Source organism: Bombina bombina, chromosome 12 (genome assembly GCF_027579735.1).
Source record: "Bombina bombina isolate aBomBom1 chromosome 12, aBomBom1.pri, whole genome shotgun sequence".
In the NCBI taxonomy this organism is placed as follows: domain Eukaryota; kingdom Metazoa; phylum Chordata; class Amphibia; order Anura; family Bombinatoridae; genus Bombina; species Bombina bombina.
In genome coordinates, this window is record NC_069510.1 from 27,794,916 (window position 1) to 27,867,004 (window position 72,089).

General features: G+C 39.4%; 1 protein-coding gene across 1 annotated transcript; it reads right to left on the minus strand.

Annotated features, from left to right (window-relative positions):
* Positions 1-14,941: 14,941 nt before the first annotated feature.
* On the minus strand, positions 14,942-57,669 carry NELFB (negative elongation factor complex member B). The gene is made up of 13 exons (XM_053696212.1): positions 57,489-57,669; positions 36,889-37,052; positions 35,236-35,335; positions 33,171-33,401; positions 31,040-31,225; positions 27,659-27,771; positions 27,475-27,577; positions 21,136-21,231; positions 19,816-19,958; positions 19,571-19,677; positions 17,900-18,041; positions 16,027-16,135; positions 14,942-15,918 (listed from the first exon to the last, which is right to left on the minus strand). Exons 1-13 carry the CDS (start codon positions 57,588-57,590, stop codon positions 15,772-15,774), a joined length of 1,743 nt encoding a protein of 580 aa, XP_053552187.1. The 5' UTR covers positions 57,591-57,669; the 3' UTR covers positions 14,942-15,771.
* Positions 57,670-72,089: the final 14,420 nt, after the last annotated feature.

Sequence of the window (72,089 nt, forward strand, 5' to 3'; positions counted from 1 at the left end):
ATTTGTCTGACAGAGGGGCTGCAGGACCAGGTTTCTTATCTGAGGTTTGATGTCTGCATGTGTCTGACAGAGGGGTTGCAGAACCAGGGCTCTGATCTGAGGTCAGTATTTGTCTGACAGAGGGGCTGCAGGACCAGGGTTCTTATCTGAGGTCAGTATTTGTCTGACAGAGGGGTTGCAGAACCAGGGCTCTGATCTGAGGTCAGTATTTGTCTGACAGAGGGGCTGCAGGACCAGGGTTCTTATCTGAGGTCAGTATTTGTCTGACAGAGGGGCTGCAGAACCAGGGTTCTTATCTGAGGTTTGATGTCTGCATGTGTCTGGCAGAGGGGCTGCAGGACCAGGGCTCTGATCTGAGGTCAGTATTTGTCTGACAGAGGGGCTGCAGGACCAGGGTTCTTATCTGAGGTCTGATGTCAGTATTTGTCTGACAGAGGGGCTGCAGGACCAGGTTTCTTATCTGAGGTTTGATGTCTGCATGTGTCTGACAGAGGGGTTGCAGAACCAGGGCTCTGATCTGAGGTCAGTATTTGTCTGACCGAGGGGCTGCAGGACCAGGGTTCTTATCTGAGGTCAGTATTTGTCTGACAGAGGGGTTGCAGAACCAGGGCTCTGATCTGAGGTCAGTATTTGTCTGACAGAGGGGCTGCAGGACCAGGGTTCTTATCTGAGGTCAGTATTTGTCTGACAGAGGGGCTGCAGAACCAGGGTTCTTATCTGAGGTTTGATGTCTGCATGTGTCTGGCAGAGGGGCTGCAGGACCAGGGCTCTGATCTAAGGTCAGTATTTGTCTGACAGAGGGACTGCAGGACCAGGGTTCTTATCTGAGGTCTGATTCAGTGTGGACTGAAAGAATGGCTGCAGAGCCAGGGTTCTCATCTGATGTGGGTGTGTGGCTGTTAAAAGGTTTGCAGGGTCAGGTGCCTGATCAGAGGTTTGATACCATGTGGCTGACAGAGGGGCTGCTGCAGGGCCATTGTGTCTGATCTGGGTCTGCTGCAAGCATATGGCTGATAGGCTCTGTAATAAGGGGTCTAATTTGAGATGTTAAAGGTGCATGTATCTGACAGAGGGTCTCATCTGAAGAAAAAAGGGGAAATCAAATAAAACCTTTCATGATTCAGGTTTCAGATTGAGCATGCACCTAAACAATGTTCCAGTTTACATCTGTTATAAAATTTGCTTAATTTTCTTGGTATCCTTTGTTGAAAAGTAGGCTCAAGAGCAGCAATGTATTACTGGGAGCTAGCTAAATAAATCTGGTGAGCCTATGATAAGAGACATGTATGTGCATCCACCAATCACCAGCTGGCTCCCAGTAGTGCATTGCTGTACCTATAAAGGCTTTTCAATAAAAGATACCAAGATAACAAAGCAAATTAGATAATAGAAATAAATAGTAGTAGTTAGTTATAAATGACATAGCCTATTCGAATCACGAAAGATTCATTTTGACTTTACTGTACATTTAATCGTAGCCCAACCCACTACTCTTGGGTCACCTGTTAGTAATACAAGATTTTAATGAAGAAGAGTTGGCTGGCTTCTTGCAGTTAAAGGGACAGTCTAGTAAAGAATAAACTCTCATGATTCAGATAGGGCATGTAATTTTAAACAATTTTCCAATTTGCTTTTATCATTAAATTTGCTCTGTTCTCTTGATATTCTTTATTGAAATCTAAACCTAGGTTGGCTCATATGCTAATTTCTAAGCCCTTGAAGGTCAACTCTTATCTCAGTACATTTTGACAGTTTTTCACAGATAGACAGCGCTAGTTCATGTGTGCCATATAGACAACATTGTCTCACTCCTGTGGAGTTATTTATGAGTCAGCACTGATTAACTAAAATGCAAGTTTGTAAATAGCACTGAGATAGGGGGGTAGTCTGCAGAGGCTTAGATACAAGGTAATCACAGAGCTAAAAACAGAATGTATGCTTACCTGATAAATTTCTTTCTTTCCGGATATGGAGAGTCCACAACTTCATTCCAATTATTAGTGGGAATATCACTCCTGGCCAGCAGGAGGAGGCAAAGAGCACCACAGCAAAGCTGTTAAGTGTCACTCCCCTACCCATAATCCTGAGTCATTCGACCAAAGGGAAATGGAGAAAGGAATAACACAAAGATGTAGAGGTGCCTGAGGTTTAGTAAAAAATAACTAAGGGTAGGGTCGTGGACTCCCCATATCCGGAAATAAATACATTTATCAGGTAAGCATAAATTTTGTTTTCTTTCCTAAGATATGGAGAGTCCACGATGACATTCCATTTACTAGTGGGAACCAATACCCAAGCTAGAGGACACAGAATGAATAGGGAGGGAGAACAAGACAAGCAGACCTAAACAGAAGGCACCACCACTTGAAGAACCTTTCTCCCAAAAGAAGCCTCAGCTGAGGCAAAAGTATCAAATTTGGAAAAAGTATGCAGAGAGGACCATGTTGCAGCCTTGCAAATCTGTTCCACAGAAGCTTCATTTTTGAAAGCCCAAGGAGAGGAGACAGCCCTAGTGGAATGAGCTGTAATTCTCTCAGGAGGCTGCTGACCAGCAGTCTCATTAGCGAAACAAATTATACCTCTCAACCAGAGTAAAAGAGAAATAGCAGTAGCCTTCTGACCTTTACGCTTGCCTGATAAACAAACAAACAGGGCAGAAGACTGCCGAAAATCCTTAGTCACCTGTAGGTAGAATTTAAGAGCACGCACAACATCCAAGTTATGCAACGGACAGTCCTTATGAGAAAAAGGATTAGGACAGAGAGAAGGAACAACAATTTCCTGATTATTATTTCTATCCGAAACAACTTTAGGGAGAAACCCCAATTTAGTACGAAGAACCACCTTATCCGCATGAAAGATAAGATAAGGCGAATCACACTGCAAAGCTGAGAGTTCCGAAACTCTCCAAGCAGAAGAGATAGCAATAAGAAACAAAACCTTCCAAGATAACAACTTAATATCTATGGAATGCATTGGCTCAAACGGAGCCTGCTGCAAAACTTTAAGAACAAGATTAAAGGGACACTGAACCCAAATTTTTTCTTTAGTGATTCCGATAGAGAATGCAATTTTAAGCAACTTTCTAATTTACTCCTATTATCAATTTTTCTTCATTCTCTTGGTATCTTTATTTGAAAAGCAAGAATGTAAGTTTAGAAGCCGGCCCATTTTTAGTGAACAACCTGGGTTGTTCTTGCCAATTGGTGGATAAATTCACCCACCAATAAACAAGTGCTCTCCAGAGTGCTGAACCAAAAATTGGCGGGCTCCTTAGCTAAGATGCCTTCTTTTTCGAATAAAGATAGCAAGAGAACGAAGAAGTTGCTTAAAATTGCATGCTCTATCTAAATCACAAAAGAAAAAAATGTGGGTTTAGTGTCCCTTAAAGGCACCAAGGAGGAGCCACAGGTTTAAACACAGACCTGATTCTGACCAGAGCCTGACAAAAAGATTGCACATATCGCACATCCGCCAGACGCTTATGTAAAAGAATAGATAATGCAGAAATCTGACCTTTCAGAGAACTGACTGACAACCCTTTCTCCAGACCTTCCTGAAGAAAAGCCAAAATTCTAGGAATCCTGACCCTACTCCAAGAGTAGATTCACACCAATAAAGGTATTTACGCCATACCTTATGGTACATTTTACGAGTTACAGGCTTGCGAGCCGGCAGCATTGTCTCAATGACCGACTCAGAAATCCCACGCTTAGCAAGAACTAAGCGTTCAATCTCCAAGCAGTCAGCTTTAGAGAAACCAGATTTGGATTGAGGAATGGACCCTGAGTTAGAAGGTCCTTCCTCAGAGGTAACCTCTGTCAGTATATGGCCGGGTTATAATACAATATATTTAATAATTATTCTTTAAAATAAACCCCCAATAAAATGCATATACAAAACAATAAAATTAATGTAAAGTCCTAAATTCTTTATATTAGTTAAAATTTATAGACACATTGAACTATATTTATAGGAAACCAGATATGAATTAAACTATACCAGCGTAAACTGTTATAATATGCTATACAAAGATCATAAAAATTACCTTATTCACAATAATCTCACAAATCAGATTTGCATTTAAATATCACAATGAGATGCCAAGGTATGGTTTGTTAATTTCCAGACAAATATGCTTAAGCTATTTAGCCCACAAATGATCCTATACAACTCTAATTAAAACACCAGAAGTTATATATATTCTCAATGTAAACAGCCAGTTTATAAGCCAAATTATTGAAGCTGAAATTAATTCTTAATTATCTACAATTAACACAAATTGTAAAATATATTTATATATTTGCAAAGATAAATTATTTAGCATTAATGATTAGTTTTAAACCACACAGGAGTATGAATGCAAGCAAAAATGCAAAGTGCCCTTTTAAATCTACTAACTGCAATTTAGTTATAGTTACCAAATACCTTTGATTTAAATATAATATATATATATATATATATATATATATATATATATATATATATATTTATCAATCGCGTATACTTCACAAAAATAACCAAATCGATAATTCAGTTTCTAGAATTTCTTGTTTCACCTCATATGAATAAGGGTTTTGCAATATGGAAAATAAAAGGTAGCCCAGTTTTGCTTAAAGTGACCGTGTCCCAATTTGGAAGCAAGTTATCAGTCCAGAGTTCAGCAAAAAGTCAGCCAGCCTCCTTTTTCTCCTCTTGCATTCAGCTTATATATCTTAATCATCGGTGAAACGATTTGATAGGCCCTTCAGAAACTTGTCTGTGATTCGCCCTCGGATCTGAACATCTCATAGGTTATTTTGGGAGACGCCTCCCTGAGCAGTCAAAGGCCTTTTGGCTGTAATACCGTCTCTGGTCTATAGGTGGTAGCATACACCCAGGAATGAAGCTTAAAATGGCGCCGCTCCATTCAGGAACTAAGCCGGATGAAAGGGGAGGGTCACATGACCGGCAACATTTTTTAAAAATGCACAGAGAAACAAAAGCATGCTTTAACACAACTGCCGAGTAAATAACACAGTAACACAGAGCTAGATATAACGATCTTGCCCAAATAACGGTCCCAAAGTTTAAAAGCCTTATTGTTAATTCCTCAGATTAATTAAAAACTTATATAGACAGCCTCAGGGGAAATATACCAAAACTCACACATATACCAAGTGATTGCACACTGCCAATTATAAAATCCTTTCTAAAGGATTAATATGTCCCAATAAATACTGCAGTAAAACTTATCAGTGCAAGTCTCTATTGACACCTAGAAGACAAAAGGCACTTACCTGTAGTCTAGCTGTCCGGCAGGAAGACAGCTCACAAGGCGTGAAAGGACACATACTCCTTACAGAGACCTGTAGAAAAAAGAAAGAACAGAGTAATCAACTCTGGCTTTCTATAACTAGGGCAGCAATATGTTAGGGAACAATGTCAGGACCACTTCACAACTTCCTAACTGCTTAAAAGCTACCACGCCTCTACTGAAGAGATTGACATGGACTCAGCTAAACCCAAATCCTTGCTTGCAGTACCCAAAAAAGGAATTAATTTCTTTAGGCACCAAACTGCACCTCCTCCATTGACAGGGGCAAAGAGAATGACTGGGGATTATGGGTAGGGGAGTGATACTTAACAGCTTTGCTGTGGTGCTCGTTGCCTCCTCCTGCTGGCCAGGAGTCATATTTCCACTAGTAATTGGAATGACGTTGTGGACTTTCCATATCTTAGGAAACAAAAGTATATTACTATAAATGTGTTGGTAATGCAAAACTGGGGAACAATATAATTAACATTAAAGGGTCATTAAAAGGGATATACAAACATCCACTGCTGGACCACCCCCTTCTGCTTGAGATGAGAATATAGTCAGCGATTGGAGAGTACATGTGTATACCTGCTCCTAATTTAAAGGGACAGTCTACACAAAAATTGTTATTGTTTAAAAAGATAGATAATGCCTTTACTACCCATTTCCCAGTTTTGTACAACCAAAAGTGTTATATTAATAAAATGTATAACATTTAAACCTCTAATTTTCTGCTTGTTTCTAAGCCACTAGAGACAGCCTCTTAATCACATGCTTCTGTATTTGCTTTTCACAACAGGAGACTGTTCGTTCATGTGGGCCATATAGATAACAATGTGTTCACGTCTGAGGAGTTATTTAAGAGTTAGCACAACACAGTGCTAAATGCAACTCAATAGATCATAACTAAAAAATCATGTAGGGGGCGGTCAGAAGATGCTTAGAAACAAGGTAATCACATGTTGGTTATGCAAAACTGGGGAATGGGTAATAAAAGGATTATCTATGTTTTAAAACAATAAAAATTATATTGTAGACTGTCCCTTTAATCACAAGGTGTAACCTCATTTGGAGGGACATATGAGCATGACTGACTACGTATTTGTTTATTTACAGAGTTTAAACACACAGTAAATAAATACATTGTTAATAAAATGCTTCCTCTTTGCACTAGAATGTCTTTCAAAGATATCTGCACCTTTAAATGTATTTCTAATTTTTATTAAATGTGTTTTGTTTTAGTTACAAGAGGGCACAGAGTTTGCCTGATCTACCTCCAGTGAATGCAGCGACACAGCAGACTAAAACTTCAGCTTGCTGCCATAAAAATATTGGACGTAATATTATGAGAGAGCAATCTAAGCTAAAACAGATATGCGAAACATCAGTTAACCGCTCTTCTGCACAACCTGCACTGGTGGAAAAGTGCAATGAACATATCAGACAAGCAAAGACTGAGGGGGAGAACGCTGATAAATCCCTTATACTTTCTGTACAAACAGATTATACCTGGAAGGAAGAAACTGTTAGAAACCGCAGACTGAAAGATAATGCACCACTGGCACACTCAGGTACTGAGGAGCAGTTGGAAAATTACGGCGCAGCACAAGGAACGTCCACAAGATGCCACAATGAAGAATGTCAAACACAAAATCCTTCTAATTCTCTCTTACAACACAACAGGATAGAAGACTCAGTAGCACACTGCGATAAAAAGATTACGCTTACTTTACAGACAGGACATGGAGCAGAAACGCCAAGACTAAACCACTTTTTAGTACATAACACATTATTACAAAATCCTCAAATTAAAGACACTACAGACTTCAAAAGAAGTGAAAATACAGATCAGACAGACAAAGAGATGGCAAACGGTATGAACTCAGGTAACAGCATCACTGCAGATGGAGAATCTGGCAGCGGGTTAGAAGAGAAACATAGTGTAATTTGGCCCAGAAATTCTGGGGTTATAAGAAAAAGCCAGGGGGTGTTGGTACTGGCTAAAAGCACAGACCAAAATCCAGTCTTTGTCCCCAAACTTAAATTTGACTTTACACCTGACAACAGTATAGATTACACATCACTACATCCAGGACAGGAAGCAATCCAAACTCAGGGCCCGAGTCAGTTTAGACACGGGGGATCAAGGATTGTAGGGTTGTGCACACCGAAGGGCCCTTCTTTAAGCAAAACACTGTTAAAAATGTCTGCCATGACCTTAGGCAAAAGTCCTTGTGTAGGAACAAATAGCGAAAACTACCCCTGCAATGATAGATGCTTACATGTGAAAGACTTGTATCCTCTCAGTAAGATTGTGGATCTTTCAATATCGTTTCAGGGGACATTTCTGGAACAAACCCTTCCTGATGACATTCCAAAAATATTACTAACAGATGATATGGATGTTAATGATTAAAGGGATGGAAAGGGCAAAATAAAATGTACATGGGCGCATTTCTATTTTAAATAGAAGCATTTTTGCAATATACTTCCATTAGCAAAGCTGTTTCTAGTTAAAGTCATTACAGTTTTTCAGTGGCATACGCACATATCCTGTGGTGCCCGTGCACCAGTATTCAAGCTCAGAGAACTGTTGGTGGTGTGTATTGTGTTTGTGAAGACTTAAATTTGCATCATACAAGCCCCTACTGACTCTGAGAAGGTGAGGTGTTTAAATACTAGTGCACGAGCCCTCCCAGCATATGTGAATATGCCGTTGAAAAAGCATGTTTGCTAATGGAAGTATATTAGAAAAATGCTTCTATTTAAAATTGAAACGCAACCATGCAGATTTAAGTTTTGACCTTTCTAACCCTTTAATCCTGAAGAAATACCGGGGGATACATCACAACTTTATAATTTATGCATATGGGTGTATTTGTGACCTGCGTTTAGTAAAGTAAAATAAACTGAAATCATTTGGAGCCCATCATAGTTCAAGCTTGTATACTCAGATATGTTATTTAGATAAGTGGTCATACAGATAGCAGAAGCGTTTATGTTTCGAGTGCATCAGTTGGGTCTTCTCTCATGAAATAGAATAGGTTTCTAGTCACATGACTGGGCAGTTTTAGCTTAAAGGGACACTGAACCCAAATTTTTTTCTTTTGTGATTCAGATAGAGCATGCAATTTTAAGCAACTTTCTAATTCACTCCTATTATCAAATCCTCTTCATTCTCTTGGTATCTTTATTTGAAATGCAAGAATGTAAGTTTAGATGCCAGCCCACTTTTGGTGAACACACTGTGTTGTTCTTGCTGATTGGTGGATAAATTCACCCACCAATAAACAAGTGCTTTCCATGGTTCTGAACTAAAAAATAGCTTAGATGCCTTCTTTTTCAAATAAAGAAAGCAAGAGAATGAAGAAAAATTGACAATAGGAGTAAATTAGAAAGTTGCTTAAATTTGCATGCTCTATCTGAATCACAAAAGAAAAAATTTGGGTTCAGTGTCCCTTTAAGGGTTTTTAACCTGTTTAGCAGTGAAACTAAAGAAGCCATTTAAAGGGACATGACATTCAAAACATTTCTTACATGAATCATAGAGAATGCAATTTTAAACAATTTTCTATTTTACTTTTATTGTCAAATTTTATTTGTTCTCTACTTATCTTTTTTTTGAAAAACTTAGGCACAAGTCCTAGCACTATGGTAGCGGGTTTGCAAGAATGTTATACATTAACCCCTTAATGACAACTGACGTACCAGGTACGTCATGCATTAACAAGCAGTTAATGACAATGGACGTACCTGGTACGTCAGTTGTCTAACAGAGTGCTGGAAGTGATCACAATCGCTTCCAGCAGCTCTGAGGGTATTGCAGTGATGCCTCAATATGGAGGCATCCTGCAATACCCCTTTACAAGACTCCGATGCAGAGAGAGCCACTCTGTGGCCCTCTCTGCACCGGTAGTGATGGTGCCGTTGTCCGGGTGGGAGGGAGCGTGCGCGCGCGTGCACGTGAACATAGTGTGCGTGCACGGTGCGTGTCCACGAGACGCGCATGCATGTGCACGCGCGCGCATTAGCCACACTGACACCAATGAGGGCAAAAAGCCAGGGAAAGTTAAAAAATGTTTTTTCAAATATAAATGGATCTGGGAGGGGGAGGGGGGTGGGGTTATTGTGGGGGTATTGTGGAGGGGCTGCTACACTACAGAAAGAGTTAATTGAAAAATAAAATAAAAATACTTTGTTTTTTGGGGCCAAACTGGGTACTGGCAGACAGCTGCCAGTACCCAAGATGGCGGTAATTAGGTAGGGGAGAGGGTTAGAGAGCTGGAGGGGGGGATCAGGGAGGTTGGGGCTAAGGCAGGGGTCCATCCCAGCTAAAAGATTTTATTATTTTTCTTTAAAAAATAACAAAAAAACTCTTATTTAGTACTGGCAGACTTTCTGCCAGTACTTAAGATGGCGGTAACAATTGTGGGGTGGGGGAGGGAAGAGAGCTGTTTGGGAGGGATCAGGGGGTCGGATGTGTCAGGTGGGAAGCTGATCTCTAAAATTAACCCTGCAAGTTCCCTAAAAGCTACCTAATTTAACCCCTTCACTACTGGGCATAATTCACGTGTGGTGCGCAGCAGCATTTAGCGGCCTTCTAATTACCAAAAAGCAATGCCAAAGCCATATAAGTCTGCTATTTCTGAACAAAGGGTATCCCAGAGAAGCTTTTACAACAATTTCTGCCATAATAGCACAAGCTGTTTGTAAATAATTTCAGTGAGAAACCTAAAATTGTGAAAAATGTAAAGTTTTTTTTTATTTGCTCGCATTTGGCGGTGAAATGGTGGCATAAAATATACCAAAATGGGCCTAGATCAATACTTGGGGTTGTCTACTACACTACACTAAAGCTAAAATTAACCCTACAAGCTCCCTAATTAACCCCTTCACTCCTGGGCATAAAACATGTGTGGTGCGCAGCGACATTTAGCTGCCTTCTAATTACCAAAAAGCAACCCCAAAGTCATATAAGTCTGTTATTTCTGAAAAAAGGGGATCCCAGAGAAGCATTTACAACCATTTGTGCCATAATTGCAGAAGTTGTTTGTAAATAATTTCAGTGGGAAACCTAAAGTTTGTGACAAAATTTGTGAAATAGTTAACTTTTTTTTTTTTTTGATCGCATTTGGCGGTGAAATGGTGGCATGAAATATACCAAAATGGGCCTAGATCAATACTTTGGGATGTCTTCTAAAACAAAATATATACATGTCAAGGGATATTCAGGGATTCCTGAAAGATATCAGGGTTCCAAAGTAACTAGCGCTAATTTTGAAAAAAAGTGGTTTGGAAATAGCAAAGTGCTACTTGTACTTATTGCCCTATAACTTGCAAAAAAGCAAAGAACATGTTAACATTGGGTATTTCTAAACTCAGGACAAAATTTAGAAACTATTTAGCATGGGTGTTTTTTGGTGGTTGTAGATGTGTAACAGATTTTGGGGGTCAAAGTTAGAAAAAGTGTGTTTTTTTCCATTTTTTCCTCATATTTTATATATTATTTTTTTTTAGTAAATTATAAGATATGATGAAAATAATGGTATCTTTAGAAAGTCCATTTTATGGCGAGAAAAACGGTATATAATATGTGTGGGTACAGTAAATGAGTAAGAAGAAAATTACAGCTAAACACAAACACCGCAGAAATGTAAAAATAGCCATTGTCATTAAGGGTAAGAAAATTGAAAAATGGTCCGGTCATTAAGGGGTTAACAAGAGCCGTAGATGGCAGCGCTATTTCCTGTCACGTAGTGCTACAGATACTACCTAGGTATCTCTTCAGCAGAACATACAATGGGATTTCATATCATTTTAACAGGATTGGTACAGCAGGGTACAGAAAACAATTTAAATATGAAAATCTATCTTCAGACGTACAGACAGAACACAAGATGAATATTTTTATACGCTGAAATGTTGGGTAAATGAACTTCACAGTGTATTGAATTGTAACGTTACAACATGCAGTGACTCATTTGTCAGACTGCAAAGTAAACCTAGCTGCACACGTCATTGGCCATTATTATATTTGTGTGAGCAAACAATCCCTTTAAGGCCAGTGATACCATGTGGCGCAGTATCTTAAGTACGTGTTTGAAGTGTGGATTTGCTTTGATAAATGGAAATACACGTAAGAGACGTTAAAACGCAACTGCCAAAATATGTACTGTATATTCCATTAAGGACAATTTACATTTACTTAATATATAAAGGGACACTAAACCCCAAAAAATTATTTCATAATTCAGATAGAGCAGCAATTTTAAGCAACTTTCTAATTGACTCCTATTATCAATTTTTCTTCATTCACTTGCTATCTTTATTTGAAAAGCAGGAATGTAAGCCTAGCAGCCTGCCCATTTTTGGTTTAGTATCTGGGTTGCGCGTGCCGATTGGTAGCCACCAATCAGCAGGCTTTATATAGGGTGCTGAACCAAAAATGGGACGGCTCCTTAGCTTAGATTCCTGCTTTTTCAAATAAAGATAGCAAGTGAATGAAGAAAAATTTATAATAGGAGTCAATTAGAAAGTTGCTTAAAATTGCAATCTCTATTTGAATTATAAGAGAAATAATTTGGGTTTAGTGTCCCTTTAAAAGGAAAAATGTTTGTAATGTAAAATTTAGATGTTATGTTGAAGCACTGTTCGTGAGTCCATTAGATTCCAACCAATCAGCACCTGTGCCAAAATATCTCTTATTATTACTCAAAAGAAGAGGGAAACCACAACTCCATTGTGAGAATAAAGATGGGCGGAACACAAGTAGCATTTGTAGCTTATTAAAGGGCCATGATACCCAAATGTTGAAACACTTGAAAGTGATGCAGTATAGCTGTAAAAAGCTGACTAGAAATATCACCTGAACATCTCTATGTAAAAAAGAAAGATATTTTACCTCAAAAGTTCCTCAGTAGCCACATCCCATTGTAAAGGACTTCTAAGCAGCAAATCAGTATGTCTGTCCCGGGACAGCTAAGGGAGTGAGCCTCATGCACACTCATCTTAATTGCCTATTAAGTTTAAGGAAGTTTACTATGAAATCTCATGAGAGTTAAGTGAAATCTCATGAGATCACAGTAAAAGAGTTCATGACCTCAGCACTGTTGATGGTGATTGGCTGCTGTTCATTTCTTAATTATTTTTATTTTTTTTACCTGCAGCTGAGTATAACTTTTTACAGAGAACTTATTCTGCTGAGCTGAGGAAATTGTGAGGTAAAATATCTTCCCTTTTTACACAGAGATGCTAAGGTGATATTTTCCTGTCAGCTTTTTACAGTTATACTGCATCAGTTTCAAGTAATTTAGCATATGAGTATTATGTCCCTTTAAGTTCCTCTATCGTTATGAAATAATTTTAAATAATCTCTTTAAAATTACAACGAGACTTTAAGTTCTGATGTCTTCTTTGGAAGGCAGTGAATACCCATTTACATTAGGCCAATATACACAACAGGTAACCAAATGGGATCATGCTTAAAGGGAAATGAAACCCAAACTTTTTCTTTCGTGATTCTGATAGAGCATGTGATTTTAAACAACTTTCCAAATTACCGCTATGATCCAATTTATTGTTCTATTGGTATCCTTTGTTGAAAAGGATACCTAGGTAGGCTCAGAAGCTGCTGACTGATGGGTGCATATATATGCCTCGTTATTGGCTCACAAAATGTGTTCAGCAAGCTCCCAGTAGTGCATTGCTGCTGCTTCTACAAAGGATACCAAGAGAATGAATCATGAAACAAAAAAGAATGGGTTTCATGCCCCGCTAAAGCACAACCACAAAACGTTATTTTTAAACCACAAACATCTTCAAAACCTTAGGTTGTTTGATTCTTTAGGAGTTAAAGCCACTTGATTATGTTCCACAATAAGCTGAGGAGCAGACATTGGTTATAACTAATTCTATACAGTATTTTTCTCATGAAACTGAACTTGAAGGTTATTGCTCAAAATAACGTTTCTAAATCTGCTTTAGGTCTTAAGTATTTTTAATTATGTTATCTACTTTCAGGCTATGTAAAATGTACTAATTCTGTACACAGTGAGTGGATTTTCACTGTCCATTGCCTATGTCTCTTTTTTACATTAAAGAGATACTAAACCCACATTTTTTCTTTCATGATTCAGATACAGCAGCAATTTTAAGCAACTTTCTAATTTACTCCTATTATCAATATTTCTTCGTTATCTAAAAGCAGGAATCTAATCTTAGGAGCAGGCCCATTTTTGTTAAAGCACCCTGGGTAGCGCTTACTGATTGGTGGATTACATTTAACCACCAATCAGCAAGCACTACCCAAGTGCTGAACCAAAAATGGTCTGGCTCCTAGGCTTAGATTTCTGCTTTTCCAATAAAGATAACAAGAGAATGAAGAACATTTGATAAGAGGAGTAAATTAGAAAGTTGCTTAGAATTACTGCTCTATACGAATCATGAAAGAAAAAAAAATGGGTTTAGTGTCCCTTTAACATGCCCAGAATTCTCTGTTTACACAACGGATTATTAAAAACTCGCTGACAGAGAGAGAAATCACACAAAACCGTATTTTAGCGTTATATTGTAATGATCTCTCTTTCACATCCAGAAGTGAGAAACAGTTCTCAAGCTAAAATCCTAACACAATGTCAGGGTCTTCCCAGTACTGCGCAGATGTCTTGCATAATTTCAACAGACCAGGGAGCTTTAGATCGCTCCACGTATTCCATCAGAGCTGGTAATAGAACCGGAATTGCTTTGAGAAGTCAGCAGAATGCATTTCCAGCTCTGAGAAATAAAAACTCAAATTTTAATGCTAAGCTACATGAAAAGGGGGAAAAAATAAATAATGAAAGTATATTGCAAAGTTATTTCATTACTCATAGTTTAACATTTTATATAGAAATCTCAAGGTGTTAACTGTCCCTTTATTACTACTACTAAATACTAGACAACTATTTTGTAAATATCAACAAATTATTTGACTTAAAAAAAAATCTGCAGGTGGCCAACTGTATCAGGTTTGCCTGTGTATAACAAACTATTCTAGACAATGGTCTAACACGTTTAGTGCTGAGCTTTATTCTGTAAATGATTTACAATTGTGTTCAGTTAAAGGGACATTGTACCACGCTGGAGTGTATTAAATTGTTTACAAACAAGTCCTTTACTAGACAAGGGAGAACAATTTGTATTTGGCATTCGTTTGCAAAATATGGCCACTCTTTTTGGAGCCGAATATTTCAGTGTGAAAGTGCAACACACAAAAGATCTGGGATTTGCCTATCCTTTACTTGTTTTTTGTTATTTAAAATAGCTGTTTGTGCCCACTGAAAAATTTCAATACTGCAGCAATCACTTCAAAAAAATCTATGTAAGCAAGAAGCAGTATTAGAAATCAACCTCCTAATAAGGGTTGAGAGAGAGCCCAGCCCATTAGGTGTTTCTGCAGCAGCTTTGAATACAATTAAAACTTCATAGCTTCTTGCCTGAGAATAATGTCTCTTTAACCAGGAACTTTACTGAAGAATTCATCAAGTGCATTGCTGACAACTGGAGTGGATAAACTTAGCACGTTTTTGGTCTACAAAGCAACACAGTGCTGTTCACTACCTCGTAATGGAGACTTCACCTTGTAATAAACTGCTGACAGCAAGATGGTGGTTGCAAAATATTTATTTAAAAAGACTAGTATAAACCAAACAGTTTTATTTATTTATAAAATAAAAAACAATATTCAATATTTAAACGCAAATGCTTTTCTGATTCTTAAACAAGGTATACAATGTAATATCTTTTACTCACACTGGTTTGTGGGAAAAAAACAAAATATAAAAACAGTTCTGCCTTTAGTGTGCTCTCCAGTTATAGAAAAATATATGTGAAATGCACATCACAAACTAGTGCTGTCATTTACTCCATAGTGAGGGTTTACTATTGAAATGCCACTGTGATAAATGACAGAAAGTAGCGAGAGTAGAAAGGCCGTCTTGAACATGACATTCAAAACGGCGATCTCAATGAAAACAAAAACGTTTACGTGTCAGCCTCTTGTTAACTCAGGGCTGCCAGATTGAGCTACACAATTCCCCCCTCCTTGGCCGTTAACTAACAATCTTATTGAAAGTCTAAACTGAGCAATATTTTCATTGTGATATTGGGTGCCGCCATTGTTTACAGCCATATTCCAACAGAAAACCCAGTGTAGGCAATATCATCCTACTGAACACCATAGGGGTATCTGACACTATCTGTACAATCTGCAGAAAGGCTACTCTGTGTGCTGTGATCACACTGTATGGGTCTTTTATAACAAGAGAACTCAGCTCCAGTGTATGTAGGCCGTGTAGAAGTCGCACAGGTCTCTTTATGTGAGAAAGCATCTGAACCTCACCGACTCAAGATGGGACCCGGCCATGCTCTTCAGTCGTCAACGCTAGAGGTAGGCATCTCCATTCTAAGCTAAACATTACACAATGTTACAACATTTAAAGGATAGGAGGAGCAGGGACGTTATGCAGTGGGATGTCCATAGGTGTAGGTTCTGGTTCTGCTGCTGCTGGTGGTGGGCTTGGCTTCTTCTGTTGGGATTTCTCAGTTAGCTGGTTGTAAAGGTCCTTTACTGCATCACCACTCTGCACAATGATAGAAAACATTTGTATCTGTGAAATATACTTAAAAGGACATTAAATGCCTGGGTATAGCTAATAGTTTTACCCCCCATTGTATTTTATCTATCTCACCGTCTTGGTAGGTTCCAAAGCTTTATTTAGAGATTCCAGTTTGGCAGGCAGCACTTTGTGGTGTAAGTGAAGCAGCAATCTGAGCACGTGTCTATGAACATTTTCTTTCCTGCAGAGAGAGAAGTGCTGAATGAGGCAAAGCACAGACAATCAGTGGCTGCGTTATTGCCGCTAAGGAATCCCATGTAAATGCCACGAACATTCACATTGTCTAGTGAATCACTGTGTAATATGTAGCTGGTTTACACAATCTTTGAATGAAACATTGGTTACAAGAATTTGCTTTCTGGCCTCATGGGATAAGCAATATTAGCCGCATTTATCAAATCACGGACAGTATTGCCCACATTTAACGTTGCCCAAATTTTGTTTCGTGCATCGTCGCCATTGGCCCCGAACAAATGATTTTTGGGTGATTGAACTCGGACAGATTAAGAAGTGGCTGTCTGATGACCACCTCTTTTTAATCAATAAGTTACACAAAAGCAAAAGGTATTTGAAATTAAATAGTGAACATATACTGCAACTTTACTACACAAACAGTAACATTACATTTTTATGTCTTTTAAAGGTTGCTATTTTAATAAAAGAAATAAAAATGTGTATACACTGCAAAGCTTTGTAAAGTTTGCAAATTGTATTTGACTTGGACAAAAATTGAATTTGACTTTTTGACTGTTTTTAAAACAGGGAGGGAAAGAATAATTATCCCAGTGGAAAAGCACAAATCTGGTACTGGAATGATGTCTATACACCTACATTTTATATATATATATATATATATATATATATATATATATATATATATATATATATATATATATATATATATATATATATATATATATATATATATATATATATATATAAGGGTGACCTTTGAAAGAATCTGCTATAACTAGTTCTAGACATACGATAAAACAGCCTAGATAGTATTGTTTCTGTGTGAAATTATCGCAGTGCACTGCAAACACCCTTGTTGTATTTGGATCAAAAAAGAAGTAAATATTTTGGCGCCGGTCCCAGCTGACATTAACAAAAGAGAACATTACGTCTTAGTGACTCACGCGCACAGATGTGCTCATTAGGTAAGATTATGAAATGTTGCAATGTCTGCACTCAGCATTCTGAATGTGGATTTCAGTTATTCCCAAACTCTCTATTCTACTGCAAAATACTTTTTGTTGTTGTTGTTAAAGTAGATTCACATTCACAAAATGTAACCAGGTGTATTGAGACGATAAGGGAGATAAAACTGAAAGAATAAATAAAAATACACAAGCCACATATATATCCCAATCGATAACTCTTTGGAAACTAGATCTTTATCTAACATCCTCTCAAATGTGCCAAAAAGCTAAAGTACGTAACCGATAATACTAGTGAAACAGGCAGAGCTTCTAAAGGATGATACTGTATCAGAAACGCTATTTGTAGGAATAATATCAACCAAAATCAACATCCCAATAATAATGCCCAAAAAATTACTTACATGAGAGCAGTCAGATGAATCACATTATTAATAAAAAATATATTTTAAACAGTGAAAGGTCAGGTAGAGGCTGATATTTATGTGTATGAGACTATTTTTTGTTTTTCTTTAAAACTACTCAATAGAATTAAAAAATATGCAAGATGTAAAGCTGTGATGGGCAGATTTCTTATACAACCCTTTAATGCCCTCCAAATTCCTCAGCACCTTCTCTGGAGTAGGAAATAATTAACTATTTTGGCCCCTTAAAAAAATTAAATACAATACAATATATATATATTATATAGTGTACACCTATAAACACAAATCTTATAAAATAAGAAGAAACATAAATAACAACGTAACTAAAAGACATAAAACTCACAGGAACATGGAACTTACTTTGTGCAAAATGTAACAAAGAAGTTATCAAAAATACTGGTGCAAAATTCCTCTGAACCAAACTCGTCAGACAGCAGTGTGAGGTTACTGGTGAAAAGGTGAAGGAAGATGTCCGCTGACGCAGAGTCGCTGAAGGTTTCCTCTGTAAAAACAAATAAAGTACCCTCAGTACAACCCACAGATGATAAAGTGTGACAGACGGTGACAAAAGACCTCATCAATACTCATATACAACAAATCCTGTGTTTGCACGAGTTTGTATCACCACATTATGCCTGGGGTACAATCCTGCTATTGGGGTGAAATTGCTTAGATGAATCCTGTAGTTCTGCAAGAAAAAGCAGTATGTAAAATATGTCCCTGAAACTAGTTTACTATAAGCTATAATCAAGTACTTTCTCTGTAGCTGCAGTTTTGTGATATAACAATTACACTTCGCTATGTTCACTACAAGACAAATCTTATCAATTTCTGTCATTCTATAAAAACTTCACTAAGACGAGAAGGGTCCTTATGAAGTGTAGTGGTTTAGCCGATTACATCTGTATTTTGCCCTCAAAGGGTCATAAAACCCTTATAAAAGAAAACAAAATGGGTTTCATGTCCCTTTAATTGTTTCTGTACCCACCCCCTTAAAGCAGACTGTAAAATGATCCCAGAAACAGCAAAGTTCAGGAGTTCGATCCTCTAGCAGAATATTTATGTTTCCAGGGTTTCTCGATTTAATTTGCAGTAGAAAAACCCCTCTTAGTTCCCCATAAAAGCTGGATCACCCTACCCTGCCCGGTTATTTGTGTAAACTTGGAAAAAAACAAAAAGGGGATTGGTGTATTATGTGTAGTTACAGATTTAAATAAAACAAAACACAATATTAAAATTTAACTAGAGTTGTTTTTTTGCCACATTAATACGGAAGTTGACTTATCAATGTGAAGCGTGTGCACAAGTCCTGAGCATTTTATGGTAGGGTGTTTGCAACAATGTTCTACATACAGTGATCAAGTAACGTGCATCTTCCTGAGCCTACCTTAGTATGCTCTCGTAGAAAGAAGCTAGGTTCCTTTAATTTGTTACCTGCTGGAGCGTATTAAATTGTTTACGCGTAGCTCCTTCACCCTTTCAGCAATTGAAATAGCTGATTTAGCCTGTGGTATCCCAACCTACACTGAAAGTTTCTGGTTTTAAAATCAGGCTATTGACATCAATGTAAACACAGCCAGCAGAAGAAATTACACTCCCAGTGGGGTGTAGAAGAGATAACTAATAAAATGATAATTTTCCAGTGTTCAGTGTACAGCGAGTATTGGGCTGTGGTTTACAGACAGATATAAGATTAAGGAAGGGTGTGAGTGTACACAAAGTGATAACATAATGAGATCTCATTTTACCTGCAAGCTCAATCCATTTTGATAGGCTGTGGTTTCAAAGTACAGAACCAGCAATTTCAGATACACAAATAAACCTGAAAATGCAATTTCTCATACATTTTATACTCTGTAGCTGGTATAACAAGTCATTTGGAATCCAATAAGGGAAATACAATTTTACAGTATACTATTCCCTTTCATTTTGATTTTCACATATATTTAAAATGACAAAATCCTTTGTATAGGCAAGAAAACAAAAATCCATCTATTACTATGTTAATCACTGACGCAGCAAATAACTTACTTAGTGCTGGAAGCAGTCGCAGCAGAAAGTTCTTGTTCCTTTGTTTGGTGATATGCAGCGTGTAATACAGCCCCACCTCGCAGGCTATTCGGTTTTCTTGTAGGAATCTGTTAAATAGATTCCATCAGAAGGGTTACAGGGCAAGAAATAAAGGCTTCTTAACAAGACAAGCATAACAGATTAGCAATTTAGTTAACATATATCCATCCATATAAAGTCTCACTCCCTCCCCTGAATTTACGCACTTTGTAAATACGTCCGGTAGGTTACTGGGATATGAGACGGCCGCCTTCTCCTCTGTAGGTAACTTGTGCTCCACGTTGAATGTGTAATCGTCTACTACAAGCGCCATCAGCAGCGGGAGGAATTTGGTGATCAGCTCGGAATCCTGTGTGAAACAGAGGTGTGGAATATCTGTGCGCATTTTAAGAATTTAAGACTTTAAACTGTGCAATTGCATCAAGTTCACGTATACAGTAGGATTGTAAAGGTAAATTCATATTACTTTACACTTCTTAACCCTTTACCTGCCAGCAAGGACTGTAAAGCACTTCTTGCTTTTGTGTAAAAAATGTCCCACACTCCCTAGAGAGGCCAAAAAGAAAAATCTGTAAACTAGGTTTTCTATAAGCTGCAAATTGTTTAACCCAGTTATTGATCTGCAGCATTTGCTGGTTAAAGAGTTTGCTTTTTGGCCTCTTTAGATAGAGTGCAGCAAGCACAATTTTCACAGTAAAGCAAGAGATGGTTAATGTCCTCAACGCATTGCAGCCTCTCATTAACATCAAAGACAAAGATCTTCACCTTACTAAATAGCACAACATTGTATTCCAGAAATAGATTAATGCTATTTTAGAAAACTATTATATTGCTCTACCGCATAGCAATTAAATGTTACAAATACTTTATTGCCCTATAAAAAGGGACAGTCTACTTGTGGGGAAAAAAGGGATAAATAATCCCTTTATTACCCATTCCCAATTTTGCATAACCAACACTGTTATATTAATAAACTTTTTACCTATGTGATTACCTTGTATCTAAGCCTCTACAGACTGCCCCCTTATTTCAGTGCCTTTTACATATTTGCATTTCAGCCAATTAGTGGTGGTTCCTGCATCACTCCACGGGAGTGAGCACAATATATGGCACACACAAACTAGAGCTGTCTGGCTGTGAAAAGCTAACAAAATGCACTGAGAGAAGAGGCAGCCTGCAGAGGCTTAGAAACAGGCAGACATTTAGAGGTTATAAAGTAAATTAATATAACAATGATGGTTGTGCAAAGAAGGGGGAATGGGTAGTAAAGGAGTTATCTATCTTTTTAAACAATAAAAAAAATCAAGTAGACTTTGCCTTTAAGACTTCTATACAATTGCTTTTGAAATACTTGGCTGTAGCCTTATGACCAAAAAAAAGGAGCTAGCAGTGAAAGTGTGAGATTTAGGTCACCTGATTGTTGACTTTATAAATGAACTATAGAGATTTAACATTAAATTGTTATTTTATTGCCCTATACTGACAAGTGTATTAATGTGGTGTTATACCCCTCTCTAGCACCTTACCAATTTGGGTTCCCTGAAAACCTGGCTGTCAATCATATCCCACGCACCATGTCCAAGAGACAGCATTCTCAAAAGCAGCAACAGATCCGCACTGTCCTGCAAAGTAATAAAATAATACCTTAAATTAATATACAGCATTGTTTTAGCATATACAAATAAAAAAACACTGATAAAATTAGATGATCCACTAACTAGAGATAACAGACAAAGCAAAAGCAGCCTTAGATTATAAAAACAGAATTTATGCTTACCTGATAAATTTCTTTCTTTTGTGATGTATCGAGTCCACGGATTCATCCATACGTGTGGGATATTCTCCTTCCCTACAGGAAGTGGCAAAGAGAGCACCCACAGCAGAGCTGTCTATATAGCTCCTCCCTTAGCTCCGCCCCCCAGTCATTCGACCGAAAGCCAAGGAAGAAAAAGGAGAAACTATAGGGTGTAGTGGTGACTGAAGTTTTTGAATTAAAAATATACTACCTGTCTTAAACAGACAGGGCCGGGCGTGGATTCGATACATCACAAGAGAAAGAAATTTATCAGGTAAGCATAAATTCTGTTTTCTCTTGTAAGATGTATCAAGTCCACGGATTCATCCATACTTGTGGGATACCAATACCAAAGCTTTAGGACACGGATGAAGGGAGGGACAAGACAGGTACCCTAAACGGAAGGCACCACTGCTTGTAAAACCTTTCTCCCAAAAATAGCCTCCGAAGATACAAAAGTATAAAGCGAAGACCAAGTCGCCGCCTTACAAATCTGTTCAACAGAAGCCTCATTTTTAAAAGCCCATGTGGAAGTCACTGCTCTAGTAGAATGTGCAGTAATTCTTTCAGGAGGCTGCTGGCCAGCAGTTTCATAAGCCAAACGGATGATGCTTTTCAGCCAAAAGTAAAGAGAGGTAGCCGTAGCCTTTTGACCTCTTCGTTTACCAGAATAAACAACAAACAATGAAGATGTTTGACGGAAATCTTTAGTTGCTTGTAAGTAGAACTTTAAAGCACGAACCACATCAAGATTGTGCAACAGACGTTCCTTCTTTGATGAAGGATTAGGACACAGAGAAGGAACAACAATCTCCTGATTGATATTCCTATTAGAAACAACCTTAGGAAGAAACCCAGGTTTGGTACGCAAAACCACCTTATCTGCATGGAAAACAAGGTAAGGTGAGTCACACTGTAAAGCAGATAACTCAGAAACTCTTCGAGCCGAAGAGATAGCTACTAAAAACAAAACTTTCCAAGATAGAAGCTTAATATCTATGGAATGCATAGGTTCAAACGGAACCCCTTGAAGAACATTAAGAACCAAGTTTAGGCTCCATGGTGGAGCAACAGGTTTAAATACAGGCTTGATCCTGACCAAGGCCTGACTAAACGCTTGAACGTCTGGGACATCTGCCAGACGTTTGTGTAAAAGAATAGACAAAGCAGATATTTGTCCTTTCAAGGAACTAGCTGATAATCCCTTCTCCAATCCTTCTTGGAGAAAGGACAAAATTCTAGGAATCCTAATCTTACTCCATGAGTAACCCTTGGATTCACACCAACAAAGATATCTGCGCCAAATCTTATGATAGATTTTCCTGGTGACAGGCTTCCTAGCCTGAATCAGGGTATCAATGACCGACTCAGAGAAACCACGCTTTGATAGAATCAGGCGTTCAATCTCCAAGCAGTCAGATGCAGAGAAATTAGATTTGGATGCCTGAATGGACCTTGGATTAGAAGGTCCTGCCTCATTGGCAGAGTCCACGGTGGAACAGATGACATGTCCACCAGGTCTGCATACCAAGTCCTGCGTGGCCACGCAGGCGCTATCAGAATCACTGAAGCTCTCTCCTGCTTGATTCTGGCAACCAGACGTGGGAGGAGAGGAAACGGTGGAAATACATAAGCCAGATTGAAGGACCAGGGCACTGCTAGAGCATCTATCAGTACCGCCTGGGGATCCCGGGACCTGGACCCATAACAAGGAAGTTTGTCGTTCTGTCGGGACGCCATCAGATCCAATTCTGGTGTGCCCCATAGCTGAGTCAGCTGGGCAAATACCTCCGGGTGGAGCTCCCACTCCCCCGGATGAAAAGTCTGACGACATAGGAAATCCGCCTCCCAGTTCTCTACCCTTGGGATATGGATTGCTGAGAGATGGCAAGAGTGATCCTCCACCCATCGGATTATTTTGGTTACCTCCATCATCGCTAGAGAACTCCGTGTTCCTCCTTGATGATTGATATAGGCTACAGTCGTGATGTTCTCCGACTGAAATCTGATGAATTTGGCCGCAGCTAGCTGAGGCCATGCCTGAAGCGCATCGAATATCGCTCTCAGTTCTAGAATGTTTATCTGGAGGAGAGATTCCTCCCGAGACCATAAGCCCTGTGCTTTCAGGGATTTCCAGACTGCACCCCAGCTTAGCAGGCTGGCATCTGCCGTTACTATGAGCCACTCTGGCCTGCGGAAACACATTCCCTGAGACAGGTGGTCCTGAGACAACCACCAGAGAAGAGAATCTCTGGTCTCTTGGTCCAGATGCAGTTGAGGAGATAAATCTGCATAATCCCCATTCCACTGTTTGAGCATGCATAGTTGCAGTGGTCTGAGGTGTAGGCGGGCATAAGGAACTATGTCCATTGCCGTTACCATGAGTCTGATTACCTCCATACACTGAGCCACTGATGGCCGAGGAATGGAATGAAGAGCTCGGCAAGTGATTAAAAGTTTTGATTTTCTGACCTCCGTTAGAAATATTTTCATTTCTACCGAGTCTATCAGAGTCCCTAGGAAGGAAACTCTTGTGAGAGGGACGAGAGAACTCTTTTTTTATGTTCACCTTCCATCCGTGAGATCTCAGAAAAGCCAACACGATGTCTGTGTGAGACTTGGCTAGCTGGAAAGTCAACGCCTGAATTAAGATGTCGTCTAGATAAGGCGCCACTGCTATACCCCGCGGTCTTAGAACCGCCAAATGGGACCCTAGCACCTTTGTGAAAATTCTGGGAGCCGTGGCCAACCCGAAAGGAAGGGCCACAAACTGGTAATGCCTGTCCAGAAAGGCGAATCTGAAGAATTGATGATGATCTCTGAATAGGGATGTGTAGATACGCATCCTTTAAATCCACGGTAGTCATATATTGACCCTCCTGGATCAGAGGAAGAATAGTCCGAATAGTCTCCATCTTGAAAGATGGTACTCTGAGGAATTTGTTTAGAATTTTGAGATCCAAGTTCGGTCTGAAAGTTCCCTCTTTTTTGGGAACCACAAACAGGTTGGAGTAAAAACCTAACCCTTGTTCCGTTCTTGGAACTGGGCGGATCACTCCCATGGTATGTAGGTCTTCTACACAGCGTAAGAACGCCTCTCTCTTTGTCTGGTTTGCAGACGATGGAGAAATGTGAAATCTCCCCCTTGGGGGGGGGGGGAGTCTTTGAAGTCCAGAAAATATCCTTGGGACACAATTTCTAAAGCCCAGGAATCGTGAACATCTCTTGCCCAAGCCTGAGCGAAGAGAGAGAGTCTGCCCCCTACTAGATCCGGTCCCGGATCGGGGGCTACCCCTTCATGCTGTCTTAGAGGCAGCAGCAGGCTTCTTGGCATGTTTACCTTTTGTTCCAAGCCTGGTTAGGTCTCCAGACTGACTTGGATTGGACAGAATTCCCCTCTTGCTTTGCTGCAGGGGAAGCTGAAGTGGGACCTTTGAAGTTCCGAAAGGAACAAAAATTATTTTGGTCCTCATCTTATTTGTTTCATCATGAGGGAGGGCATGGCCTTTCCCTCCAGTGATGTCTGAAATCATTTCTTTCAGTGCAGGCCCGAATAGGGTCTTTCCTTTGAAAGGGATGTTCAACAACTTAGATTTTGATGACACATCAGCAGACCAGGACTTAAGCCATAACGTTCTGCATGCTAAAATGGCAAAACCTGAATTCTTTGCCGCTAATTTAGCCATTTGGAAAGCGGCATCTGTAATGAAAGAATTAGCCAACTTAAGGGCCTTAATTCTATCCATAATATCCTCTAATGGAGTCTCCACCTGGAGAGCCTCTTCTAGAGCCTCAAACCAGAAAGCAGCTGCAGCAGTTACAGGAACAATGCATGCAATAGGTTGGAGAAGAAAACCTTGATGAACAAAAATTTTCTTTAGGAGACCCTCTAATTTTTTATCCATAGGATCTTTGAAAGCACAACTGTCTTCTATAGGTATAGTTGTACGCTTAGCAAGAGTAGAAATAGCTCCCTCCACCTTAGGAACAGTCTGCCACGAGTCCTGTATGGTGTCAGATATGGGAAACATTTTCTTAAAAACAGGAGGGGGAGCGAACGGAATACCTGGTCTATCCCACTCCTTAGTAACAATAGTCACAATCCTCTTAGGGACTGGAAAAACATCAGTGTAAACAGGAACCTCTAAGTATCTGTCCATTTTACACAATTTCTCTGGGACCACTATAGGGTCACAATCGTCTAGAGTAGCTAATACCTCCTTGAGCAATAAGCGGAGGTGTTCAAGCTTAAATTTAAAGGCCATCATATCAGAATCTGTATGAGGGAGCGTCTTTCCTGAATCATAAATCTCTCCCTCAGATAACAAATCCCTTACCCCTACTTCAGAACATTGTGAGGGTATATCGGATACGGCTACTAAAGCGTCAGACGGCTCAGCATTTGTTCTTAACCCAGAGCTGTCACGCTTTCCTTGTAAACCAGGCAGTTTAGAGAAAACCTCTGTGAGGGTTTTATTCATAACTATGGCCATGTCTTGTAAAGTAAACGAATTTTACGCATTAGAGGTACTTGGCGTCACTTGTGCGGGCGTAACTGTTTGTGACACTTGGGGAGAGCTAGATGCTAAACCCTCATTTCCTTCTAATTGAGAATCATCTTTTGCAATATTTTTAAGTTCTAAAATATGCTCTTTATAATTTATAGACATATCAGTGCAAGTGGTACACATTCTAAGAGGGGGTTCCACAATGGCTTCTAAACACATAGAACAAGGATTTTCCTTGGTGTCAGACATGTTAAACAGGCTAGTAATGAAACAAACAAGCTTGGAAAACACTTTAATCAAAGTAAATAACACTTTAAACAAAAACGGTACTGTGCCTTTAAGAGAAAAAAAGCTGCACAAACTCTGCAAAACAGTGTAAAAAAGCAGTAAACAAAACAAAATTTGTACAGTAGCATCATAAAGCCTTAGTAACTTTGCACCACTATGCAAATAAACAATTAACCCCTTAATGTAAAAACCGGATTGAAAAAACTTAAAAACCTGTAAAATAACGTTCAGCACCTTGCCACAGCTCTGCTGTGGCGCCTACCTGCCCTTTAGGAACGATTTGTGGGGAAAAAAAACTCTTTACAGCCCTCAAATACAGCAGGAATCTCTGGAGAAGTAGCTGGATGCTTCTGAGGTAAATAAACTGTGCAGGCCCCTCCCACCTCACTCGATGTTATGGGGCCTAAAAGAAACACCACAGAGTGTTTCTTAAACTAGCCATGTGGGTTAATAACCCTTAAACAAGCCACAAAGACCCCTTTAAAGTCCCTCAAAAAACGTTATATTTGTAATTAAACCAAAACGTTTTTTCTTATTAGTGTCACCAGTAACTATGAGCCCTTTATGCAAGCTTGGATTCCTCTTTTACTGAATACAGCTTACCTTTCCCTCATGGGGATTATTGCCAGCCTTTTCTAGAAATAACACAGTCTGTCTAGAAAAAAATAGACTGAACATACCTTAATGCAGTTTAGCCTGCAAACTGTTCCCCCAACTGAAGTTTTCCTGTACTCTTCAGCCCTTGTGAGAACAGCAGAGGATCTTAGTTACAAAATGCTAAGATCATCATCCTCCTTGCAGAAATCTTCATCCCTTTTCTGCCAGAGAGTAAATAGTACACACCGGTACCATTTAAAATAACAAACTTTTGCTTGAGAAAATAAAAACTAACATTTTTGTCACCACACTCACTTTACCCTTCCTAGCAGTTAAGCAGGCAAAGAGAATGACTGGGGGACGGAGCTAAGGGAGGAGCTATATAGACAGCTCTGCTGTGGGTGCTCTCTTTGCCACTTCCTGTAGGGAAGGAGAGTATCCCACAAGTATGGATGAATCCATGGACTCGATACATCTTACAAGAGAAAACACAATTTATCCTGTGCTGTCATTTTTTTTAGACACACACCATAAACAATGGCTTAAATTATTTGTATAAGCATGTAAAGGTCATCTTGCCACATGGCACTTTGTAGCAGGGCTCAGCAGTAAGGTCCCTAAACTCCACCTTCTGTTGAAAAGTGACTTGTGCTACAGAACCCACTCATGGTACCTACTCTTGGCAAGGACTCTTGGCTGATAAGCTCCTGAAGATTTCGGATGGTACTTAATGCTAAAGTGTTGATAGCAAAAGGGTCACAGAGAATCATTGACAAGTCCCTGCAGCAAATGAGAAAATTACAGTTTACTAAAAATGAAAGAAATAAAACGGCAAGTACATTCAACTGTGTAGGTCCTCACCCAAGAACCTGTTCCTGGCCCTTCTTCACACCATCCAGAAAGCCCTGCAGTTCTCGAGCTCTCTTGGCATCCACAAATTTTTCCCGGATACAGGCGTCCAGACACCAGGTAAACTATGTTGTTTAAAAAAAACAAAGTATTGTTAAAGGAAAGTGATTCAAATCTGTCTGCCTTATACCCAACACGCATCTGGCAAATGCCTTATACCCAACACGTGTCTGGCAAATGCCTTATACCCAACACGTGTCTGGCAAATGCCTTATACCCAACACGTGTCTGGCAAATGCCTTATACCCAACACGCGTCTCGCAAAAGCCTTATACCCAACACGCGTCTCGCAAAAGCCTTATACCCAACACGTGTCTGGCAAAAGCCTTATACCCAACACGCGTCTGGCAAATGCCTTATACCCAACACGCGTCTGGCAAATGCCTTATACCCAACACGCGTCTGGCAAATGCCTTATACCACGTGTCTAGCAAATTCCTTATACCCAACACGTGTCTAGCAAATGCCTCTCACTTTAAAATTAACGGGGCACTGTACTAAATTATTTGTATTTTAACCATTATACTTTTATTTTAATTAGTTGTTCCCATGCTGATTAAACCTACTTTATTCAAACCTGTGGACACAACATAGCAATACAGATTTCAACAGCAGATTAAAAACAGTAGAGCCATCAACTGTGCTCATATTTCCATCTGAAGTTAAAGCTTCTTGAACTCCCTTATATTATTTAACTTTACCACCTCTACAGGAAGTCTCTTCCATGAATCAGCCACCCTTTCTGTAAATTACTCCTCATTTACTACCCATCAACTCAACATCATGATCCCTTGGTTCTGGTGTTCCTCTTTAAAATAAAAAATACTTTGGTTTTCATCTTGAAATGTCTTAATATACCTGAAGGTTTCTATCATAGCCACTCTCTCCCTTCTCTAAGCTATGTGTATTAAAGCCATGAAGTCTTTCCTGATATTTGTAAACTACAATATCAATTTAGTCGCCGTCTAGTGAACAGATTCTACTTCATTTATATTCTTCTGGAGATACGGTCTTTAGAGTAAAACACACAATTTAAGACCACTCAATGCACTACAATTGTATAATTAACAAGTGCATAATAAAAAGGCAATGATTTAACACCTACTCTGTATATATCAAATAAGCAGTAAAAAAAAAAAAAATCTGTAACCCCCCCTATTTTAAGGACCCCTTGTATCATGTGACAGACATCAGCCAATCACACACTAGTATACGCTTTGAGCTTGTGCACATGCTCAGTAGGATGTTGTTCCCCAGAAAGTGTAAATATAAAAAGACTGTGCAAAATTTGATAATGAAAGTAAATTGGAAAGTGCCTTTAAATTGCTGCTCTATCTGAATCATTAAAGTTTATTTTGATTTGAGTGTCCCATTAAAGGGACACTAAATCCAAATTTTTTCTTTAATGATTCAGATAGAGCAGCAGTTTTAAGACACTTTCTAATTTACTCTTATCAATTTTCTTCATTCTCTTGCTATCTTTATTTAAAAAGCAGAAATGTAAAGCTTAGAAGCCGGCCCATTTTTGGTTCACAACCTGGGCTATGCTTGCTTATTGGTTTGCTAAATGTAGCCACCAATAAGCAAGCGCTATCCAGGGTGCTGAACCTAAAAAAGGCTGGATCCTAAGCTTTATATTCCTGCTTTTTAAATAAAGATAGCAAAAGAACAAACAATAAGTAATACTAGGAGTAAATTAGAAAGTTGCAGGGCTAAGAGGTCCAAAAGGAGATCCGGGACTCAAAGGTCTTGAGGTAAGTAACTTAGTTTCAGAACGTTTGGAGCTGGATACAGTTGATAAATATGTATATCTCTTCCTATACACAACTGCAATTTGTCACCTAAGATGATAATTAAATTGGTGTAATTTACTTATATTGAAAGAAAAATCAGAGCTAGCAGTTTTAAACAAATTACTGTATATAAAATAAATCAACATAATAAAATGTCCGAACCCTGCTTTAAAAATGTATGGCAGACAGTAAATCCACGTAAACCTCACAGTACCATTGCTTTCAAAGTACTTCAGAAGGTTCCTCAGTAAAACAGGAGGCTTCCTTCTTTAGGAATATGTTTTTATTTGTAGTGGTACAATTATTCCAAAGAGGTGAATGAAGGAACTAGGTTGGATTAATCACACATCGGAATGATTATGGAACATAGATTTAATGAGTATTTTATCAGTCTTGAGAAAGTTCCCAGTCTAGGGAATGACATTTTGGGCTCAGTTTCTGGTCATCTATAGTTTGATTATTTGTAGTCCGTGATGCTTAGAACTTTCAAGATTTACGGATGAGGATAATCTTCTATGGAGCTAGGAAACTTTAGGGCACGTATTCTATCTGGATGTTTGTGGCAAGTGTCAATGTGAAGGCAACGGTCCATAAAGGATTTATTTTGTGACATGCATTTGAATGTTTCTTTTGTATGTGTTTGTCTATAATAGGAAGTTTTTAGCTCCAAATATATAAATTGTTAAAGGGATACTAACCCCACATATTTTTCTTTCATGATTCAGATAGTGCAGGCATTTTTAAGCAACTTTCTAATTTACTCCTATTATCAATTTTTCTTTGTTCTCATGGTATCTTGATTTGAAAAAGCAGTAATAAAAGGTTAGGAGCCGGCCCATTTTTAGTTCAGCACCTTAGTATATCTTGCTGATTGGTTTGCTACATTTAGCCACAAATCAGCAAGTGCTACCCGGGTGCTGAACAAAAAATGGTCCAGCTCTAAAGCTTACAGTACTGCTTTTTCAAATCAAGATAGCATGAGAACAAAGAAAAATTGATAATAGGAGTAAATTAGAAAGTTGCTTAAAACTGCATGCTCTATCTGAATCATGAAAGAAAAAAAATTGGGTTTAGTGTCCCTTTAACTAGGGACACATAAGTATCATAAGAATCTTACTAGATCTGCTAATACCTTATCATATACAAATAATACTAAAATAACTTCACCTACTGCCCTACCACATTTTTTTACCAAATTTCCCATTATCTGAAACAATTCCTCAGTTCTGTAAAGTATTTGTTACTTTCTGTAAAGTGCCAGTGAGTCTGTAATTAACCTTTGGGTTTCAGAATCCTAAATTCATAACTTTGCAATTTGTGGTATTCAGTTTTAAATCACATTCAATTCCCTAATCTTTTGGTTTTTTGTATTCGTTACTAGTTACTATCAATAAACAAGGACAGTTTAGACTTAGCTGTGCACACACATGGATTTGCCGATAGCCTTTACCTACCCTTTACAACCTTTCATACACAGAGTAGTGAATGCCCTTTCTCACTTCTGAGCACAAGATTAGCAGCTTTACAGAATATTGCTCACCTTGTGACAAGGATCAACAGTGCAGATTTCACTAATATCTAGGTCATGGAGAGACATAAGCAGCTCGGCACGCAGGGTACAATAATGCACATTGCGAGTTCTCAGGAAGAGAGTGCGCAGGAACTGGAGGACCATGTCGTACAACTTCACATTCTTCCCGATCATTTGAGTTAGTTTCTGCACTACCTAATGGGGGAAAAGGAAACTGTGTGAATTAAAAAATAAATAATGTTTTGTGCCAGATCAGGACAAAAGTGCACAGATTTGTGGTACATTCCAGCTGCAACATCATCTACATAAAGCTTTTCTGCTGTTACTATAAACTTACAGCTGCAATATAATATGTCTCTTTGTCAGTAACTATCAAGACCCAGGTTAAAAAAAAGATATTGCCTTATCAGCAAGAAATGCTAAAGAACAAACACTAAATATATTCTATAAGCATAGCACTGAGGTCATTCCCTGCCTCCCTCTTGTCGTAAGAGCCGCCATGTTGAAATCTAGTTTTTACTGCATTCCAGTGCTGACTTGTTTGCACATGTGCAGTAACTCTACTTCAGATACCTGCAGTGTAACTTAGGCTCTAAAATGGAGGAAGCCATGATTAGAGGCTGTTTAATGCTCCTTTAGAAGGGACATTCATTTCATTTTATAATCTGCATAGAAAATAATATTTTAAAACAATTCAAAAATGTCATTTTGTTAGCATCATTTGTACTGTTTTGTAAACCTGGGATATATTTCTTGAAAAGATTCTTAAATATGTTTATCTTATCACCTTTGTTGTAGCCAGTGACAAATATAAGAGAGTTCCTGTACTGATCAAGAAATCACTGTGCATTATGTTGTAGATTAAAGGGACAGTCTACACCAGAATATTTATTGTTTTAAAAGATAATCTCTTTATTACCCATTCCGTAGTTTTGCATACCCAACACGGTTATATAAATATACTTTTTAACTCTGTGATTATCTTGTATTTAAGACTCTGCAGACTGCCCCTTATTTCAGTTATTTTTACAGACTTGCATTTTAGCCAATCGGTGCTGGCTCCTAAGAACTCCATGTGCAGGAGCACAGTGTTATCTATATGACACACATGAACTAACACCCTCTAGTGGTGAAAAACTGTCAAAATGCCTTAAGCTAAAAGGTGGCCTACAAGGGCTTAGAAATTAGAATATGAACCTCCTAGGTTTAGCTTTCAACTAAGAATACCAAAGGAACAAAGCAAAATTTGTAATAAAAGTAAATTTGGAAAATTGTTTAAAATGACATGCCCTATCTGAATCATGAACTTTATTTTGAACTAGACTGTCCCTTTAAGTATTCAACTTAAAATGGCCCGTTCAAATAAATATACTTAGATACATTATTATGGCAACCAACAAAACTCTATGTTAGATGTGTATAAGAGTTTTTATTTATAACTCCTCTGTAGAGTAAAGTTATCAAAACCTCTCTCTGCCTACGCTCTGTATTTAACTTGTTAGAATAAACATATATTTGTGATGTTTATCAATTGAGTTGAGGGTACGGGTCAAACAATTCATAGTTGTCTTTTTTTCAACTTACATTAGGCCAGGTGGTCATTTACAGGCGCATGTTAGGACCCCCTCCTTGGAGAAATAAAAAGTCAGGCCAGAGTGAGCTCTCACCAGTGGTAACTAAAATTTTAATCAGTTGATTGTGACAAGACTAGAAATTAGCAGAACTGTATAAGCTTCATTTTAAACTTGATGTCAGCCAGCCATTGCCCACTGAAGGCTGAATGCACAAAACATTAAAAGGACCATTAAATACAGTAGAAATGCATAATAACAAGACAATGTAATAGCCGTTACTTTGAATTTCAAATGAGCAGTAGATATTTTTTTTTTCTGGCAAATTTCAAAGTTAATTTCATTATCCCTCATTCTGTACCATGTGACAGCCATCAGCCAATCACAAAACACGTACACTCCTGCACATGCTCAGTAGCAGCTGGTGCAAGAAAGCGTGCATATAAAAATTGTATTCTCCTTCTGACTAATGAAAATGTAATTGCGACTTTAGCGTCTCATTTAATATTCCTGAAGGATAAGGCTTTAGCATTCCCTTTATATTAGTCTGTAAAATACTCACAGCTTACCTCACCCTGTCGTCTGGTTTTGGGGGATAGGCTGAAGAAATTGTGAAGAACTGAGAGATCACTGCTTAACAGGATGTTGTCCTTCTCTAGTATGTACTGCTTCAGCAAAGGCGAAACCTCATCACCAAACAGCGCCTGGTTATCTTGCCAAATCTGCCGCTTTACCTCCACCGCACAAGCTTTGTAAAGCTCCTTATCTGCCATAACCAACTTCAGCTTCTTTTCCGGCACCTGTCAACCAGAGAGGAATTTGGGTTTTGATATAAAAAGGAACGAATATTCATTTTTATTACAACGCATGAAATCAAAAGTTTCTTTATTATGCATCCTGTATGTATTAAAGGGACAGTAAAGTCATAATTAGACATTCATGATTTAGACAGAGCATACCATTTTTAAACAACTTTATAATTTGTTTCTATTATTGAATTTGCTTCCTTCTCTTGTTATCCTTTGCTGAAAGGTTTATCTAGGTAAGCTCAGGAGCCACAAAGAACCTAGGCGCTAGCTATATATATATATATATACACATACACACTTACATATACACACACTGATTGTCATTTGCTCACATTTTTGGGTTTCATGTCACTTTAAGAATAAGATGTGTGTGTGGTCTGAAGTGCACGTATCTTACTAGTTATGCTGGAACACAAGAATGGCTTTCAATAGTGTTTTATCCTCCTTATTTGTCACATCGGTTCACATGAAAAGATTATCACAACTACTGTTGCAAAGGGGTGAATCAGCTGGACAAGTTTGAAGTATTTAGCAGAAATAAAGGCTGTCTGTAGTGCAATATAAATCTAAATTTTCCAAACATAAGATCATTTTTTTCCATGGCCAGAAAAATTAAATGTTACAATTGTAATGTTAAAGGACCATTAAAGGGCCACAATAGTTGAAAACGAATCTGTTAGAGCATGTCATTTTACGACTATCAACCCTACACTACAGGAGCCTCAGAGCACTGCAGGTTGTGAGCAGAAACCGCCACTGATCCAATCAGAAGTGCTAGACGCACAACTCAGATCTGTAACTAGGGATGATGATTGGATCAGCAACAATTTCAGCTCGGGACCATCAGTAGTCTGCAGATCCTGAGCAGTACTTCTACTCTGTGTTTAATCCCTTTGCGGGGGTTTAACACATACTAGTGCAGGGTCGATCATTGTAAAATTACATGCTTTAACAGATTATTTTTTATGACCATTTAAATACAGTAAATTATATAATCAACAAGTGCATAATAAAAATAATTCAATAGCATTCCATCTGAAATTTAAATGAGTAGATTGTTCTCTGACAAATTTCAAAATGCACTTTAATTTGCTGGCCCCGTTTCATGTGACAGCCATCAGCCATTCACGACGCTTGCACATGCTCAGTAGAAGCTGGTGCCTTAAAATGTGTACATATAAAAAGACTGTATCAAGACTGTAAAGTCTTTTAAAACTACATTCTCTATCTGAATCCTGAAAGTTTAATATTGACTTTAGTGTTCCTTTAAACACATTATATATATACACATACATACTTCTATGAAGTTTAAAACTCAGGAGATGGGATAGATTAAAGGGACACTGAACCCAAATTTTTTCTTTTGTGATTCAGGTAGAGCAGCAATTTTAAGCAACTTTCTAATTTACTCCTATTATCAATTTTTCTTCGTTCTCTTGCTATCTTTATTTGAAAAAGAAGGCATCTAAGCTTTTTTCTTGGTTCAGAACTCTGGAGAGCACTTTTTTATTGATGGATGAATTTATCCACCAATCAGCAAGGACAAATCAGGTTGTTCACAAAAAATGGGCCGGCATCTAAACTTACATTCTTGCATTTCAAATAAAGATACCAAGAGAATAAAGAACATTTGATAATAGGAGTAAATTAGAAAGTTGCTTAAAATGTCATGCTCTATCTGAATCCCGAAAGAAAAAAATTGGGTTCACTGTCCCTTTAACACCCTAAGAAATCAAACAGTCTTCTGCATTAACTCTATGCTGACTGAGGCGTATAATGACGGACTTCAGCGTATTTGCAACATGTAAAGAAAGGAGAGACTTACTTTGGGCAGATGCTTCATCACGCACATCACAACAGGCTGTATCGAGGGCATTTTCACCAATGCAAAACACTTTTCCAACAGCTCCTCCAGTTTGGTGTACCTGAAAAGACAGGAGTCATTTCCATACGAGTAAACGGCATGTAAAGTAATATAAAAACAGAAAAAATAGCTATGACGCTTTACTAATGCATTTTTTTGCAGAATTTCTTGCAAATAGCTGTTTCAATTAAATTGAATATGGGTTAAACACATAGTTAAAGTCAGCTCCAAAGCAGCAATGGCCGTACTTGGAGGTAAGCCAACGACAAGAGGCAAATGTATGTAGCCACTGTAGTGCATTGCTGCTCTTGAGGATACATAGGTAAAGTTTTAAACAAACAATACCAAGAGACCAAAGTGAGTTTGATAAAAGAAGTACATTTAAAAAGTTTCCTAAAATTGTATAAATTGTGATTTTCATGTCCCTTTAATTAAAAAAGCATTTTCTATACTTTCCAAGCAAAAGTTAAAGGGACACTGAATCCAAATTGTTTCTTTCATGATTCAGATAGAGCATGCAATTTTAAGCAACTTTCTAATTTACTCCTATCAAAATGTAGCCACCAATCAGCAAGTGCTATCCAGGGTCCTGAACCAAAAATGTACCGGCTCCTAAGCTTTACATTCCTGCTTTTTCAAATGAAGATACCAAGAGAATGAAGAAAAACTGATAATATGAGTAAATTAGAAAGTTGCTTAAAATTGCCTGCTCTATCTGAATCATGAAAGAAAAAATTTTGGGTTCAGTGTCCCTTTAACCCTTTGAGTGCTAATGATAACTGAGCAGTCACAGAGTTTCTCAATCTGGTGCTAATGACGGCTCAGAGCCGTCATGAGCACTCTCCCATCTTGAGGGAGATCTGGGGGCTCCTAACTGCTCCTACCTCGGCGATCGTGCCTGTAGAGTGACAGGCATCGCCAGGGATTTACGTTATGCGCGGTGACGTCAGGCCCAATGACGTGATGACGTCACCGCACAACTTTATTTATACTTAATGTTAAGTATAGGAGGAGGGGGCATGCTGCTTAGAAGCCTGTATCTCAGGCATCTAAGCAGCTACAGACCCCCAAGACCCACTGTTGGAAAGGTAATCGCCTAACCTTTCCAACAGTGTAAGTATTGGGGGTCTGTAAAAAAAACAAAAAACAACAACACCACCTTAGAAAATATTAGCACCCAGGTGGGAAAGTGCTTAGCACTCAAAGGGTTAATCTATATAAATGGTGCTCTTTGCTATTGATAATGTTTTTGAATACAAAATTGCTTTGAATTGATTTTAACCCCTTAAGGACCAGCGACGTACCCTGTATGTCGCTGGCCTTTTTTTGGCACGTGATTGTTTTATAGCGCGGTCTTGCCACCAGCGTTGAGACTGCTCTATTCCACAAAGCCTGCTGGAGGGAGGGCATTAATAGTGTGTTCTTGCTAGACTTGTGCTATTATGTCCTGAAAAATCCCTTAACGACCAGTGACATACAGGGTACATTGTGGTCATTAAGGGGTTAAAATGGTCTATGTTGATACTGCAGTTTAAATTCTGCCAAAATGCCCTAAAAAAATTATAGTGCTATAATTAGGGAAACAAAACTATTCGGTTGAATTTTTATTTTCACCTTTGCTCATCCTTTCCTTCTGAGGCGATAACGGACACTCTGTCCAGTAACTTCTCCCGCAGCTCATCAAAGACGGTTTGATGAAATTCCAGCCTGGGGATACTGTGCAGATCCAAGAATGGCAAAGCAGATTGCAGAGAAGGAAGGAGAACTCCATTTTCAATCTATAAAAAAAATGAACATATAAAAAGGTCAAGACGGGGTCAATTTAAAGGGATATGATACCCAACATGTTTATTTTGCGATTCTGACACAGAATACAATTTTAAAAACCATTTCATATGGTTAGGATGAGAATTGGAAATCATGAAGGACAAATGAACACATTGCTAGACTCCATACAGACCTTGGGTTCAAAGGGATAGGAAGCCCAATTTTTTTCTTTCATGATCTCTTCTACTTCTTTTTTTATTGTTAGATACAGTACTTGTAGCTGATGAAGCTCTAATATTTGTATTATGTTTTCCAATTCCAATATACTTCTATTGATGTATTTGATTAATTCCTCAGATATCCTTTGTTGAAGAAATAGCAATGCACATGGGTGAGCCAATCACAAGAGGCATCTATGTGCAGCCACCAATCAGCAGCTACTGAGCCTATTTAGATATGCTTTACAACAAAGGATATCAAGAGAATGAAGCAAATTAGATAATAGAAGTAAATTGGAAAGTTGTTTAATCCCTTCCCGCCGTTAGGACGGTATAGAACGTCCTAACTGTACTGGGCTTTAGCGCCTAATGGACAGCATGGAATGTTCTAGCTGTATGGCTGTACTGAAGCCATAACGGCTTGCTAACTGGGATCTCGGGTTGAAGGGCGTGCCTAGCGTCATAGGCACTTACCTGCTGACCCGATCCCATTATTGAAACCACGTGAACGCATGTTCTCATGAAAGAAAAAAACAGAATTTATGCTTACCTGATAAATTACTTTCTCCAACGGTGTGTCCGGTCCACGGCGTCATCCTTACTTGTGGGATATTCTCTTCCCCAACAGGAAATGGCAAAGAGTCCCAGCAAAGCTGGCCATATAGTCCCTCCTAGGCTCCGCCCACCCCAGTCATTCGACCGACGGACAGGAGGAAATATATATAGGAGAAACCATATGGTACCGTGGTGACTGTAGTTAGAGAAAATAATTCATCAGACCTGATTAAAAAACCAGGGCGGGCCGTGGACCGGACACACCGTTGGAGAAAGTAATTTATCAGGTAAGCATAAATTCTGTTTTCTCCAACATTGGTGTGTCCGGTCCACGGCGTCATCCTTACTTGTGGGAACCAATACCAAAGCTTTAGGACACGGATGAAGGGAGGGAGCAAATCAGGTCACCTAAACGGAAGGCACCACAGCTTGCAAAACCTTTCTCCCAAAAATAGCCTCCGAAGAAGCAAAAGTATCAAATTTGTCAAATTTGGCAAAAGTGTGCAGTGAAGACCAAGTCGCTGCCTTACATATCTGGTCAACAGAAGCCTCGTTCTTGAAGACCCATGTGGAAGCCACAGCCCTAGTGGAGTGAGCTGTGATTCTATCAGGAGGTTGCCGTCCGGCAGTCTCATAAGCCAATCGGATAATACTTTTAAGCCAAAAGGAAAGAGAGGTAGAAGTCGCTTTTTGACCTCTCCTTTTACCAGAATAAACAACAAACAAGGAAGATGTTTGTCTGAAATCTTTAGTAGCCTCTAAATAGAACTTTAGAGCACGGACAAAGTCCAAATTGTGTAACAAACGTTCCTTCTTTGAAACTGGATTCGGACACAAAGAAGGTACAACTATCTCCTGGTTAATATTTTTGTTAGAAACAACTTTAGGAAGAAAAACAGGCTTAGTACGCAAAACCACCTTATCTGCATGGAACACCAGATAGGGCGGAGAACACTGCAGAGCAGATAACTCTGAAACTCTTCTAGCAGAAGAAATTGCAACTAAAAACAAAACTTTCCAAGATAGTAACTTAATATCTATGGAATGTAAAGGTTCAAACGGAACCCCTTGAAGAACTGAAAGAACTAGATTTAGACTCCAGGGAGGAGTCAAAGGTCTGTAAACAGGCTTGATCCTAACCAGAGCCTGAACAAAAGCTTGAACATCTGGCACAGCTGCCAGTCTTTTGTGTAGTAAGACAGATAAAGCAGAGATCTGTCCCTTTAGAGAACTTGCAGATAATCCTTTCTCCAAACCTTCTTGTAGAAAGGAGAGAATCTTAGGAATTTTTATCTTATTCCATGGGAATCCTTTGGATTCACACCAACAGATATATTTTTTCCATATTTTATGGTAAATTTTTCTAGTTACAGGTTTTCTGGCCTGAACCAGATTATCTATAACAGAATCTGAAAACCCACGCTTTGATAGAATTTCAAGTGTTCAATTTCCAAGTTGGAGGGAGACCAGATTTGGATGTTCGAATGGACCCTGAACAAGAAGGTCCTGTCTCAAAGGTAGCTTCCATGGTGGAGCCGATGACATATTCACCAGGTCTGCATACCAAGTCCTGCGTGGCCACGCAGGAGCTATCAAGATCACCGAGGCCCTCTCCTGATTGATCCTGGCTACCAGCCTGGGAATGAGAGGAAACGGTGGGAATACATAAGCTAGGTTGAAGGTCCAAGGTGCTACTAGTGCATCTACTAGAATCGCCTTGGGATCCCTGGATCTGGACCCGTAGCAAGGAACCTTGAAGTTCTGACGAGACGCCATCAGATCCATGTCTGGAATGCCCCATAATTGAGTTATTTGGGCAAAGATTTCCGGATGGAGTTCCCACTCCCCCGGATGGAATGTCTGACGACTCAGAAAATCCGCTTCCCAATTTTCCACTCCTGGGATGTGGATCGCAGACAAGTGGCAGGATTGATCCTCCGCCCATTGAATTATTTTGGTCACTTCTTTCATCGCCAGGGAACTCTTTGTTCCCCCCTGATGATTGATATAAGCAACGGTCGTCATGTTGTCTGATTGGAACCTTATGAATTTGGCCTTTGCTAGTTGAGGCCAAGCTCTGAGAGCATTGAATATCGCTCTCAGTTCCAGAATGTTTATCGGGAGAAGAGACTCTTCCCGAGACCATAGACCCTGAGCTTTCAGGGATTCCCAGACCGCGCCCCAGCCCACTAGACTGGCGTCGGTCGTGACAATGACCCACTCTGGCCTGCGGAAGCTCATTCCCTGGGACAGATGGTCCAGGGTCAGCCACCAACGGAGTGAATCTCTGGTCTTTTGATCTACTTGAATCATTGGAGACAAGTCTGTATAATCCCCATTCCACTGTTTGAGCATGCACAGTTGTAATGGTCTTAGATGAATTCGTGCAAAAGGAACTATGTCCATTGTTGCAACCATCAATCCTACTACTTCCATGCACTGCGCTATGGAAGGACGAGGAACAGAATGAAGCACTTGACAAGAGCTTAGAAGTTTTGATTTTCTGACCTCTGTCAGAAAAATCCTCATTTCTAAGGAATCTATTATTGTTCCCAAGAAGGGAACTCTTGTTGACGGGGACAGAGAACTTTTTTCTTTGTTCACCTTCCATCCGTGAGATCTGAGAAAGGCTAGAACGATGTCCGTATGAGCCTTTGCTTTTGACAGGGACGACGCTTGTATTAGAATGTCGTCCAAGTAAGGTACTACTGCAATGCCCCTTGGTCTTAGAACCGCTAGAAGGGACCCTAGCACCTTTGTGAAAATCCTTGGAGCAGTGGCTAATCCGAATGGGAGGGCCACAAACTGGTAATGTTTGTCCAGAAAAGCGAACCTTAGGAACTGATGATGTTCTTTGTGGATAGGAATATGTAGGTACGCATCCTTTAGATCCACGGTAGTCATAAATTGACTTTCCTGGATGGTGGGTAGAATCGTTTGTTTAGGATCTTCAAATCCAAAATTGGTCTGAACGTTCCCTCTTTTTTGGGAACTACGAACAGATTGGAATAAAATCCCATTCCTTGTTCCTTTATTGGAACTGGGTGTATCACTCCCATCTTTAACAGGTCTTCTACACAATGTAAGAATGCCTGTCTCTTTATTTGGTTTGAGGATAAGTGAGACTTGTGGAACCTTCCCCTTGGGGGTAGTTCCTTGAATTCCAGGAGATAACCTTGAGAAACTATTTCTAGCGCCCAAGGATCCTGAACATCTCTTGCCCAAGCCTGAGCAAAGAGAGAGAGTCTGCCCCCCACCAGATCCGGTCCCGGATCGGGGGCTACTCCTTCATGCTGTTTTGTTAGCAGTGGCAGGCTTCTTGGCCTGCTTACCCTTGTTCCAGCCTTGCATTGGTTTCCAGGCTGGTTTGGGTTGTGAGGCATTACCCTCTTGCTTAGAGGATGCAGAATTAGAGGCTGGTCCGTTTCTGCGAAAGGGACGAAAATTAGGCTTATTTTTAGCCTTAAAAGACCTATCCTGTGGAAGGGCGTGGCCCTTTCCCCCAGTGATGTCTGAAATAATCTCTTTCAAATCAGGTCCAAATAAAGTTTTACCTTTGAAAGGGATGTTAAGCAATTTTGTCTTGGATGACACATCCGCTGACCAAGACTTTAGCCAAAGCGCTCTGCGCGCCACGATAGCAAACCCTGAATTTTTCGCCGCTAATCTGGCTAATTGCAAAGCGGCATCTAAAATAAAAGAGTTAGCCAGTTTAAGTGCGTGAACTCTGTCCATAACCTCCTCATATGGAGTTTCTCTACTGAGCGACTTTTCTAGTTCCTCGAACCAGAACCACGCTGCCGTAGTGACAGGAACAATGCATGAAATTGGTTGTAGAAGGTAGCCTTGCTGTACAAAAATCTTTTTAAGCAAACCTTCCAATTTTTTATCCATAGGATCTTTGAAAGCACAACTATCTTCGATAGGAATAGTAGTGCGTTTGTTTAGAGTAGAAACTGCCCCCTCGACCTTGGGGACTGTCTGCCATAAGTCCTTTCTGGGGTCGACCATAGGAAATAATTTCTTAAATATAGGGGGGGGAACAAAAGGTATGCCGGGCTTTTCCCACTCCTTATTTACTATGTCCGCCACCCGCTTGGGTATAGGAAAAGCGTCAGGGGGCACCGGAACCTCTAGGAACCTGTCCATCTTGCATAATTTCTCTGGAATGACCAAATTGTCACAATCATCCAGAGTAGATAACACCTCCTTAAGCAGTGTGCGGAGATGTTCTAATTTAAATTTAAATGTCACAACATCAGGTTCAGCTTGATGAGAAATTTTTCCTGAATCTGAAATTTCTCCATCAGACAAAACCTCCCTCATTGCCCCTTCAGATTGGTGTGAGGGTATGACAGAACAATTATCATCAGCGCCCTCTTGCTCTTCAGTGTTTAAAACAGAGCAATCGCGCTTTCTCTGATAAGTAGGCATTTTGGATAAAAGATTTGCTATGGAGTTATCCATTACAGCCGTTAATTGTTGCATGGTAATAAGTATTGGCGCACTAGATGTACTAGGGGCCTCCTGCATGGGCAAAACTGGTGTAGACACAGTAGGAGATGATGTAGTATCATGTTTACTCCCCTCATTTGAGGAATCATCTTGGGCAATATCATTATCTGTGGCAGTACTGTCGTTACTTTGTTTGGACGCTATGGCACAATTATCACATACATTTAAATGGGGAGACACATTGGCTTTCATACATATAGAACATAGCTTATCTGAAGGTACAGACATGTTAAACAGGCTTAAACTTGTCAACAAAGCACAAAAAACGTTTTAAAATAAAACCGTTACTGTCACTTTAAATTTCAAACAGAAAACACTTTATTACTGAATATGTGAAAAAGTATGAAGGAATCGTTCAAAAATTACCAAAATTTCACCACAGTGTCTTAAAGCCTTAAAAGTATTGCACACCAAATTTCAGAGCTTTAACCCTTAAAATAACGGAACCGGAGCCGTTTTTAAATTTAACCCCTATACAGTCCCAGCTATAGTCTTTGCTAAGACCCAACCAAGCCCTGAGGGGAATACGATACCAAATGACGCCTTCTAGAAGCTTTTTCAGAGATTTTTAGATCCTCACACATGCATCTGCATGCCCTGCTCTCAAAAAACAACTGCGCATTAATGGCGCGAAAATGAGGCTCAGTCTATAACTAGAAAGGCCCCCTGACTGAAAAAGGTGTCCAACACAGTGCCTGCCGTTTTATAAGCGTTCCCCAAGATTATAAATGCCAATTGTTAGCCTAAATCTGAATAATATGCCCAAATAAAGCAATCGATTTAGCCCATAAAAATGTCTACCAGTTTTTTAGCCCATATTAAGCCCTTTATTCTGTTTGTTTGACTAAGAAAATGGCTTACCGGTCCCCATGAGGGGAAATGACAGCCTTCCAGCATTACACAGTCTTGTTAGAAATATGGCTAGTCATACCTTAAGCAGAAAAGTGTGCTAACTGTTTCCCCCAACTGAAGTTACTTCATCTCAACAGTCCTATGTGGAAACAGCAATCGATTTTAGTTACTGTCTGCTAAAATCATCTTCCTCTTACAAACAGAAATCTTCATCCTTTTCTGTTTCAGAGTAAATAGTACATACCAGCACTATTTTAAAATAACAAACACTTGATAGAAGAATAAAAACTACATTTAAACACCAAAAAACTCTTAACCATCTCCGTGGAGATGTTGCCTGTGCAACGGCAAAGAGAATGACTGGGGTGGGCGGAGCCTAGGAGGGACTATATGGCCAGCTTTGCTGGGACTCTTTGCCATTTCCTGTTGGGGAAGAGATATCCCCACAAGTAAGGATGACGCCGTGGACCGGACACACCAATGTTGGAGAAATTTGAGTTACCTGTACCTTTAAGAGTACAAGACAACATCAACTACCCTTAAAGGGACACTGAACCCAATTTTTTTCTTTCGTGATTCTGAGAGAGAAACTTTCTAATTTACGCCTATTATCAAATTTTCTTCATTCTCTTGGTATCTTTATTTGAAATGCAGGAATTAAGTTTAGATGCCGGACCATTTTTGGTGAACAACCTGGATTGTTCTTGCTGATTGGTGGATAAATTCACCCACCAATAAAAAAAAAAGTGCTGTCCAGAGTCCTGAACAAAAAAAAACAAAAATAAAAAGCTTAGATGCCTTCTTTTTCAAATAAATAGCAAGAGAACGAAGAAAAATTGATAATAGGAGGAAATTAAAATTGAATGCTCTATCTGAATCACGAAAGAAAAAATTTGGGTTCAGTGTCCCTTTAAGCATTTTTTTAAGAACAATCTCAGGTCTCTACAGGAAAACAGAGCTTTGTTTTTTGCTACACGCATGCTGCAAATAGAGTTGCCAGCTGTGCTTCATAAAAATACTGGATGACCTATAGGTGACTGGACACGGGGTCACACAATGTCCCAACAAAAGCTCAACGTTATGCCTTAGCCTTGATCCCACCACACATTTTTCACAACTAAGCAGTCATTTTATCCCCTTGGTTGCCAGTAACACATGTATGTTGTAGTGATGTGACCCCCTTGGCTGCCAGAAATAAACACCCAGCAATGACTGAACACCCTCATGGTTGCCTGTAACACATATAATAGAAAATGCACAGTGTAACTTCTTTTTAAACCATATTTTTAATGCATTTAGCTGACACGGGTCTTTAAAGTGTCCAGTATTTTTGAACAGATTTTACTGGACACCCTATTTGTATTGTTCAGATAAACTATAATCAATATACAATTGACACAGACATTAAGGCGTCTAAATTTGGGGAATCTACTATTAAATAATGACAGACCTAGCACCTGTAGTTTCTTAGCTACACTGCACAATTACATATGCTAATTAGTATGGCTCGTAACCCCAGAGGTAATCACTTGACATGATCCTGAGGCTCAGCCATAGCTCTATAGATATTACCAGACCAAAGCAGTTCATGGCATTTTAATAATCTATTCCCAACATATAAGCACTGGAAACTCAGGATTTATAATGGGAGTTTTGTTAGAACTTAAACAGTAAACACCTTGTAATTTTTGTTACCGTCCTACAGAATTACATGTCAGCCAAGTGTAAACATTTGTTTATAACAATGAAATCCTGTTTACTGCAATTGGTTTTCAAAAGAAAAATTGCACTCAACAATCGCCTTATTTGGAGGAGCCAAATAAGTTTGAGTCAGCAGACAACAAGGCTAATCATTGCCATTAAGTTAGTATAAAGTGATTTGTTTTGCAGTTGGTATTTATCTATTAAAGCCCATTAGAAAAATATTTGATGTAGAGTTAGCTCTGAAAAGTCAGCAGGATGCAGTTCCAACTCAATGTACAAATATTAGAGCTAAATTACATAAAAAAGGGTCAGAATAAAAGATGAGTATATGACAAAGTTTTATTATGCATAAACAAACATCTTATGTTAAAGCTATACTAACAACATAACTTAAAAGGACAGTAAAGTAAAAACTAAACTTTCATGATTCAGATAGAGCATGCAATTTTAAACAACTTTCCAATTTACTTTTATCATCAAATTTGCTTTGTTCTCTTGGTGGTATTTTTGAAAAGCTAAACCTAGCTAGGCTCAAACTGATTTCTAAACAGTTGAAAACCGCCTCCTAGCTCAGAGCATTTTGAAAGTTTTTCACAGTTAGACTGTGCTAGTTCACATGTGTCATATAGATAACATTGTGCTCACTCCCGTGAAGTTATTTAGGAGTCTTCACTGATTGACTACACTGCATGTCTGTCAAAGGCACTTAGATAAGGAGGCTGTCTGCAAAGACTTAGATACAAGGTAATCACAGAGGTAAAAAGTATATTAATATAACTGTGTTGGTTATACAAAAACGGGGAATGGGTAATAAAGGGATTATCTATCTTTTTAAATAAGAACATTTTTGGTGTAGACTGTCCCTTTAAGGCTAAACTGACAGTCATGGTATTGTTATGCCTGGTTGTCATGGTGACAGCCTTAATGGAGAGGCTTATGTGATGCAGCAGTTACGTCACAAAACCAACTGACAACACAAAGCCATCACCCTCATAACTGCTGCTCACTTTACTAGAGTTGCCAGACTGATCCTGCCGAGCTTCAGTAATAACTGACATGTAAATATTAGTTATCTAATATTTTTATTTCACAGCTAGCACATTACAATACAGCTACTGCTTTACAACCACAGCTCTGTATATGTGCTGGTATGAAGAACAGTGACTACCTCCAACACAATGCAAATGGCATCCAGTGGGAGCTGCAAGTATGAACACCAATTACTACAGGTAGTGTAACCATGATCACCCCAACTCAGTAACTGAATAATACTTAGTCACATTTATTTATATATATATATATATATTTTAAAATAATATAGATACAGGACATAATAGCTTAAACTTTGTAGCTTCCTATGGGCACCAGTACGCTGAGACAAAACATAGCATACAAACTGTACATAATGATCAATATGATCTTCAAACCTGTATTTAAAAATACATAGAAATTTCAATAAATATTTTAATTTTTAAAATAATTATTTTAAACATATTATAGCCTTATAAGTATTATAGCCACAACTGTAGGACACACCAATGCCTTTCTGTGCTTCCTCTACATATCTTTATAAAACTTGCAGCTTTCAGTAAATCATATTTTAAGGATGGTAAGAATTACTGCATCATTAGTCTGCAAATGCTCTAAAGCAAGGACTTCTAGTAAAGGCCTAGAATATAAACCCCACGGCATGGGTCTGCAATTTATACGCTGCAAACACACTAGTGCTGGGACCATCATTAAACTGGCCAGCAGTATACGCCCTAATGGCAGATGTCCTCACGTTGCAAACTCACTGGTGCTGGGACCCTCATTAAACACTGTACTGTAAGATGCAGCATAGGATGCAGCTGTTTGTTCTACTTGACCCAGATGAAGAAAAGTAAAGGGGCGATCTGAGATAAATTCAGATCATACTGATGCGCATCTGGCCAGCAGTATACGCCCTAATGGCAGATGTACTCACGCTGCAAACTCACTGGTGCTGGGACCCTCATTAAACACTGTACTGTAAGGTGCAGCATCTGATGCAGCTGTTTGTTCTGCTTGACCCGGATGAAGAAAAGACAGCTGGCAATCTGAAAAAAATTCAAATCAGACTGATGCGCATCTGGCCTGCAGTATTCGCGCTAATGGCAGATGTCCTTCAAGGATTTTTATATTACTAAACTGTAAGTATCTAAGGTAAGATTTTCTAGGTTAACAAGTTTGTAAGCTCTTTCAGCAAGACATCTTATTACCACACTAGATTGTAAATACAGGTCCTGCTCCAAGAGCCTAGACATGTACAGTGAGGTCAGATCATTTCTCACATTTCTGTTGCACTTTTCCTGTACTGTCCCATTTCATAAAAATATTTAGCTTTAATTTTGTTCAGTATGTTTAAAACTTTCTCTAATTTTCAAGGCTTATTACAAATAATCCTGTAACACTAGAACTTGAATCATAAAACCAACAATAAAGCATAATTACACTTAAACTGCTATAACTTAAATAAACTGATATTAAATCAAATGAAATGGCTTAAAACCACTCTCACTGCACACATCTGTATAATGTAATAATGTTAAGGATCTTGACGAAGAGAATACAATGATATGATTAATATGTCTGCACTTATATCCTCAATGCAATGCCTTGATGTAGGGACACCAATAATACTACTAGGTTATAAGCACCTTGCAAGTTGTTTACAATTTTGTCTGAGAACTGCAGCACCCTGGAACAAGGACTACCATGTCTGTAACACTAAACTTGAATGTCTACAGTCACCGTGGGACAAGTATTACTGTTGGATTTGTGAAGCAGAGAGTCCTAGAGAAGCACAAGATTTGATGGGATGGTCCTGTATTTTATACCTCAGATTAGAGACTGGAAAAAAAAATACTGCATTATAAGGTACAGTGTGTCATGCACGTATCTTCTTGCATTGGGTGAAAAATCCTTACAAGATGTGCATAGACTGATTCATATCTGGCAAGCGGTATAACGAAGACTGGAATACTCTATGGCAGTGGCAGGAAGATTGAAGATTTCAGAGGGACTAGTGTTATGTCACATGCTAAGTGCTTTCTCTACACTGTAAGTACCCAGAGGTAAGTTCTATTTAAACACAAGATTGTAAGCTCTTTGACCAAAGCACTGAAACACTAAATTGTAAGCTCCTTGGAACAGGGTCTCACACCCATGGAAATCCTTTAGAGCAGGGACTCCCATTGTACCAAATAAATGTATTGTTGTTAATAGAGTGAGATAAACCCTCCATTTAATTTAGTTCAGCAAGGAATAAATATACAATGGATAGAATATACAAATTATTCCACAGAGTGTATTACTAATTCAAAATGCATTTTTAATATGGCACCCCTTATGCTTCTGTCAGTTTAAACCAGTAGTGTAGCAAACTGTGAAGTGCATGAGGCTTAAATAACACAGCATCAACCATAGGCAGCCTGTTTCGCTACTTTGGGACTCTTTCTCACTCAAGACATTATGGTTGATGCTGATGTCCTTGAGCATTCCACTCTTTGCTATAAGGCTGCCCATTATATTGAAATGGATTTTGAATTATAAGTGTTGCGATTTTGCACAGATAAGTATATTTGTTTTTTGCTAAGATTAATACAATGGAGGGATGAGCCCCAAACGGGCCAAACCGGCTGTCTATGGTTGGTGCTGATGTTCTGCTCAAGCATTCATTTCACCCTTTGTAAGTGAGGTTACAAAAATGAATGTAATCATCAGCAAAACTGGCATATAGCCGTAAACCTAAAATCAATGCTCGAGTCCAATAACATAGCACCTACATCATACTGAAGAGCCCCAAAGAGGGCGAAACAACCTGCCTATAGTGGAAAAAACACTTTACATTTGTAGTATTACAATATATTATTCCCCTTCAAGACACCAGTCTTTTTGTATAGGGTTTGTATGTAAGCAGAACTACTATAGAATAATAAGGCTTCCCATATATCATACGATTCAAGATTTTGCCTGATTTCTCAGTGCCACTGACATATTAAAAGGGTTCCTACCTAAAACTATTAAATGGTCACATGTTCTGCACATATCAACAATAAATATGTTTATTTATATATGGGGACACAAAGAATATCTATTAATGATAGCAGCAACTGGATCACTCGAAAACCCCTAGCAGTTATGCCCATGCTTATTTCAGTGCAGGCCTCCATTTCCCAAGTTGCCTACTTACCACTTTTGTCAGTGCCATAATGGTCTAGCTATCTATAATAGGACCACTACTTGGATAAACAGACAAGCCTCCCATAGAAAATGTAACCCACACTGTATAAATGTAAATTTTAAAATCCTCACATTTTCATATACGACGTAAAAAACAACAAAAAACTAGCTCATCATACTGTAAAAAACCTAGTAAAGAATGCTTAATTACAGTAATCTTCTTGCATTGGATGAAAAATCCTTACAAAATGTGCATAGACTGATTCATATCTGGTAAGCAGTATAACGAAGACTGGAATACTCTATGGAAGTGGCAGGAAGATTGAAGATTTCAGAGGGACTAGTGTAATGTCACATGCTAAGTGCTTTCTCTACACTCTGATTACCTAGAGGTAAGTTCTCCTTAAACACAAGATTGTAAGCTCTGTGAGCAATGCACTGTAACACTAGATTGCAAGCTCCTTGGAACAGGGTCTGCACTTACACCCATGGAAATCTTTTAGGGCAGGGACTCCCATTGTACCAAATAAATGTATTGTTGTTAATAGAGTGAGACACTATTCTCAACACCTCACTCCAGGTCCGCTGTCTTGGAGTCAGACTAGACTCAGAGGTTACATTCAACCCACATATACAAGCACTTACAAAATCCTGCCGTTCACACCTAAGCAAGATTTCCAGAATTCGTCCCTTCCTTACTCAAAAAACTACAAAAATACTTATTCATTCACTCATTTTGTCACGCTTTAATTATTGCAATCTGCTCCTAAATGGCCTTCCAAAACACCGCCTCTCCTCCCTCCAATCCAAAATACAGCCTCTCCTCCCTCCAATCTATTATGAATGCTTCTGCTAGACTCATCCACCTAAGTCGCCAATCTACATCAGTTGCTCCGCTCTGCCAGTCTCTACACTGGCTCCCCATACACTCCAAAATACAATTTAAAGTATTAACCGTAACTTACAAACTCCCAAGTATATTTCCTTTTATCGTAAAATATTCCCCATCCCGTCCTCTTTGATCAACCTCTGACCTACGTCTCTCCACTCTTGTTATCTCTACGTCCCACTCCCGCCTCCAAGACTTCGAACGTGCTGCTCCTGTCCTCTGGAACTCTCTACCCGCTCCATAAGACTGTCTCCAACCTTGTATAGCTCCGAGACGCTCCTTGAAAACCCACCTACTCAGAGAGGCGTACCACCATTTCACCGCCAAATGCGATCAAATTAAAAAAAAATTGTTACATTTTTCACAATTTTAGGTTTCTCACTGAAATTATTTACAAACAGCTTGTGCAATTATGGCACAAATGGTTGTAAATGCTTCTCTGGGATCCCCTTTGTTCAGAAATAGCTGACATATATGGCTTTGGCGTCGATTTTTAGAAATTAGAAGGCTGCTAAATGCCGCTGTGCACCACACGTGTTTTATGCCCAGCAGTGAAGGGGTTAATTAGGTAGCTTGTAGGGAGCTTGCAGGGTTAATTTTAGCTTTAGTGTAGAGATCAGCCTCCCACCTGACACATCCCACCCCCTGATCCCTCCCAAACAGCTCTCTTCCCTCCCCCACCCCACAATTGTCCCGCCATCTTAAGTACTAGCAGAAAGTCTGCCAGTACTAAAATAAAAGTTGTTGTTATTTAAAAAAGAAAACATATTGTGCAGTGTTGGATCCCCTCATATAGATCTCTAACCCTCCCCCTCTACCTATTTTCCGCCATCTTTCTGCCAGTATCCAGTTTGCCCCCAAAAAATGTGTGTATTTTTTTTTTTTTAATTAAAAATAAGCTGCCCCCCATCCTAGATCACTTGCCCAACATTCCAGATGTGCCGGAAAATTGTGCTTCACAAAAAAAAAAAAATTCATAGATTGTGATTTGATGCTCGTACACGCGCCCCCTCCCGTCCCCCGGGCAGCTTCCACCGACTGAAGCTAACAATGGAGATACCGGAACAGGATGCCGGCCCTGCAACACCTTGAAAGCGGTTGGAAGCGATCAGGATCGCTTCCAACGCTTGATACCCCTGAGGATGTACAGGGTACTTCCTTGGTCACTAACTGACTTTTTTTGTAGGACGCACCCTGTACGTCGTTGGTCATTAAGGGGTTAAATGTATGTAAATATTTATGTGTGTGTACATATGTAGTTATATGTGTATATATGTATGTAGACATATAAACATATATACATTTGTATTGTATACATATAATTGGAAATTAGCAACAAAATATAAGCAATATCTATATCTTGGCCCATACCCTGGGTAATATTTACCAGTGAGACCCCCTCTCACGAGGGGCGTGGACAGAGCTATCCGCTCTCCTTATTTACCATAAAAAGCATAGAGAGACACCACCCCTTCCTCCTCCTAGAGATGCCCAGCCAAAACAGGTGAACCAAACAAAGGGAGGGAGCCTGGTAAGTATTACACAGGGTATGAGCCAAGATATAGAAATTGCTTATATTTTTTTGTTAATTTCCAATTATCTTGGCCCCCCTGGTAAAACTTACCAGTGAGAGAATATAGAGCAATAATAAAAGAAAGGGTGGGAAATAAATGCACAATACACAAAAATACTGCAGAAAAATAGAAATATTTTATTCCTTAATAACAGAAGATAATATTTTACGGCCAAATTTGGCAGCAGCTGACTGACGAACATCTAGTTTATAATTTGAAATAAAAAAAGTTATATGATTTCCAAACTGCGGCTTGACAGATTTCTTCAGAAGCGTCAGCTTGAGGTATCCAAGAAGTTGATACAGCCCTCGTGGAATGAGCCTTAAGCCCTTCAGGTACCTGTTCCCCTTTTTTCTTTATAGGCTTTTGAAATAGTCTGCACAATTCAGCGAGAGATTGTCGTTCGTGATGGAGCTTGACCTTGACGAGGACCTTTAGGAACAATAAATAACCTTTCAGTCTTACGGATATCTTGAGTCCTTGAGACATAAATATGAAGACATCGGGCCACATCCAAACGATACAATGGTTTAGTTTGAGAATCTGAGTTTTTAGGGCAAAAAGGAGGAAGAATAATATCATTGTGTTGATGAAAGTCGGATACCACCTTAGGAAGGAATTTAGGAACAATAAGAAGTACTACCTTGTCTTGATGAAATATAATAATAGAGTCAGTGACAGACAAAGCTTGAAGTTCAGATACTCTATGGGCCAATGTGATGGAAACTAGAAAAATGGTCTTCAAGGTAAGAAACCATAAGGAAACTTCACGCAAGGGTTCAAAGGGAGATTCCAGAAGAGAGTCCAAAACCAAAGGCAGGTCCCAGGATATAAGTCATGTTTTGACAGCAGGACGGATATGGGCCAAAGCTTGAAAGAATTAAGTTATCAGAGGGTCCTGAGCCCACCTAATACCAGATATTGCAGAAATTTGAACTTTAAGATTTCTAGCACTGAGGCCTTAAAGAAAACCATCGTGAAGGAAATCCAGCAGATGAAATAACTTGATTGTTGCTGTAGAGATATAATGTGAAATCATCCATGATGAGAAGATGTCCCAGATAGGACAGTATGTTCTAGATGTAGTTCCTTTTTTAGCTTGAAGAAGTGTCTGAATGACAGGAGCTGAAACTCTTAATTGTTGTAATCTTGAGACTTCAGCAATCAGGCCGTTAACCTGAATTGGTGTGGATTCCGATGAACCACTGGTCCTTGGTTCAGCATGTCCCAAGATACTGGAATATGCCATGAAGGTTGAATTGCTTGAATTGTTTGAGTACCAGAGGAAACCAGGGCCTGCAATGCCAGAAGGGAAGGATGACAATGAAGGTAGCTGATTCCTGCAGAATTCTTTTCAACAATCTCGGAATGAGAGGAATTGGAGGGAAGACAAATATGAGGTTGTATGACCAATTGTGGAGAAAGGCATCCACTCCTAATGCAAGAGGTGTTTGATAATTTTTGGAACCTAATTCAATGCAGAGGCCATGAGATTGATCTCTGCTAATCCCCAGAGGCTGATTATCCTCTGAAACAACCACCTGCTCAGCTGCCATTCGGTTGGAGAAATTCGACTTCTGAAGTAGTCTGCCTTGACATTCTCTATCCCCGGGACAAAGACTGCAGAGAGGGACTGAATGTGGCGTTGTGCCCATCTGAAGATTGGTGAAACCTCCTTCAATGCATTTAAGCTTCTTGTACCTCCTTGGAACCGGAGATAAGCTGCCGCTGTCCTGTTGTCGGTTAGGATATTTACCGCTTTCCCTTCCAACAGTTGCTGAAATGCAAGGAGAGCCAAAAACACTGCCTTGATCTCCAGAAGGTTTGATGGAAAAGATTGATGTTGTTTCTCCCACGTTCCTTGGGCATATCTGTCTTGGCAATGTGCTCCGCCATCCAGTCTTGCTGGCATCTGTTTGCACAATGATCCAATTTGGCTCCTGAAGAAGTCCCCTGGATTGGTTTTTGGACTGTGACTACCAGTGAAGAGATATTCTCAGGCTCACAGGTATTCTGACATGCTAGGACAGTCCCCTGTTTCTGTTGAATTCTTGTAAGAAGTGCGTTTGAAATGGGCGCATTCTCCATCTGGCCCATCTCACTATATGGATTACTGAGGACATGTGACCAAGGAGTTTCATCAATTGGTGAGCCGTGAGGTATTTGACATGGCAGAACAGCTGGAAATATTTTATAAGAAATTTGATTTGAACATCTGGAAGAGATACAATCTATTTTTGTGTATTGAAGTATGCTCCTAGAAACACTAGCCTTTGACAGTGTTGAAGCTGGCACTTTTGAAAATGTATGTTCCGACCGTTATCCTGAAGGAAGTCGAGAAGGATAGATCTGTGGGCAAATGCTTGTTCTGAACTTGCTAGGAGAAGAATATTGTCTAGATAATGGATTATGAATTATCATTTGACACGTAGTTCTGCTATAAGAGAGACTAACACATTTGTAAAAACCCTTGGAGCAGTAGATATTACGAAAAGAAGAGCTGAAAATTGAAAATGGCAGTCTCCGACCGTGAAACAGAGGAACTTTCTGTGCTGTTCTGCAATAGAAATATGGAAGTATGTATCTTTGAGATCTAGAGAAAGCAGGTAGGCTTTTGGTGGGATAAGACTGATAACTGACAGAACAGACTCCATCTTGAAATGCTGAACCTTGAGAAAGGTGTTGAGGACTCGAAGATCCAGAACCGGTCTCCAGGAACCACCATTCTTTTTTACCAGAAAAAGAGGTGAATAAAATCCTTTGTCGTGATCTTGAATTGGTATCTGTTGAATGACACTGTTGCACATGAGATTGCTGACGAACTCGAGAATGGCCTTTAGTATAACAGGATCCTTGGTGAGTGGAGTTTTTACTAAGCAAGGAAGACTTGGTTTTCTCCGGAACTCTAGATGATATCTGTCTTGAAGAATCCCCATAACCCATTAATCTGATATACTGGATGCCCAGACCTCTCTGAAATTGTGTAATCTTCCTCCCAGAGGAAAGATCTGGGACGACCCACCATCATTGTTTTTTAGCCTGAAAGGAAGGACAGGACTTACCATGTCCCCTACCTCTAAACTGAAAGGTAGATCTTCCATCTTGATGCTGAAAGAACTCCCTTCTAGAGGAAACTTTGAAATTTTGATGCAGATTACGCTGCCTGTGGATAAAAGAGGATCCCTTTTGGCTTCTGGAAGCTGTGGGAGAAAAGGACTCTTACGTCCTGTTCTCTTTGATATTAAAGTTTCCAATTGCTTACCGAACAGCATATCTCCCTCAAAAGGAAGATTCAATAAATTCAACTTGGGTCAGCTTCCAAATGTCCCAGCCACAGGGCCCTTCTAACAAGGTTAGCAGTAGTCATAGACTTTGCATTAAGTTCCAAAATATTAGCAGCAGCTGATATGCAGAAAGAAGTAACCATATTAAAATCTGCAAGAAAAGATGTAACATTTTCATTATCTTGAAAAGAATGAGACAGACCACACTTCAGAAGCTTTCAGAGTTGAAAGTAAAGCAAGCAGAGGATGACATAAGGCCCCTTGTTGAAGATAAAGTCTCTTTAAATTGTGTTCCATTTTTTTATCCATGATCTCTTTAAATAATCCTGCATCATCTATAGGGAAAATCTTCTTTTTTTAAAGTCTAGCAATATCAGCGTCTTGGGAGTAGAAACAAATTGGTTATGCAAAGATTTTTCCAAAGGTATATTTGTATATATTTTATCAGGAACTCCACACTGTTTATCTGGTTTATAAAAAAACATTTAAGTAAATAAACTTCAGATTATCAGAAACAGGAAAGAACTAATTTGGTGCAGAATTTGGTTCAAACCAATCAGATGGTACTTGAGACAGTTCATTTTCAATGCCCAGGGAACTGTTAATCCCTTTAATAAACTCATAAATATTTGCAGTGTCAAACACCATAAGGAAGTCAGATTCTAAATCTTCACCATCAGAGGCACAACCATGGTTTTGCAAGTTATCCAAAGAACCCTCAGGTGAGTGAGAAAAGCTTCCACCATAAATCTGGCCAATACACACTTTACAAAGCCATAAATAAATAATATATACTATACAACATTAAAAAATACATACAGATATAGAATACGTCAGACACCAAGATGTCAGATCGCAAACAAGTGTGGGATAATACCGGTATCTTCATAGGGATAGAAGCAACGCTGCAGTTCAAAACCACGCCAAGACTTTAAAGGATTTGTGCGTGCGCACGAAAACGACTGCCCTTAAACGCAGCCCCTGTGACGTCCCTAAACGATGACGTCACAGTAACATGGCGACCCCCACAAGGAAACGGTAAGGAACGGTTATTCCTACCGCCTATCAAGTGACCACGGCCACAGCAACAAATGGCGCTGACAGCTGGAAAGATTACCAGCTCATAAACTGGCAACAAGTAAGCCCAGGAAAAACATAACTTTTCTTAGCCCAAAAGGAGGAAAAAACAGAGAGCGACTCCTAGCCCTTGTCCACCTAACAGGCTGGACAGAACTAGGAAGAGGAAGGGGTGGTGTCTCTCTAGGCTTTTTATGGTAAATGAGGGGAGTGGATAGCTCTGTCCATGCCCCTCGGGAGAGGGGGTCTCACTGGTATTACCAGGGGTGGCCAAGATATATACGTGCATTGGAGTCCTTTGAAGAAAACAGTAGATGAAAAAATTTAAAACATATTTATGCAATATTCATATTTAATAAAGTGTTTAACTGTATTTATTGTAAATATCTCACATTTCAATGTTCTGCACAAAGGGGAATATGTTCAATGTATTTTGAAATAGATATATATATATATACACACACACACTCGTAGCAAAGATGTGCACTCTCACTTTAATGCAACTAGCAGGGTGCTAGTGAAACACTATATGAAGAAATGAAAGAACTTGCACTCACTGGACTTTTTAGTGTTAAATTTTACTTATCAAATATGTGACGTTTCGAGGATAATGTATCCCCTTCCTCAGACAGCACAGCAGATATATTTAAATATCTATTTAAGAATAAATAGAACATATTAAGCTTTGTGCAGAACATTCGATTATGAAATATGCAATATTACCTTTTTATGTTATGTTTTTAAAAAACCACGATCGTGTTTATGAGACATGTGGGTGCTAGAAGTTACGAACATGAGAAAGCAAACTTTTAACTTTCAACTCGTAATACGAGAGCAAATCCCGAGCGCAAAAAATAACTTCTAGAAGTTTTAATGCTTGAACGTGAGTGCAAACTACTGCACCACTCAATCTAATACATAGCTGGTATTTGTATGCAAATGATAAACAAATCTCCATCCCCCCAGATATTCACAGGACAGTCACGATTTTAGGGGTCTGTCCCCGGGAAGAGTCCCGTCTGTCCCGCATTGCCCACTATCCCTCGGGCTTCTCCGCCTTGATTTTGGTTCAGCACCTGGGTAGTGCTACATTTAGCCACCAATCAGCTAGCACCACCCAAATGTGGTCTCGGTTCCTAAGCTTACATTCCTGCTTTTATAAACAAAGATACCAAGAGAACAAAGAAAAATTGATACTAGGAGTAAATTAGAAAGTTGCATGCTCTATCTGAAACATGAAAAAAAAAAATTGGGTTTAGTATCTCTTTAAGCCCACTCCCCAGACCCTATCCCTGCTCCTGCCCACAAAATACCACACTTTTGCTGAGTGGAAGGGAGGGTAATGTTAACCCCTTTTGTTGGGAGGTATGTAATCTCACACGCACAAATTAACTACCTACCTGCTATTACAGGACTAACCCTTCCCCTAGTAGAATAACACACAAACATTAATCCCCAGGCAAGCTATGTTATAACAAGTGTGTGTATAATAAATATGTATAATATAAGCACGTGTGTGTGTGTATGTATATACAACTATTTCTGCACATATATATATATAAAACTCTTTCTGCACCTGGAATTGCTCTATGGCTTTTAGAGGTTCAGTGCAGTTAGTAAGGGTCTCCTTGAGATCTTCCCCATTAGACACACCGAGCTCCGGTAATCCGGCGAACATCCTGCCGCAAGAAACTAAAAATAACCGGCAAACAACCCCCAGTAAAGCACTTGCCAACAGGAATCGAACTTTCTGTTCAGTTGAGCAGGTTTCACTGACAAACAACTTCCGGTTCTACACTAATCTATGCTCCCGGAGCGCTGCTCCCTTGCAAGTTAGTTCCGAGCGCACTGGTTACCATAGTAACACGTAACAGCCTACCTAGATCTGGTTGCTATAGCAAAGCCATTTAACTGTAATAAAGTATTTATTACAGCTTCCATAAATGATAACATTAATTTAAAACAATAGTAAATTATGCAAATAACAATAATTGTTGTTATATTTAAAAAATAAAAGGTTTTGTTATGATGAAAGTGTGTTGAAATCATTTTTTAAAATAAATTATTACTTTTAATCAGTCCTAGCTGCATTAGTTTCTGAGTAATGTTGCACAACTTTATATGCAAATTGCACAACTTTATATGCAAATGTATGCTAATAAGTACAGTCAGTCATTTTTATTTTTTTCAAGAAATGTGGTGCTCCTAACCATAACTCTGGTCCCTAACCCTAGTATGTAACCTCCCTAACCACCCTGATCCCTAACTCTAGCACTAACCCTACCTCTAAGCCTTGTCTTAACCTAAATCCTTACCCCTCATCCAATCCCTAACTCTAAACCCTAACAGATTCTAACCATCCCAAATCCTTCAAGATTGTCACAGCTGCCTTGGCCAGGGTCAATAACACAACCCTATCACATCCACAGTCTACAATGTACCTCAAATGCTCACAACATGCCTTGGCCAAGCTGGTCTGGGCCCCAGTCCCTCCTGCTGGGCCCACAAAACACCAGTGGGACAGCACCTACAAGTTCCCTAACCTTTCTGGAAAGTCTCAGTATAATGTTGGGAGGTAAACCTCAATCTCTATTCTAAATAGTTTATAACCCTAGTCCAAACTTCCTATCCCTAAACAGTCCATAATCCTTGCTTAGTGCAAACCCTATCCCTAAACAGTCCATAATCCTAGCCTAGAGCAGACCCTATCCCTAAACGGTCCATAATCTTAGCCTAGTGCCAACTCTATCCTAAACAGTCCATAATACTAGTCTAACCCAAACCCTACTCCCTTCCTTAAACAGCCCATAATCTTAGCCTAGTGCAAACCCTATCCATAAACAGTCCATAATCTTAGCCTAGCACAAACCCTATCCCTAAACAGTCCATAATCCTAGCCTAGCACAAACCTTATCCCAAACAGTCCATAATACTAGTCTAACCCAAACCCTACTTCCTTCCCTAAACAGTCCATAATCTTAGCCTAGTGCAAACCCTATCCTAAACAGTCCATAATACTAGTCTAACCCAAAACCTATCCCTTTCCATAACAGGCCATAATCCTAGTCTAGCCGAAACCCTATCCTAAACACAATCTCTCTGTATTCTAAACCCAATCCCTAACCCAAAGTCAAAACCCTATCCTAAACACAAACTCTAACCTAAACCAAATCCTAAAAACAATCTAAAGACAAAACCCTACCCTAAACACAATCTCTAGCCCAAACCTTATCCCTAAACACAATCTTTAGTCCAAACTCCAGTCCATATACATAAACACCATAATTAATTCTAGCCCAAATCCCATTCACTATCCCTAAACAGAATATATAACCTTAGCACAAACCCCAGTCCCTATCACTAAGAACAAACACTAATCCTAGCCCAAATACCAACCCCTATCCTTAAATACAATCCCTAACACTAGTCCAAATCCTAGTCCGTATCCTTAAACACAATTTGATTTTCTCAGAAAGGTATCAGCCTTCAAAATCCACTCTGATCAGACCTCCCAACTGTCCCAGATCTTGCAAGATTTTCAGGGGTAGAGAGGTTTATTCACTGTCCCTCCCGCAGCTCCCCTAGTCAGGGCAAATGCCCTGGTTTCTAGGGATTGCACTAGCTCTGCCCATGGCATCCCCTGACTCATCCATACACATCCACACCATTCCCAGTCTGTGACAAAATGGCGGTGGGCTGGTGGGAGGTATGCCTTAGACACTATTCTTGTAACTTTGGATAATAATAGAACTATACATATTCTTAAAATTCAAAGGTTAAATACCACACAAAACATTGTCTGGAATATATAAGAAAGCTATTAAATCAACATGTATTGTGCACCCCATGAAATTATGTTCATTCTAAACCTTTTTATGTTTACGGATTCTATCTGTATGCAGAAATAAAGTACTGCAATGCCCCCCCAATTATGTAAACTTTTATGTTGACTTCTTAGAAAGAGATGTAATCGTCATGGATTTAGTCATTGCTAGATCTGGAAGAGATATATAGACAATGGGATCATGATGTGTTTATGATTTGGACTTGAGCTGACATATTCTTCAACTTATTTTTTACAGAGATTGAATGGTTTTGATTTAAAGGAACAGTCAACACTAAAAATAAACTTGCTTGAATAAATTAATAGCAACACGATTATTGCAAACATTCTTATTCGCATCCTATAGTCCAGACTGAATCTTTTTTTTTTTTTTTTTTTAAAAACCAACTGCCGTTCTAAGCCAAAAATGGATCCCAAACTCCTCCTATGTTGACGTCACTCTCAAGCTGATTCTAACTGCAAATCACAGGAGTGTCGGCCACGACGACTCCTGACCGTTCACGCCCAATTGCGCATGCGTAATTCGGTATGTTGCATCAGTAGCTGCCTCTTTATACATGAAACTATGTAAAGGTTCCCTATTCAGCGACGGACCGCCAGCGCAACAGGTAAGAGATGGAATTCTGATGTGATCTGTCACTGCTCTGCTGTTTGTGTAGTTTATTAGCATAGGGCACCTCAGACAGAATGCCACCAGCTCAGTGTTGCTAAAATGACGGAAGGCTATGCGGGCAGGTGCGGGTCCTCTCACAGGTCTGGGTCTGAGCTGGTCGTCCGAGGAGCGTGGGCTGCTTACCAGAAGCTCCCACCGAGTGGATTTTTAGGGTTCTTGACATTGGCATAGATACTTGAAATGGAAATTTGCATGATTCTTGCATATATGAAAAACGCAATAGTCACATAACCGCAAACAAAACAGAGCTCTTAGCATACAAATACTTGAGTTCACTAACAAATACTTGAGTTCACTTGATTTTAGCATATGAGATGGGACTTTGCATTTTGACTGAATTTTTAAACCCACCGGTCAAAATACAGGACAGCTAAAAGTTACCAGAACAGGATGTTCCATCACTTGAACTGTGCATAGGGCAATTCCATACAGTTTGTGGATATAATGACACACCCACAGCCAGCCTAGCCAGGATATAGATTTAAAACCGATAAAGATTCCCTTGTGATTCACAATATTTATTTCTAATGACACGGTGAGTCCACAGATCATCATCAATTACTGTTGGAAATATCACATCTGGCCAGCAGGAGGAGGCAAAGAGCACCACAGCAAAGCTGTTAAATATCACTCACCTGCCCACAATCCCCCAGTCATTCTCTTTGCCTGTTGGGCAAGGAGGAGGTGAAGTTTAAATGTCTGATGAGAAGTTTTCTTCAATCAAGATTTTTTTTTTTTTTAGCAGAGTAAGCTTACTCTGTTCTTTTCTGGGGTCTAGCCTAGTCCACATCAGTCTCTTCAGTAGGACAGTGGTGGCTTTTGAGCACTTGAGAACTTGTGAGGTACAATCCTCACTGCATTTTCTCAAGAATCTGCTGCCCTAACTAGAAAACCTGTGTATGTTTACTCAGTTTTTTTCTCTTCACAGGTCAATGTGAGGTGCTGCACCCTCTCAAACCAGATGAGCTGTCCTGCTGCCGGACAGCACTTTCAGGTGGTGGCTCAGTGTGTTATAGTAGTTTTTATACTTTAACTTTAGTTCATGGAGATTATTGTTGTAAGCCGTTTTTTTCAGCAGTTAGGGCTGTGTAACTGCTCTGTATTTGAAAATGAGCTGCAGGAAAGGTAGGCACCTCAGTAAAGCTACTGAGGAGTATAAGTAGCCTGAGGTCTATTTGGTTTGTTGCGCTAACACACAGTTCTATTTAAAGACACAGTACACATTTATTTTTTATTTTCATATAAAGAATTTGTACACTTTATCCTTATTTATTACATAAGATGAATCAAGAGGCTTTTCAAACCATTATCCCAGGTGAAGTTGCTGCTTGTCAGTTATGTTTTGATGCTCAGATGGAACCCCCAGTTCCGTTTTGTTCCTCATGCATTGAGAGAACTTTAAGTTATAGAGATTTGACCACGAGCCACCATTATCCCAGGCAATTTTTTTTTTTTGTGTGTTTCCTCTTGTAATCCTGTAGGATTTTCACTACAAGACATTGCTTCCCAGGTATCCCTTGCAGCATCTGAGGCCTTGTCAGCTTTTCCCATGTTGCAGGGAAGGCATAAAGGGAAATGTAAGGAAACAGTTAGTAAGGTTTCTGATCAAGTTCTGGCTATCTAGAGTGTCCCTTCCAATAGCCTGAGGAAGAAGACATGTCGGTAGCATCTGAGGGGGAAATCTCAGACTCAGACAGTGTAATTCCTTCTTCTGATGCTGAAGTGGTATCCTTCAGATTTAAGCTAGAACACCTTCGCTTATTACTTAAGGAGGTTTTGGCTACTTTGGACGACTCCAACACAACTATTGTAGTCAATCCTAAAAAGTCTAGTAAATTGAACAAATACTTTGATGTTCCCTCCGTGGTGGAGGTTTTTCTGGTTCCTGACCGTGCTGCGGAGATTATTGCTCGAGAATGGGTAAGACCTGATATTCCCTTTTCTCCATCTCCTATTTTTAAGAAGATGTTTCCTATAGCGGATTCAATTAAGGAGTAGTGGCAGACTGTTCCTAAGGTAGAAGGAGCGATCTCCACTTTGGCCAAGAGGATTACTATTCCTATAGAGGATAGTTGTCCTTTTAAAGATCCAATGGATAAAAAATTGGAGGCTTTACTAAAAAAGATGTATGTCCACCAGGGTCTACAATGGAAACCTGCAGTGTGTATCGCCACTGTTACCAGCGCTGCGGCTTACTGGTTTGATGCGTTGTCTGAATCTCTTCAGACGAATACACCTCTTGATGAGATCCAGGACAGGATTAAGGCTCTCAAGTTAGCAAATTCCTTCATTTCAGATGCTTCCTTACAGGTTATTAAACTGGGAGCCAAAATTTCTGGTTTTGCGTTCCTTCCCCCGCAGGGCTTTGTGGTTGAAGTCCTGGGTTTGCGGATGTTTCATCTAAATCTAAGCTCATGGCTATTCCTTACAAGGGTAAGACCTTGTTTGGACCTGATTTGGCGGAAATTTTCTCAGATATTACTGGAGGGAAGGGTTCTTTTCTTCCTCAAGATAAAAAAAAAAGCAGAAGGGACGTCAGAGTAGTTTTCGTTCCTTTCGTAACTTTAAAGGAAAGTCTTCCTCCCTTTCCTCCAAGCAAGATCAAACCAAGCCTTCCTGGAAGCCCAACCAGTCCTGGAATAAGGGAAAGCAATCTACAAAGCCTTCAGCTGATTCCAAGTCAGCATGAAGGGTTGGCCCCATATCCGGGAGCGGATCTTGTAGGGGGTCAGACTCTCTTTTTTCCCAGGCTTGGATAAGAGATGTACTGGATCCCTGGGCGGTGGACATTGTCTCCCAGGGATACAAAATAGTTCTCTGGTTCCAGCTACAAGGGTCGTATTTTTGGGGACCATAATAGACTCCCTGTTAATTAAGATTTTTCTGACAGAGGTCAGAAAAAGAAAGATTTCCGACTCTTGTCTTGTCCTTCATTCCTTTCCACGGCCATCAGTGGCTCAATATATGGAGGTAATTGGTCTGATGGTGGCTTCCATGGACATCATTCTGTTTGCTCGGTTCCATCTCAGACCTCTGCAGTTATGCATGCTCAGACAATGGAACAGGGACTTTACGGACCTGTCTCCACATGTAGATCTAGATTAGGCGTCAATAGACTCTCTTCTGTGGTGGATTTCTCAGGATCATCTCTCCCAGGGTACTTGCTTCTGAAGACCCTCCTGGGTGATTGTGACCGCGGATTCCAGCCTTCTAGGTTGGGGAGCAGTATGGGGCTCATTGAAGGCTCAGGGCTTATGGACCCAGGAGGAGTCAGTCCTACCCATAAACATCTTGGAGCTGATAGCAATCTTCAATGCTCTTCTGGCCTGGCCTCAGTTAGCCTTAGCCCGGTTTATCAGATTCCAGTTGGACAACATAACCTCGGTGGCCTACATCAGCCACCAGGGGGGAACTCAGAGTTTGACAGAGGTGGCACGAATTATTCAGTGGGCGGAGACCCACAACTGCTGTCTTTCTGAGATTCACATCCCAGGAGTGGACAATTGGGAAGCAAATTTTCTGAGCAGACAGACTTTTCATCCCTGGGAGTGGCAACTTCATTCGGATGTGTTTTCCAGCTTGATCCTCAAGTGGAGGCAAGTTGAGTTGGATCTCATGGCTTTTTGTCAGAATGCCAAACTTCTGGGATATGGCTTGAGGTCAAGAGATCCACAGGCATTTCTGATCGATGCTCTGGCAGTTCCTTGGAACTTCAGTCTAGCATATCTGTTTCCTCCGTTCGCTCTCCTTCCAAGAGTCATTGCTCAAATCAAGCAGGAGAGGGCGTCTGTAATTCTCATAGCCCTGGCGTGGCCTTGCAGGATTTGGTATGCAGACCTAGTGGAAATGTCATCCTTTCCACCTTGGAGACTGCCTCTGGCTCTGAGGAAGGACCTTCTACTTCAGGGTCCCTTCCTTCATCCAAATCTTGTTTCTCTAAAGCTGACTGCTTGGAGATTGAGCGCTTAGTTTTATCTAAGCGTGGATTTTCAGAGTCGGTCATTGAGACCTTGAGTCAGGCTCGTAAGCCTGTGACTTGCAGGATTTACCATAAGATCTGGCGTAAATACTTGTATTGGTGTGAATCCAAAGGATACCCTTGGAGTAGAGTAAGGATTCCTATGACTTTTTCCAGGATGGTCTGGAGAAGGGTTTGTCGGCAAGTACTCTAAAGGGTCAAATTTCGGCATTGTCAATTTTGTTACATAAACAATATAAGAACACAGAAGCGCCACATGGCCCAAAATTGTTTGGTAACAAATTAAATGAAGTGTCAGTTAGATACACTCACATTTGGTGCAGCACTCCTAGTGGTGCAGATGGAGCGGTCTGGGGTCAATTAACAGTCACCCAGAAGACTGACCTCCGGTAGATGTTCAGTAATCTGCAGGTAAAGACACAAGAGTGCCTTTATGGCCTAGTATTGTTTATACAGGCAAAATCAAATGTAATGATATATATTACACTCACATTTGGTGGAGCACCTTCTCTGGTGCAGACTGGGCAGGCTGGGTTCAATACAGTCAACCAGCAGACTTATAACCATAGATCTGGAGCTCCTCAGGATCACAGGTACAGATATAGACAGTAGTGAGCAGGATAGTGCAAAAAAATAGTCCGGCAGCAAGTGGTAAGTATATATAAAAATACTTACTTTATTTAAAATAATACAATAATAATGACCCCAGACCGCCCCATCTGCACCACTAGGGGTGCTGCACCAAATGTGCACACTTCATTTAATTTGTAACCAAACAATATTGGGCCATGTGGCGCTCCTGTGTTCTTATATTGTCTACAGATGGCTGATTTTGGATCGTGGCCTTGATCCCCTACAGATAGCTGCCTAGACCTGCAACATCATCTACCCAGTGTGGACATTTCATCTCATTTTATTACATTATCATCTCTAGTTGAGACCAAATCTGTGTTTTGAATTGTATTATTATTATTCTTTATTTATAAAGCACCAACAGATTCCGCAGCGCTGATCATACATTCACTAGTTTTGTATTTTCATTATCAACTCATTATCTTGTCAGTATATTGATATCCCAGTAGGGGTTTTAATACAACTATTCACGCATCATCATTATATTTAGTATAACTATCCTATATAGACACACTATTGTTTTGTCTCTTGTGATCAAGAGGTGTGTGCATGTGAGTATTCACACACTATTAATTGCTGTGTATTTACACATACACATTTCTACTTCTTTTGTGTGTCATTTTGGGCGGTTGTGTGTATTTACATTTTTTATTTTTTTATTTCAGCACATTCACATATGCCATACAGCCCTCATCATATAATTTAATTTGACCTAAGCATCAATCTAATATATGATTACATTGCACATAGTATTATAAGGGCGCCCCCTATCTCATTTTTTTGTTACATAAACGCTTGGCGGATGTGCCAGACGTGCAATCGTTTTGTCAGACCTTGGTTAAAATTTGGCCTCTGTTTAAACCTGTTACTCCTCCATGGAGTCTTAACCTTGTTCTTAAAGTTTTACAACAGGCTCCGTTTGAGTCTATGCATTCTTTAGATATTAAGATGTTATCTTGGAAAGTTTTGTTTCTTGTTGCAATTTCCTCTGCTCTGAGAGTTTCTGAACCCTCTGCTTTACAGTGTGATTCCCCTTATCTTATATTTCACTCGGATAAGGTGGTTCTGCGTACTAAGTTTGGTTTCCTGCCCAAGGTTGTTTCGGTCAAGAATATTAATCAGAAAATCGTTGTACCTTCTTTGTGTCCTAATCCTTCTTCTCACAAAGAACTCTTGTTGCATAATCTGGTTTTTTTTTTATTTGCAGGCAAACTAAGGACTTTCGTCAGTCTTCTGCATTGTCTGTTTGCTTTTCTGGGAAACACAAGCATTATTCGCGTGGCATACGAGACTGCTGGACAGCAACATCCTGAGAAAATCACAGCTCATTCCACAAGGGCTGTTTCTTCTTCATGGGCCTTCAAAAATGAAACTTCTGTGGAACAGATTTGCAAGGCTGCAACTTGGTCATCTTTGCACACTTTTTCCAAATTCTCTAAATTCGATACTTTTGCCTCGGCTGAGGCTTCTTTTGGGAGAAAGGTTCTTCAAGCAGTGGTGCCTTCTGTTTAGGTTCCTGTCTTGTCCCTCCCTTATCTGTGTCCTCTGGCATGGGTATTGGTTCTCAACAGTAATTGATGATGATCCGTGGACTCACCGTGTCATTAGAAAGAAAACTAAATTCATGCTTACCTGATAAATGTATTTATTTCTTGACACGGTGAGTCCACAACCCGCCCTGTATTCAGACAGTTTCTTTTTATATAAACCTCAGGCAACCTCTACACCTTGTGTTACTTCCTTTCTCTCCTTTCCCTTTGGTCAAATGACTGGGGGATTGTGGGTAGGTGAATGATATTTAACAGCTTTGCTGTGGTGCTCTTTGCCTCCTCCTGCTGGCCAGGAGTGATATTCCCAACAGTAATTGATGATAATCAGTGGACTCACCATGTCAAGAAAGAAAGAAATTTATCAGGTAAGCATAAATTTCGTTTTTTTGTATATGTAACTAAATATGTAAAGCTTGATCCTAATTCTTCAGTATCCCAAGTTAATAATGATTCCAATTGGTAGAAGAGGGTCCACAACTAGAGAGAGGTGGTGACTGAAGAAAATGATTACATCAAAACGAGGCTAAGTGGATATGTTCATTGGATATTATGTTTCACATGGCCTCAAATTGGATATTTTCAGGAGTAGCTTTAGTTGAAACAACTGTAATTAGAATATAATTATGATAATTTATACAATTCCTTTCAGACTTCTCTTTGTGTTTTTTTGCCAGCTGAGTATGTGGATGAAGACAGCTATGTCTTAGCTAGTAATGTAGTATATGCCGCTTAGCATTTGGTGTTGTGAATTAACCCTTTTTGATTATAGCATTTTGGGAAGAAGCTGAATACATTTTTTACAATAATTGTAATCTTTTTTCAGCACGTGAGGTTATTAAATTGTCGCTCTTATATTTTTGTAGGTAACAAATATTTATCTTTGGCTTTTGCTTTGCGTGTATAATAAGGTGGCTTTTCCCTCCTCCAACCTCTGGGTGTCACTGTTCAATAGAAGTTAAAGGGTCATACAACAGTATGAACTAACATAAGTTTCTAAATATATAATGCAGTCAAAGCTTACCTGCAAAACGGTTTCTGTTTTAACCCCCATTAAACCCCTTTCATTCAGGCATAGTTTTGTTTGCAGCAAGCTCCCCCTGGGCATTTCCATATATAGAAGGTGCTATTCAGGCCATAGCTTCTGCAGAATGCACTCTGGCACATGCAAGGTAGAGGGCAGAGTCACATGGCACCTGACTAAAGCAGTGCACATTATAATGCTAAAGCTTTCACAACGCATGTGACATTATACCCATGGAAATGAGCAAGCCTCTTGGCAACAAACAATAGCAGTATCTACAGTCTCTCCTCAATCCCCCTTGCTTGCATAAGTAATTATCCTCATCTGCACTCTTTGTTATATGATAGCACAAGGTTTGGAGTAGGACACTGATAAGGGGGGTGGAGCAGGCTACACTTGGCAAATAGTTTTGCAGATTTTTGGAAATGTTATTAAAATACTTATAAGCTTTTTTTAAAAAAAAATTCACACCGTTTTAATAGTCATTTAAAATCATTCCTAGCAGCTTTAGTTCCTTTAATATATATATATAACTATTTATGCAAATGTATGCTAATGAGCACAGCTGTTATTTTTTTTCCAGAAAAGGTGACAACCCTAGATACAACAATTATTCAACAGTAGAGTGATAGTGCAATGATAGACATTGCATTGTTTTTTGTACCCACTGGGCTAGAGTACAAGTGGCTTGGGACGTGATAAGTAATATCACGGCCACGTTAATTAGCGAGCATATTACAAGTTGAAAGTATAAGGGTACACTTGAGAGCAAACAAACTTCTTCTCCTCCTATACTTCTATGTAGTGTGCTGTTTACCAACACCGTGTTAGACCTACAGCACTAAACCCGAAGGTAGTTATGAAAATTTCACATTCCAATGTAAAGTATTTGTATTTCAAATGAAATATGTCTTTATATATATATATATATATATATATATCTGTATATGCTATTTACCTGTATATTTTTATATAAATATACAGGTATAGATAAATATTTTAAAAACAAATCATCCGACATTTTTTAACAGCACACTCCATAGAAGTTTATGGAGAGAATAAATTAACACGGTCACAATATCCAAAATCCTGAAGTTAGTGCGCATCGGGTTTCGCAAGCGGGTTAACTTTTTACTTTCAACATGTAATAGGCGAACTATCCCGCCCACGTTAAACGTTTACTTTTAGCACAATTAGCGTGAGAGCAGAAACAATCAGATAGCGCCACTTGTAATCTGGCCCTCTGTGTGGCTGTGTTTTTCTAAGCTCTTAAAGGGACACAAAACCCCAATTTTTTCTTTAATGATTCCGACAGAGTATGACATTTTAAGCAACTTTCTTAGTTACTCCTATTATCAATTTGTCTTTGTTCTCTTGCTATCTTTATTTAAAAAGCAGGAACGTAAAGCTTAAGAGCCAGGGCACTAGGCAGGGGTGCCCACTTTCACCCTTGCTATTTGCATTAACAGTAGAGATTTTAGCAATACAAGTGAGAAATAACCCACATATCCAAGGCATAAAACTAGGCGATATAGACCAGAAATGCCTCTTGTTCGCGGATGATGTGATTTTCACTTTAAAATCACCGTCGACCACACTTCCAGCACTTCTCGATACATTGGAGAACTATAAACAAATCTCTAACTTTTGTATTAATATGGATAAATCTGGCCTTATGCCGATCAACTTAACATCACAAGAAGTTGAAAATTTAGCGCACATAGGAAGGTTTAGCATAACTGATAAACTTCAATACTTAGGACTAGCTATATCATATGATACTGACAAGCTTTTTACAGACAATTTCCTCGCACTCCAATCGCGCACCAAGAACTTACTGGAAAAGTGGCATTCACAGGGACATTTGTCCTGGTTTGGAAGAATTAACACAGTTAAAATGATGATCATTCCTAAATACCTATATATCTTCCAAACACTTCCACTGGCTCTCCCAAACTCATACCTCAAGACACAACAAAAGCTAATTAATTCATTTATCTGGTCGTACAAACGCCCAAGAGTGACACAGAACACATTATACCTTAGCAAAGAGGACGGGGGTCTCAATGTTCCTAATATCACCAACTACTACAGAGCAGCACATTTAGCAAGGATCATCTCTTGGAATCACGCACTTCCAGCAAAATTATGGGTACAGATAGAGGGGCACTTAACACAGACCAGACACATGAGAGATTTACCCTGGCTCCCTAAAGCCACTAGACCACATTTGGCGCAGCGTAATGACTACATTAGAGCTACACTCGAAGTGTGGGACTATATCATATCGCATACCAAAGGTATATCGACCGTAATTTCTCCACTTACCCCACTACTCCACAATCATTTGTTTCTACAACACAGTAGATTTACTCACACTAATCCAGTAAGACACTTGCAGAACCTTCCTCTATACATTTTTGTAGGCCCAATGGGCATAAAAGACAGAACTGTACTAGCAGAAGAACTAGGGCCCCCCTTTCATAGCTGGTATGCATACCTGCAAATTAGACATGCTATACACAACAACCCACACAAGAAAGATATCCTTAGACCACTAACCGCATTTGAGCAACTATGTACCAATCCTGTCATCATGAGAGCACACCTGTCCATAGCATATAAAATCCTTAGGAATAAATTTCCTGTGACACGCCCTTCCTACCTAGTTAGGTGGTCTGAGGAGATACCATATGACCTAGACGATGAAGATTTGTAACGTTGTTTCCGTAACATACACGCCTCTTCAACCTCCCTCTTGTTATCAGAACTAAATTACAAAATCATGGCCCGCTGGTATCTGACCCCACACCGCCTGCGGGTTATTTACCCGACGGCCTCTTCTAGCTGTTGGAGAAGATGTGGTGAGACGGGCACCATGACACATATCTGGTGGTCCTGCTCGAGTCTAACCATATTTTGGCAACAAGTGGCTAAACTGATGAACGAAACACTAAACATAGAAATCACACTAAACCCTCACATCATTCTCCTTAACCATACTCCAAAACTCCCTTGCGCCTATAGAAAAAAGCTCTTCTTAATAATGCTGACATGTGCCAAGAGACTAATTCCTAGGCTTTGGAAATCAACAGAAATTCCCACAATAGCCCAATGGATAGCTGAGGTTAATCATGTGATACTCCTAGAAAAAATGCACTACTGCTACCTAGGTAAACAAGAGATGATAACTAATGTACAATTTATCTGGGAGCAAAGGCCTCATAGTACCCCTTAGAGCAGTATAGGAACCAATAGAAAACCACTCTGAATCGTTTACTGGGTTTAAAAACCAAGTACTAATAATTAAACATTTAAAAGCAAACACGCAAACTATTGGCTGTTAGTTAAGAACATAAAACCATCACTTTAAGCTATTAATTCTACATGTACAAACTTGTCAGTGTATGACCTGATTCTCTCCCCTCCCCTACCCCAGATTCCTGCTCCCTTGAGTGCACATTCCGATCCCCATAAACCACCTTGAGAAAATCACTAAGATGTGCAGTACCAGCTCAACACATTGAATTCAGAATGTCTCCCCTTTCTCCCCCTTCCTCTCCTAACAGTCTATATACTTCCCTCTTTGTTTATCCCTCATATATCCTACCTCCCCCCCCCTCGCCACCCACAAAAAAGCTGGGCCACTGGTTTACTGTTGTTTGACAATGCTTATTCTGATATTATTGTATTATTGCTTACATATTTACGATGTCAAGAATTTACATTTTGATTTGTTGTAACCTAGTGAACCCTACTCTAATAAAAATTATTTAAACAAAAAAAAAAAAAAAAGCTTAAGAGCCAGACCATTTTTGGTTCAGAACATGGGTTATGCTTGCTTATTGGTTAGCTAAATATAGCCACCAATAAGCAAGCGCTATCTAGGGTGCTGGACCTAAAATGGGCTGGCGTCTAAGCTTTAAATTCCTGCTTTTTAAATAAAGATACCAAGAGAATGAAGAAAAAGTTATAGTAGGAGTAAATTAGAAAGTTGCATAAAATTGCATGTTCTATCTGAATCACGAAAGAAAAAATTGGGTTCAATGTCCCTTTAAGATCCTTCCAACAGCCTGGTAATTCTGGGTCATTGAAGCAAGGTGATTTTACCAGCATGCCCAAATTACCCTTACAATGCCAGGCCACTTTGCCACCTCCTTACTCTCCGTAAGTGCCATCTGCACTTAAGTTGTTTAAGAGACAGAAAAGTAAAATTATCTATAAAAGTCAATACAATAAAAACATTTTGCAATATATTTGTGTTTTTAAAAATGCTTCTTTAAAAGTATTTTATTTTAAGAATGTCCATTTCTTCCAGAGTTACATCATTACTTATCTATTATTTCACTGACTCATTGATTTGCTGACATTTTTATAAAGTATTAAAATAACTCATTCTTGTAATAGATTATCTCTTTTTACCACTAGATGGCAATAGTTAGAGATGCCCAGCCCTTTAGTTCTGTTGGCTTTCAGC

Excerpts from the sequence above, each read along its gene's own strand:
- NELFB (XM_053696212.1), bottom strand. The coding sequence starts at position 57,590 with ATGTTCGCCGGATTACCGGAGCTCGGTGTGTCTAATGGGGAAGATCTC. Across the intron at positions 37,053-57,488 it reads AAGCCATAGAGCAATTCCAG|ATTGAAAATGGAGTTCTCCT; the intron begins GTGCAGAAAGAG and ends TTTTTTTTATAG. Across the intron at positions 27,772-31,039 it reads CTGTTGATCCTTGTCACAAG|TTTACCTGGTGTCTGGACGC; the intron begins GTGAGCAATATT and ends TAAACAACATAG.